Genomic DNA, 72,089 nt, shown 5'->3' with positions numbered 1-72,089 from the left:
ATCTTCATACCAAGTTCAATATCATTAACCAGCAAGTCTCTTTACTCGTTCCATAATGCATCATCCCGTAACTAACTCATTAGTCACATTGCTTGAAGGCTCATTATGATGTGCATTACTGAGAGGGCCCAGAGATACCTCTCCGATACTCAGAGTGACAAACCCTAATCTCGATCTATGCCAACCGAACAAACACCTTCGGAGATACATGTAGAGCATCTTTATAGTCACCCTGTTACGTTGTGACGTTTGATAGCACACAAGGTATTCCTCCGACATTCGGGAGTTCCATAATCTCATAGTCAAAGGAATATGTATAAGTCATGAAGAAAGCAATAGGAATAAAACTTAACGATCATTATTCTAAGCTAACAGATGGCTCATGTCCATCACATCATTCACCTAATGATGTGATCCCGTTCATCAAATGAAAACACATGGCTATGGTTAGGAAACTTAACAATCTTTGATTAACGAGCTAGTCTAGTAGAGGCTTACTAGGGACACCGTGTTTTATCTATGTATTCACACATGTATCAAGTTTCCGGTTAATACAATTCTAGCATGAATAATAAACATTTATCATGATATAAGGAAATATAAATAAGAACTTTATTATTGCCTCTAAGGCATATTTCCTTTAAGAAGGGGAACTGACACGTATTGTATTTTTGCAATTGAGGATAAAAAGATGGGGTTTTCGTCACATTGCTTGAGTTAATTCCTCTACATCATGTCATCTTGCCTAATGCGTTACTCTATTCTTATGAACTTAATAATCTAGATGCATGATGGATAGTGGTTGATTTGTGGAGTAATAGTAGTAGATGCAGAATCATTTCGGTCTACTTGACACTGACGTGATGCCTATGTTCATGATCATTGCCTTAGATATCGTCATAACTTTGCACTTTTCTATGAATTGCTCGACTGTAATTTGTTCACCCATAGTAACAATTCCTTTCTTGAGAGAAGCCTCTAGTGAACCTATGGCCCTCGGGTCTATTTTCCATCATACAATCTTCTATTTTACATCATATAAGTTTCTGATCCACACTTTTAATTTCCTATTTACTTTCTTTGCAATCTTTTCCCTTCTGTTGTGGAATTGTCACGACAGATGTCCTAGTGGAAGTACTTAGTTGTGGAGCCATTGTGACATAGTTAGCTTAAAGGGGTTAAAACGGGACAAATGACATGAGGAGTTTATACTGGTTCGGCCCCTTATGGTGAAGGTAAAAGCATAATCCAGTTTGAGGTGGTATTTCTAGGGTTTCGATTACCAGGGAGCGAATACACTTAGCCTGGCTTTCAATCTGTTGTCTCTTGCCCTAAGCCGCTGTCGGGTCGTCCCCTTATATACATGGGTTGACGCCCCACGGCTTACAGAGTCCCGGCCGGCTCATACAAACGTGTTCGGCCTGGTGACTTATCTTACATATGGAACTTAGATCTATTCCACCTAAGAATGATATCAATGAGTCTCTAAATGCCATGAGAATTTCCACTGATGAGTGCAAATAAAGAACCGCTAAGATGCGTGCTAAGAAAGATTGGCTTATAAAAGCATGTTCTTCTATTTTTCGTGAAAATAATGATGAAGATCTTAAAGTGATTGATGTGACTCCTATTGAATCTTTGCTTTCCAATGTTAATCTTGATAAAGATGGGACTGGAGACGAGTCAACTTTAGTTAGAAGGCGTCCCAATGATTTGGAGTTTTTAGATCTTGATGCAAAAATTGATAAAAGTGGGATTGGAGAGGACAAAACTTTAAGTAGCAATGAACCCACTCTTTTGGATTTCAAGGAATTTAATTATGATAATTGTTCATTAATAGATTGTATTTCCTTGTTGCAATCCATGTTGAATTCTCCTCATGCTTATAATCAAAACAAAGCTTTTACTAAACATATCATTGATGCTATGATGCAATCTTTCGAAGAAAAGCTTGAATTGGAAGTTTCTATCCCTAGAAAACTTTATGATGAGTGGGAACCTACTATTAAGATTAAAATTAAAGATTATTAGTGCTATTATTTGTGTGATTTGGGTGCTAGTGTTTTCATGATTCCGAAAACTTTATGTGATGTGTTAGGTTTCCGTGAATTTGATGATTGTTCCTTAAATTTGCATCTTGCGGCTTCCACTATTAAGAAACCCAGGGGAAGAATTAATGATGTTATTATTGTTTCTAATAGGAATTATGTGCCGATAGATTTCATTGTTCTTCATATAGATTGCAATCCTACATGTCCTATTATTCTTGGTAGACCTTTCCTTAGAACGATTGGTGCAATTATTGATATGAAAGAAAGAAACATTAGATTTAAATTTCCGTTAAGGAAAGGCATGGAACACTTTCCAAGAAAGAGAATTAAATTACCTTATGCATCTATTATGAGATCCACTTATGGATTGCATACCAAAGATGATAATACTTAGATCCATTCATGTTTTATGCCTAGATAGGGGCGTTAAACAATAGTGCTTGTTGGGAGGTAACCCAATTTATTTTTGTTTTTGATTTTTAGGTTTTGTTTTGCAATAAATATTTCATCTAGCCTCTAGTTAGATGTGGTTTTTTGTTTTAATTAGTGTTTGTGCCAAGTAAGACCTTTGGGATAGCTTATAGTGATAGTTGATTTGATCCTGCTAAAAAACAAAAACTTTTGCGACTAGGAGATTAGTTTTTTTACAGAAGTGCGATAAAATACCGATTCTTTTTTGTAGAGGATTAATAAACAAATTGTCTAGGACTTCCTAATTTCTCAGGATTTTTGGAGTTACAGAAGTATTTGAAATATCCAGATTGCTTCAGACTGTTCTGTTTTTGACAGATTCTGTCTTTCGCGTGTTGTTTGCTTATTTTGATGCATCTATGGCTAGTATTGGGGGGTATGAACCATGGTAAAGTTTTAATACAGTAGATATTACACCAATATAATTAAAGAACGAGTTCACAACAATACATAAAGCGGTGATTTATTTTCTTATACTAACGGAGCTTACGAGATTTTCTGTTGAAATTTTGTGTTGTGAAGTTTTCAAGTTTTGGGTAAGGATTTGATAGATTATGGAATAAGGAGTGGCAAGTGCCTAAGCTGGGAGATGCACAAGGCACCCCAAGTTAATATTCAAGGAGGCCAAAGGGCCTAAGCTTGGGGATGCACCGGAAGGCATCCCCTCTTTCGTCTTCGTCTATCGGTAACTTTACTTGAGGCTATATTTGTATTCAACACATGATATGTATTTTGCTTGGAGCGTCTTGTATGATTTGAGTCTTTGCTTTTTAGTTTGCCACAATAATCCTTGCTGTACACACCTTTTGGGAGAGACACACATGAATCATGATTTATTAGAATGCTCTATGTGCTTCACTTATATCTTTTGAGCTAGGCAAATTTGCTCTAGTGCTTCACTTATATATTTTTAAAGCACGGCGGTGGTTTTATTTTATAGAAATTGATGAACTCTTGTACTTCACTTATATTATTTTGAGAGTCTTTAGAACAGCATGGTAATTTTCTTTGGTTATAAATTAGTCCTTATATGATAGGTATCCAAGAGGGATATAATAAAAACTTTCATATAAAGTGCATTGAATACCATGAGAAGTTTGATTCCTTATGATTGTTTTGAGATATGAAGATGGTGATATTAGAGTCATGCTAGTAAGTAGTTGTGAATTTGATAAATACTTGTGTTAATGTGATTCCCGTAGCATGCACGTATGGTGAACTGTTATGTGATGAAGTCGGAGCATGATCTATTTATTGATTATCTTCCTTATGAGTGGCGGTTAGGGACGAGCGATGGTCTTTTCCTACCAATATATCCCCCTAGGAGCATGTGCGTAGTACTTTGTTTCAATGTCTAATAGATTTTTGCAATAAGTATATGAGTTCTTTATGACTAATGTTGAGTCCATGGATTATACGCACTCTCACCTTTCCACCATTGCTAGCCTCTCTAGTACCACACAACTTTTCCTGGTACCATAAACCCACCACATATCCTTCCTCAGAACATCCACCATACCTACCTATTATGGCATTTCCATAGCCATTCCGAGATATATTTCCATGCAACTTTCCACCGTTCTGTTTATTATGACATGCTCCATCATTGTCATATTGCTTTGCATGATCATGTAGTTGACATTGTATTTGTGGCAAAGCCACCGTTCATAATTATTTCATACATGTCACTCTTGATTCATTTCACATCCCGGTACACTGTCGGAGGCATTCATATAGAGTCATATTTTGTTCTAAGTATCGAGTTGTAATTTCTGAGTTGTAAGTAAATAAAAGTGTGATGATCTTCATTATTAGAGCATTGTCCCAAGTGAGGAAAGAATGATGGAGACTATGATTCCCCCACAAGTTGGGATGAGACTCGATACAAAAAAAGAGGCCAAAAAAATGAGAGAAGGCCCAAATAAAAAAATGAGAGAAAAGAGAGAAGGGACAATGTTACTATCCTTCTACCACACTTGTGCTTCAAAGTAGCACCACGATCTTCATGATAGAGAGTCTCCTATGATATCACTTTCATGTACTAGTGGGAATTTTCATTATAGAACTTGGATTGTATATTCCAATGATGGGCTCCCTCAAATTAACCTAGGTCTTTGTGAGCAAGCAAGTTGGATGCACACCCACTTAGTTTTCTCTTTGAGCTTTCATAAACTTATAGCTCTAGTGCATCCCTTGGATGGCAATCCCTACTCACTTACATTGATATCTATTGATGGGCATATCCATAGCCCGTTGATACGCCTAGTTGATGTGAGACTATCTCCTTCTTTTTGTCTTATCCACAACCACCATCTATTCCACCTATAGTGCTATGTCCATGGCTCACGCTCATGTATTGCGTGAAAGTTGAAAAAGTTTGAGAACGTCAAAAGTATGAAACTATTGCTTGGCTTGTCATCGGGGTTGTGCATTATTTGAATATTTTGTGTGATGAATATGGAGCATAGCCAGACTATATGATTTTGTAAGGGTTGACCTCGATTTTTCTGCAAGTCCCTAATATTTTATTGCTCCCTTTATCGTGCTATATCTCCATGACCGTGAACCCGATTCATGCATATGATATGTCAAAATGTTCGCCTCGTGAGGCACTTCATGTTAGTGGCATTTTCATGCATGTTACTATCCATTTTCATGCCATTATAATAGTTGCAAGAGTGCTATAAAATGTTGTCTGCTGGAAGTTAACAGATCTTGGTGATTTGTCTTTTTTGTTGTATTTTGTGTGTGCATCCTATGAGCATGATGTCTACATGTTTTTTTAGCTACATCATGCCATCTTTACAGAGGTGCAAGTCTTGTATTTGTTCGATATATGTGGTGACTAGAAAAAGCAAGCCAAGTAGGCTTCATAATGTTGCTGTTTTTGGACACTTGGTGTTTTTGCTAAGTCATTTTCCTGTTACATTTTGATGCCATGTAAACTTGTTGCTACCATGAGATCCATGCACATTTTGAGGTACTTTAGTATGGATGTTTTGAATGTGTGCTTATGCTCTATCCATTAATGCCTTTGGTTGCAATTACGGAGTGATCTAGATTGTCATTACTATGCTTTACTTTTGCTATATTTTATTCCTGGCAGATTGTCAACATGAGATTCATTATTGCCATGTATTTGTCTAGTGATCCATGCACCGTATGAACTTTCTCTTGCCATGTTTAGATTCATGAACATGTCTTCTTATTGTTGGTATGATTGTGTTGTCATGTAATGCTTTGTGGTGAGTGCCATGAGCTTGCAAAGTTGTTATCATGAATATGTTTATGCCATGCTCTGTTTTTCTTCAAAGTCTGAAACTATTAATATAACTTGCCATGTTTGCATGGGTGCCACATCATTTTCCAAGCCTGTTTGGTTCATGTTCAGTAATGGGGTTTTGTTCTATGCATTTAGTAGAAGCATGCCATTGCTTTTTTTGCCATGATATGTTCCTATAGCATGTTGTTTGCTTTCTCTAAACATTGCTTCCTGATGTTGTTTTTGACTTGTTAGTAATTTCTCCAAGTCTGTGAAGCTGATATCATTTACATTTTTGCCATGCTATTTCGAACCCATTCTTGTGTGATTTAGCCGTAGCTCACTGTTCATGTTTTGTCAAGCATCTCTTGTACATCACTATCATATGCTCTGTTGCTATGTTGGAGTGTAGTATCTTAGTTTCTAGTTGCATTCTAAGTGCTATCATGCTGTTAATCGCAGTTTTGCGTCATCCTTGTATTGCTTGTCATTTGCAAACCATGCATCCGTTTCCGGTGATCCTTATATCAATTTTGACCAAAATCACCCCATCTCTCCAGAGGTATACTTGTTTTGACAAGTTGATGCCTTGATCATCCTTTTCCTTCTAGAGTACCATATGCGTTGCACATCATATCTTGCATTCCATGCCATGTTTTGCATCATGTTGCTTGTGCATTGCATCGCGATTGATTGTTGTTCCATTGCTTGTGTTCTTGCCTTGGGTAGAGCCGGGAGACGAGTACGTGAACGAGGAACCTGTTGAGTACGCTAACGAGGATCAAGCTTTCGACAACTCTTAGTACATTGCAGGCAAGATGACCATACCCTCGATATCACTTCTATCTTTGCTTGCTAGTTGTTCGTTCTATCGCTATGTCGCACTACCTACCACTTGTTTATCATGCCTCCCATATCACCATGTCAAGCCTCTAACCCACCTTCCTAGCAAACCGTTGTTTGGCTATGTTACCGCTTTGCTCAGTCCCTCTTATAGCATTATAGTTGCAGGTGGAGTTGAAGTTTGTTCCATGTTGGAACATGGATATGTTGGGATATCACATTATCTCTTATTTAATTAATGCATCTATATACTTGGTAAAGGGTGGAAGGCTCGGCCTTTTGCCTGGTGTTTTGTTCCACTCATGACGCCCTAGTTTCCGTCATACCGATGTTATGTTCCTTTATTTTGCGTTCCTTACGCGGTTGGGATTATGGGACCCCCTTGACAGTTCGCTTTGAATAAAACTCCTCCAGCAAAGCCCAACCTTGGTTTTACATTTGACAACCTAAGCCTTGTCCCTTGGGTTTTTGCGAGCCCGAGGGTCATCTTTATTTTAACCCCCCCGGGCCAGTGCTCCTCTAAGTGTTGGTCCAAACTAGATCCCTTTGCAGTGCCACCTCGGGGAAACTTGAGGGCTGGTTTTAGTTGTACGGATTGCTCGTCCGGTGTGCCATGAGAACGAGATATGTGCAACTCCTATCGGGATTTGTCGGCACATTCGGGCGGCTTTGCTGGTCTTGTTTTACCATTGTTGAAATGTCTTGTAACCGGGATCCCGAAACTAACCAGGAGAAGGAATATCCTTTGTTGACAGTGAGAGCTTGTGATGGGAAAAGTTGGGACACCCCTGCAGGGTATTAACTTTTCAGAGCCGTGCCCGTGGTTATGTGGCAGATGGGAATTTGTTAATATCCGGTTGTAGAGAACTTGACACTTGACTTAATTAAAATGAATCAACCGCGTGTGTAGCCGTGATGGTCTCTTTTCGGCGGAGTCTGGGAAGTGAACATGGTCTTGGGTTATGTTTGGACGTAAGTATCTTCAGGATCACTTCTAGCTTCTCGACCGTTGCGTAGCTTCTCATCTTACTATTATTTGTGTATGTTAGCCACCATTTTTGCTTAGCGCTTGCTGCAGCTCCACCTCATTACCACATCCTACCCATAAGCTTAAATAGTCTTGATCTCGCGGCTGTGAGATTGCTGAGTCCTCGTGACTCACAGATACTTCCAAACAGTTGCAGGTGCCAATGATACCAGTGTAGGTGATGCTACCGAACTCAAGTGGGAGTTCGACGAGGACCTTGGTCGTTACTATGTTTCGTTTCCTGATGATCAGTAGTGGAGCCCAGTTGGGACGATCGGGGATCTAGCATTTGAGGTTGTCTTCTTTTATTTTGGTTCCGTTGTCAGACCTTGATTGTACTCTGGATGATGTATGTTTAGCTTGCTAATTGTGTGAAGTGGCGATTGTAAGCCAACTATTTACCCCTTTCTTATTCAGTACATGGGATTGTGGGAAGATTACCCCTCTTGCGACAAAACCACCATGTGGTTATGCCTCTAAGTCGTGCCTTGACACGTGGGAGATATAGTCACATCGTGGGCATTAAAAGTTGGTAATCAGAGCCATCCCCGACTTAGGAGCCCCCTGCTTGATCGAATCGCTGACGTTGTTGAGTCTAGAACAAAATGTTTTGAGTCTTAGGATTATCTATACTGGAGAGTAGGATTCTTTTTACTCCTCAGTCCCTTCGTCACTCTGGTGAGGTCTCCTGACATAGATGTTTTGACTTTTCTCTCCTAAAATTTCACGAAAAACAATTTAGGATCACGCGAGTATCTTGGAATCGTTCCCATATTCTTGTGACGAGAACATTGTTCTTGGTGCCTCCTGACATTTAGGGGTCGTGGCAGTGTCCCGGGGAGTTGAGCTCTGAGGTGTTGTCATCACAATTGTATCGTTGCAGTCCTGGAATACATGAGTTCGCCGACATCGAAAATCTCTTTTATGCAGTTGTTGGTGATATAACCTCGACGCCACCCAGTACTGGGGCGGGACTTCAGGAGTATTGCCATAACTTGTATAATGGATGCTTTTCTAAGATTGAGGTACATGATTTCCGAAGGTTTCTTGGTTATGTGTTGAAGGATTGATATAGCTGGATGTAGGGATTGTTAGTTTGGGTGAGATATTATGTTTCCCCTATATCCCCAACACTTGATTGCATAACTAGAAAGTTTCGGGAGTTTATAGGTGGGAATTCAAGTAGCTCCTAGAATATCTTTCCGATAGATGCATGATATGGGTGAAGGAAATATGCCCTAGAGGCAATAATAAAGTTGTTATTTATATTTCCTTATATCATGATAAATGTTTATTATTCATGCTAGAATTGTATTAACCGGAAACTTAGTACATGTGTGAATATATACACAAACAGAGTGTCACTAGTATGCCTCTACTTGACTAGCTCATTGAATCAAAGATGGTTAAGTTTCCTAGACATATACATGAGTTGTCATTTGATTAATGGGACAACATCATTAGAGAATGATGTGATTGACTTGACCCATTCCGTTAGCTTAGCATTCGATCGTTTAGTATATTGCTATTCCTTTCTTCATGACTTATACATGTTCCTATGACCATGAGATTATGCAACTCCCGAATACCGAAGGAACACTTTGTGTGCTACCAAATGTCACAATGTAACTGGGTGATTATAAAGGTGCTCTACAGGTGTCTCCGATGGTACTTTTTGAGTTGGCATAGATCAAGATTAGGACTTGTCACTCCGATTGTTGGAAAGGTATCTCTAGGCCCTCTCAGTAATGCACATCACTATAAGCCTTGCAAGCAATGCAACTAATGAGTTACTTGCGGGATGATGCATTACAGAACGAGTAAAGAGACTTGCCGGTAACGAGATTGAGCTAGGTATTGAGATACTGATGATCGAATCTCGGGCAAGTAACATACCGATGACAAAGATAACAACGTATGTTGTTATGCGGTTTGACTAATAAAGATCTTCGTAGAATATGTAGGAGCCAATATGAGCATCCAGGTTCCGCTATTGGTTATTGATCGGAGACGAGTCTTGGTCATGTCTACATAGTTCTCGAACCCGTAGGGTCCGCACGCTTAACGTTCGGTGACGATCGGTAATATGAGTTTATGTGTTTTGATGTACCAAAGGTAGTTAGGAGTCCCATATGAGATCGGGGACATGACGAGGAGTCTCGAAATGGTCAAGATGTAAATATCAATATATTGGATGACTATATTCGGACATCGGAAAGGTTCCGAGTGATTCGGGTATTTTTCGGAGTACCGGAGAATTACGGGAATTCGCCGGGGAGTATATGGGCCTTATTGGGCTTTAGGGGAAAGAGAGAGGGGAGGCTGCGTGCCCCCAAGGCTTAGTCCGAATTGGACTAGGGGGAGGGGCAGCGCACCCTCCTTCCTTCTCTTCTCTTTTCCCTTTCCTTCTCTCCTACTCCTACTACATGGAAGGGGGGACTCCTACTCCCGGTGGGAGTAGGACTCCCCAGGGCGTGCCATAGTAGAGGGCCGACCCACCCGCTCCTCCACTCCTTTATATACAGTGGAGGGGGCACCCCTTGAACACACAAGTTGATCAGTTGATCTTTTAGCCGTGTGCGGTGCCCCCCTCCACCATAATCCACCTCGGTTATATCATAGCGGTGCTTAGGGGAAGCCCTGTTCCGGTAGCATCATCATCACCATCATCACGCCGTCGTGCTGATGAAAATCTCCCTCGAATCTCTACTAGATCGTGAGTTCGCAGGACGTCACCGAGCTGAAGGTGTGCAGATCGCGGAGGTGCCATACGTTCGGTTCTAGGGATCGGTCAATCGTGAAGGCGTACGACTACATCAACCGCATTCTCATAGCGCTTCCGCTTACAGTCTACGAGGGTACATGGGCGATACTCTTCCCTCTTGTTACTATGCATCACCATGATCTTGCGTGTGCGTAGGAAAATTTTGAAATTATTGCGTTCCCCAATAATGGCATCCGAGCCAGGTTTATGCGTACATGTTAGATGCACGAACACAAAGGAGTTTTGGGCATTGGTATATACATATTGCTTTCCATCACTAGTTGATTCTTGATTCAGCGGCATTGTTGGATGAAGCGGCCCAGACTGACATTATGCGTACGCTTACGCAAGACTGGTTCTACCAACGTGCTTCGCACATAGGTGGCTAGTGGGTGTCTGTTTCTCCAGTTTTAGTTGAATCGATCGGATTCAATGAACAGGGTTATTTCTGAAGATCAAAAAGCAATCACTATACCGCATTGTGGTTTTTTATACGTAGGTAAGAACGGTTCTTGCTCAGCCCGTAGCAGCCACGTAAAACTTGCAACAACAAAGTAGAGGATGTCTAACTTGTTTTTGAAGGGCATGTTGTGATGTGATATGGTCAAGACATGATACTAAATATTATTGTATGAGATGATCATGTTTTGTAACAAAGTTATCGGCAACTGGCAGAAGCCTTATGGTTGTCTATTTATTGCATAAGATGCAAGTACCATGTAATTGCTTTACTATATCGCTATGCGATAGAAATAGTTGCAAAAGCAATAGTTGGCGAGACGACCATGTGACGACACATTGATATTGATCAAGATGATGGAGATCATGGTGTCATGCCGGTGACGATAGAGATCATGAAGGTACTTTGGAGATGGAGATCAAAGGCGCAAGATGAGCATGGCCATATCATGTCACATATTTTGATTGCATGTGATGTTTATCCTTTAAGCATATTATTTTGCTCAGCTCAGTGGTAGCATTATAAGATGATCTCTCACTAAATTTCAAGGTATAAGTGTTCTCCCTGAGTATGCACCATTGCCAAAGTTCGTCGTGCCGAGACACCATGTGATGATTGGGTGTGATAAGCTCTACATTCACATACAACAGGTGCAAGCCAGTTTTGCACATGCGGAATACTCGGGTTAAACTTGACGAGCCTAGCATATGCAGATATGGCCTCAGAACACTGGAGACCGAAAGGTCTAGCGTGAATCATATAGTAGATATGATCAACATAGTGATGTTCACCAATGAAAACTACTCCATCTCACGTGATGATCAGACATGGTTTAGTTGATATGGATCACGTGATCACTTAGATGATTATAGGGATGTCTGTCTAAGTGGGATTCCTTAAGTAATATGATTAATTGAACTTTAAATTTATCATGAACTTAGTCCTGATAGTATTTGCATATCTATGTCGTAGATCAATTGCTTCCATATAGCTTCCACGTTTTATTTATGATATGTTCCTAGAGATAACTATGTTGAAAGATGTTAGTAGCAATGATGCGGACTAGCTCTGTGATGATTATCCTCATTGCTGCACAGAAGAATTATGTCCTTGATGCACCGCTAGCTGACGGACCTATTGCAGGAGCAGATGCAGACATTATGAACATTTGGTAAAGCTCGGTATGATGAGTACTTGATATTTTAGTGCACCATGCTTTACGCCTTAGAACCGGGACTTCAAAAATGTTTTGAACGCCACAGAGCATATAAGATGTTCTAAGAGTTGAAATTAGTATTTCAAACTCATGCCCGTGTCGAGAGGTATGAAACCTCTCATAAATACTTTGCCTACAAGATGGGGGAGAATAGCTCAGCTATTGAGCATGTGCTCAGAATGTCTGAGTACTACAATCACTTGAATCAAGTGGGAGTTAATCTTCCATATAAGATAGTGATTGACAAAGTTCTCTAGTCACTATCACCAAGTTACTAGAACTTCGTGATGAACTATAATATGCAAGGGATAACATAAACGATTCCCAAGCTCTTCGTGATGCTGAAATTGACAAAGGTAGAAATCAAGAAAAGCATCAAGTGTTGATGGTTGACAAGACCACTAGTTTCCATAAAAGGGTAAAGGGAAGAAGGGGAACTTCAAGAAGAACGACAAGCAAGTTGCTACTCAAGTGAAGAAGCCCAAGTTTAGACCTAAGCCTGAGACTAAGTGCTTCTACTGCAAAGGGACTGGTCACTGGAAGCAGAACCGCCCCAAGTATTTGGCGGATAATAAGGATGGCAAAGTAAAAAAAGGTATATTTGATATACATGTTATTGATGTGTACTTTACTAGTGTTTATAGAAACCCCTTTGTATTTGATACTAGTTTAGTTGCTAAAGATTAGTAACTCGAAACATGAGTTGCAGAATGAACATAGACTAGTTAAGGGTGAAGTGATGATGTGTGTTCAAAGTGGTTCCAAGATTGATATGATCATCATCATACACTCCCTATACTTTCGGGATTAGTGTTGAACCTACATAAATATTATTTGGTGTTTGCGTTAAGCATGAATATGATTTGATCATGTTTATTGCAATATTGTTATTCATTTAAAGTCAGAGAATAATTGTTGTTATGATTACATGAATAAAACCTTCAATGGTCATACACCCAAAGTGACTGGTTTATTGAATCTCTATCATAGTGATACATATATTCATAATATTGAAGCCAAAAGATGCAAAGTTAATAATGATAGTACAACTTATTTGTGGCACTGCTATTTAGGTCATATTGGTGTAAAGCGCATGAAGAAAATCCATGCTGATGGGCTTTTGGAATCACTTGATTATGAATTAGTTGATGCTTGTGAACCATGCCTCATGGGCAAGATGACTAAGACTCCGTTCTCCGGAACAATGGAGCGAGTAACCAGCTTGATGGAAATAATACATACTGATGTATGCAGTCCAATGAGTGTTGAGCCTCGCAGCAGGTATCGTTATTTTCTGACCTTCACAGATGCTTTGAGTAAGATATGGGTATATCTTCTTGATGAAACATAAATCTGAAACATTTGAAAAGTTCAAATAATTTCAGAGTGAAGTGGAAAATCATCGTAACAAGAAAATGAAGTTTCTAATCTGATCGTGGAGGAGAATATTTGATTTACGAGTTTGGTCTTCATTTGAAACAATGTGGAATAGTTTCGCAACTCATGCCGCCTGGAACACCACAGCGTAATGGTGTGTCCGAACATCGTAACTGTACTTTATTAGATGTGATGCAAGCTATGATGTCTCTTACCGATTTACCACTATTATTTTGGGGTTATGCATTAAAGACAGCTGCATTCACGTTAAATAGTGCACCGTCTAAATCCGTTGAGACGACGCCATATGAGTTGTGGTTTGGCAAGAAACCAAAGTTGTCATTTCTTAAAGTTTGGGGTTGTGATGCTTATGTGAAAAAGATTCATCCTGATAAGCTCAAACCCAAATCGGAGAAATGTGTCTTCATAGGATACCCAAAGGAGACAGTTGGGTACACCTTCTATCACAGATCCGAAGGCAAGACATTCGTTGCTAAGAGTGGATCCTTTCTAGATAAGAAGTTTATCTCGAAAGAAGTGAGTGGGAGGAATGTAGAACTTGATGAGGTAACTGTACCTGCTCCCTTATTGGAAAGTAGTTAATCATAGAAATCAATTCTAGTGATCTCTACACCAGTTAGTGAGGAAGCTAATGATGATAATCATGAAACTTCAGACCAAGTTACTACTAAACCTCGTAGGACAACCAAAGTATGGTCTACACCAGAGTGGTACGGTAATCCTTTATGGAAGTCATGTTACTAGACCATGACGAACCTACGAACTATGAGGAAGCGATGATGAGCCCAAATTCCACGAAATGGATTGAGGCCGTGAAATCTAAGATGGGATCCATGTATGAGAACAAAGTATGGACTTTGATTGACTTGCCCGATGATCGGTGAGTCATTAAGAATAAATGGATCTTCAAGAGGAAGACAGACGCTGATAGTAGTGTTACTATCTACAAATCTCGAATTGTCGCAAAATGTTTTCAACAAGTTCAAGGTGTTAACTACGATGAGATTTTCTCACTCGTATCGATGCTTAAAAGTCTATCCAAATCATGTTAGCAGTTGTCGCATTTTATGAAATGTGGCAAATGGATGTCAAAACTGCATTCCTTAATGGATTTCTTAAAGAAGAAGTTGTATATGATGCAACTAGAAGGGTTTGTCGATCCTAAAGGTGCTAACAAAGTGAGCAAGCTCCAGCGATCCATCTATGGACTGGTGCAAGCATCTTGGAGTTTGAATATATGCTTTGATAAAGTGATAAAAGCATATGGTTTTATACAGACTTGCGGTGAAGCCTGTATTTACAAGAAAGTGAGTCGGAGCACTACAACATTTCTGATAAGTATATGTGAATGAAATATTGTTGATCAGAAATAATGTAGAATTTTCTGGAAAGCATAAAGGAGTGTTTGAAAAGAGTTTTCCAAAGAAAGACCTCGATGAAGCTGCTTACACATTGAGCATCAAGATCTATAGAGATAGATCAAGACGCTTGATAAGTCTTTTCAATGAGTACATGTAACGCCCTCGATGCGGCTATATCTCCCACGTGTCGAAGCACGACTTAGAGGCATAACCGCATTGAAAGCAATGTCGCAAGTGAGGTAATCTTCACACAACCCATGTAATACATAAGGGAAAGAGATACATAGTTGGCTTACAATCGCCACTTCACACAATACATGAATAAAGCATTACATCATCCAGATACAATCAAGGTCCGACTACGGAACCCAAAATAAAAGAAGACTACCCCAAATGCTACACAGATCCCCGATCGTCCCAACTGGGCTCCACTATTGATCAACTGGAAACGGAACAACATAACGAACGCGAATCTCATCGAGCTCCTCCTTGAGCTCAGTTGCGTCACCTGCATGACATCATCGGCACTTGCAAACTGGTTTTGGAAGTATCTGTGAGTCACGGGGCCTCAGCAATCTCACACCCTCGTGATCAAGACTATTTAAGCTTATAGGAAAGGTAAAAGGTTTGAAGTCGAGCTGCAGCAAGCGACTAGCATGTTTGGTGGCTAACATATACGCAAAAGAGAGCGAGAAGAGAAAGCAAAGGCACGATCGACGAACTACGATCAAGAAGTGATCCTGGAACAACCTACGTCAAACATAACTCCAACACCGTGTTCACTTCCCGGACTCCGCCAAGAAGAGACCATCATGGTTACACACGCGGTTGATGTATTTTAATTAAGATCAACTTCGGGTTTTCTACAACCGGACATTAACAAATTCCCATCTGCCCATAACTGCGGGCACGGCTTTCGAAAGTTCAAATCCCTGCAGGGGAGTCCCAACTTAGCCCATCACAAGCTCTTATGGTCAACAAAGGATATTCCTTCTCCCAAGACAATCTGATCAGACTCGGCATCCAGGTTACAAGACATCTCGACAATGGTAAAACTAGTCCAGCAAGACCACCCGCTGTGCCGACAAATCTCGATAGGAGCTGCACATATCTCGTTCTCAGGGCACACTAGATAAGCTAAGCGTACAGAAGCCAACGTAACCCAAGTTGCCAAGGGACCGCCCCGCACGGTGCTCTGGGTTGGACCAACACTCAGAGGAGCACTGGCCCGGGGGTTTAATAAAGATGACCCTTGGGCTCCGGAAATCCAAGGGAAAAGAAAAGGCTAGGTGGCGAATGGTAAAACCAATGTTGGGCCATGCTGGAGGAGTTTTATTCAAGGCGAACTGTCAAGGGGTTCCCATAATAACCCAACCGCATAAGGAACGCAAAATCTAGGAACATAACACCGATATGGAGGAAACTAGGGCGACAAAAGTGGAACAAAACACCAGACATAAGGCCGAGCCTGCCACCCTTTACCAAGTATATGGGTGCATTAAGATAAACAAGATAATATTGTGATATCCCAACAATAAACAAGTTCCAACAAGGAACGAACTCCAATATTCACCTGCAACTAGCAACACTATAAGAGGGGCTGAGCAAAGCGGTAACATAGCCAAACAGCGGTTTGCTAGGACATGACAGGTTAGAGGTTTGACATGGAAATATGGGGGCATGATAAGAAAGTGGTAGGTATCGTAGCATAGGCATAGCAAAAGAGCGAGCATCTAGCAAGCAAAGATATAAGTGATTTCGAGGGTATGGTCATCTTGCCTGCAAAGTTCTCAGAGTTGCCTTGATCCTCGTAAGCGTACTCAACGGGCTCCTCGATCACGTACTCGTCTCCCGGCTCTACCCAAGCAAGAACAACAAGCAAAAGGAACACAATCAACCACGTGCAATGCTCAAGCAACATGATGCAAACATGGTATGATATGCGGGATGCGGTAAGTGATGCATATGCATGATTTGGAAATGAATGATTGAACTCTACTTGGAAAACCAAGAGTGCCACTGGAAATAGGAGTTGATTTCGGTTGAAATCGATATAAAGATCACCAGAATCGGATGCACGGTTTGGAAATGGCAAGCAAAACAAATATGGCACCGGTCTGCGATTAACAACAAGTGACCATCTAAATGCATCAAGATAAATATGCTACAGCACTCAAACATGGCAACAAAATACATGTCAGGGATCCCCTCATGATGCTTGACAAAATATGAACACTGAGCTACGGCTAAAACACTCATTAACAGGTTCAAACAAGCATGGCAAAAGTGCAAAAGATAATAGGTTACAGACTTGGTGAAATTAACAACATGTCAGGAATTTATCACCATGAAGCAATGTTTAGAGCATGATAACTACAGGCTACAAGAACATATCATGGCAAAAAAAAGGCATGGCATGAAGCTACTGAAAGCATATAACGAAAATCCCTTACTGACCATTAGCCAAAAGGGATCAGAAGATACAATTGCAAGCATGTGAACATAGCAAAAACATAAACAGATTCAGACTTAGTGAAAAACTGGAGCATGCAAAACAGATAACAAGTAGGCATGTTTACGAGCTCGATGCACTCACTACGAGGCATTGCATGACAAACTAAGCATACACTCAGCAAGTAGACATGGCAAGAACAACATCATAGCATGCACGGATCAACGACAACAAGCTTGGCAACATTTTAAAACATGTTAACAATCTGCCAGGAACATTTTATAGCAAAAGTAGAGCTCGATTGACTCAAGCTAGGTTGCTCCATAAATGCAAACAAAGACATGGATGGATAGAGTACCACAATATCTACAAAACATCCTTACTGATCATCCTCAAAAGAGGCACGGATCACTAGGAAACAACATGAATATATGGCATAAAAATAATAACAGGACAAGGACTTAGTGAAATTCTAAGTCCCTGAAATCAGCATCATTGAGTAAGCTACTTTGCATGCTTGTGCTAGTCACCACAAAGATCACAAAAATACATGGCATACACCCCTGTAAAGATGGCATGTCATTCATAAAAACACATGTAGAGCTCAAGATCATATCATGCACAAATTAATCATGGCAAAAATGACAAAAGTGCATTTGCTGAAACAGATCTGAAACTATCATCACATAGCCCTCTTCCAACATCATTTCGGGCATCAAGATGAGCTCAAATGAAAATGATGCAATGAGATAAAATGATGTACTCGTCGAGATGAACATTTTTATATGCTACACGCACGAATCGGAGCAACGGTGATGATGTTATGACATGACGAAGATTGCATAAAAATTAGGGTTCGGAGGGAAAAAGTCAACCGGGGGGATTCTAGATCTGAGATCTAGGGCATGCTTCTCGAGGTGGCGCCGGGGCTCTCGCCGGAGTTCATGTCCACGGTGGCCGGAGATGACGAAGCTCGTCAGCGTCGAGGGAGAGGGCGGCTGGGGCTTGGAAGAGGCGGGGAGAGGTGGAGCGGGGTGGCGCCGGAGCTGCAGCGGCTTCGGGCGGCGGCCTCCGGCGGAAGCAGCATGGTGGGGTGGCGCCGGAGCAAAGGGACGGCGGGCGGCGGCCTGTGACGTCGAGGCGGAGCGGCGGCGCGGCGGAGGCGGCGAGTGGCGGCGGGGCGGCGCGGGTCGAAGGAGCCAGGCGGCGGCGCTCGCGGGCCGCGAGGACCCTCCCTGGGCCGCGCGGGCCAGCGCGGAGGAGATGGCGGCGGGGGTGTCGTGGCAGCCTCGGAGTAGCTGGGCGCGATGGCGGGTCAAGTCGGACACGTCCGGCGGCGCGGGACGAAATGTCTGGCGGCGCGCGGAGGAGGAGGTTAGGGTTCATGTGCGCGAAAATTCCGGAGGGACACATATTTATAGGTAGAGGAAGCTAGGAGAGTCCAAATGAGGTTCGGTTTGCGGCCACGCGATCGTGATTGAACGGTCTAGGTGATGGAAGGGGTTTAGGTGGGTTTTGGGCCACTTTGGAAGGGTGTTGGGCTGCAACACACACGGGGCCTTATCGGTCCCTCGGTTGAACATTGGAGTATCAAACGAAGTCCAAATGGCACGAAACTTGACAGGCGGTCTACCAGTAGTAAACTAAGGCCGCATGAAAAGTCTCGGTCCAATCCTAAAACGTATAACACTCACACAAGAAAAGAGGTAGAAAGGGACACCGGAGGACATAGGAGCACCGGAATGCAAAACGGACAACGGGGAAAAAGCTCGGATGCATGAGACGAACATGTATGCAAATGAAATGCACATGATGACATGATATGAAAAGCATGACACGCAAGCAATGACAAGGCAACAACAGCGAATAACTGGAAGACACCTAGCACATCGGTCTCGGGGCGTTACAACACTCCACCACTACGAGAGGATCTCGTCCTGAGATCTAGAATGGTATCGGAGGGACGACGGAAGAGAAAGAGGAGAGGTAAAGCTAAGTTGCTTCTTTGACAAACGAGTGAACCATGAGCTTTGAGAGGTTGAACAAATTGAAAGAAATAATGCAACGAGAAAGAGCGAAGTTGAAAGCACTCCGTTAGGAAAAGGAACAAGGAAGAACAATTTCGGACATCACTCTGGTTGACAAGAAAAGGAATTGAATAAGAACTTGATAAGAAGAGAAGATACTTGATGACATCACAACACACTTCCCCCGGAACTATTGAATGAATGGAACATGGGGTAAGAAAGATCTCAGAGAGCACTCCGGTTGAAAAGAGGTGCAAGGCTTGATAAGGCGAAAAGAACTTGAGCAAAAGGTCACAACACTCCGGTTAAATAGGATAAGCATGAATAGAATATGATCTTCACAACTCGAGATGATGAGAGAAGAGAGCAACATCACAAAGCCTCCGGAACAAAAGAATATAAGATAGATAATTGAAATAAAAGAAAGGAGAAGAAAATGCCAACTTCTGCTACAAAAGAGCTTGAAAAGGCATCTTTAGGAGAAGGGTCGAATGGAGTTGTTGGAAAACCAATCAACGAAAAGAACAGGCTTGTTGAGGGCTTATGGAAAACATCTCAAAACTGAGTTGAAATTCTGCCACTGACGGAAACGATAGATTGGGTTGATATCCACAAGGAGACAAGAAACTATTTCACCGAAAGGATGAAAGAAAAACTTGGGTCCTTTATGAGCACCATAAATAGCAACAATCCTTAGGGAAGGCTTTAGGTGAACTATAACCCAAGATAACTCAAATGACGAGATTGATGGATTTAAAATATCTCATTCTTGATAACTTGTGAATCATTAAACACGAAGGAAAATTATTGAAAATGACATAACACCACCACAAAAGATAAGATAGACTAAATTGGACTTTAAGATGCAAGATGAAGAATGCTTGAGCTTGTCTGAAAAGAATGTAGATGAACACTTCGAGAAGGAATTAAATCCTTGATGAACCATCATGTAGAACCTTAATGAAGAACTCCGTTTAAACAAAAGAATGATCAAACGGAAGGAAAGAGAAGTTGAAAACACAAGGTGAAACCTTGTACCGATTTAGATGAATCTCCATGGTGAAATAGTTGAAAAAGGTTGGAACTCCGGGAAAAGAGAAGATGAAACAATGAAATGAGGAATTTGATGAACCTCCGGAATAAGGAATTAATCGCTTGGATGAAACAAGAATAAGAATTACATTATGCTTATCCTTCACCAATTAAATTGATGACAAACAATGGATTGCATACAACTTATTCTCGTAGAAAGGATTAAGATAGATATAGTGCAAACTTGAGAAGGTCTTCAACGATCCATCGGTAGGATGAAACAACGAATGAATCGATATGATACCAAGAGGAAAAGAATCTTGAATGAACCACCGTAAGAATTGAAAATGAACGAAGTACAAGGGATGAATCACTGGTAAGAATTGGAAAACGAATGAAGATACTTGCGGGAATTTAGATACATGAGAACGAAGAGATCACGAGCTGATTAGAGAATATATACTTGAATGATGCACCGGTAAGATTTGGATAACGAGATGATGGGCTCCTGAGAATCAAACTGAAAAGACTTATGAATAACTCCGGATGGGTGAAAAGAATTCTTAGAATCAAAACAATGATGACAGGATGGCATCAAGCTAGAACCATGAATCTTGAAGAGAATGGACCAAGATTTTGAGGGAACACTTCTTCAGTCTTCAAATGCAGAGAATGACGATGAGAGACACCAGCAAGAAATTGTTGAGGCCTCCGGAATAAAGAATGGAAAGGTTGAATGAACGACGAAAAGGATTTGAAAGATCTTGGAGAAAGACATATGGCTGATGACAATTCATTTTTACGTCACACTTAGAAAAGAATTTGAGAACCTCCGGGAAAATTAGAAGAGTCAGGTAAGATCCTGGGAAAAGACATGTGGGTTAGGGGCCACTCAAAAGAAACACCGTAGAGCGATTTCAAAGAGAGAATGCACCGGTTGAATTAAATGTCTTGAATGAGATAACAATCTCGAAAGAGCTTGAATGAATTGAGAATGGAAACTTGAATCTTCGAGATACCTTGAGCACTCCGGAACAATTGAATAGCGAGAAGTGGAAGATTATGAGGTGCACCGGCATGAGAAGGTATTTGAAATGAGGAAAAAGGATGTGATCAACAAAGCTTGAATTAAGACTACCGGAGAAGAAAAGAGAATGAAGAATAATGAACTAGAAGCTTCTGAGCATCTCCACGAGAAATCATATGGTAAGAATATTGACGGAAAAGAATGGAGAGACTTATCATCAATCACATGATAATTGATTCAGAATCTTAGTATATGTGAATGAAATATTGTTGATCAGAAATAATGTAGAATTTTCTGGAAAGCATAAAGGAGTGTTTGAAAAGAGTTTTTCAAAGAAATACCTTGATGAAGCTGCTTACACATTGAGCATCAAGATATATAGAGATAGATCAAGACGCTTGATAAGTTTTTTCAATGAGTACATGTAACGCCCTCGATGCGGCTATATCTCCCACGTGTCGAAGCACGACTTAGAGGCATAACCGCATTGAAAGCAATGTCGCAAGTGAGGTAATCTTCACACAACCCATGTAATACATAAGGGAAAGAGATACATAGTTGGCTTACAATCGCCACTTCACACAATACATGAATAAAGCATTACATCATCCAGATACAATCAAGGTCCGACTACGGAACCCAAAATAAAAGAAGACTACCCCAAATGCTACACAGATCCTTGATCATCCCAACTGGGCTCCACTACTGATCAACTGGAAACGGAACAACATAACAAACGCGAATCTCATCGAGCTCCTCCTTGAGCTCAGTTGCGTCACCTGCACGATATCATCGGCACCTGCAAACTGGTTTTGGAAGTATCTGTGAGTCACGGGGACTCAGCAATCTCACACCCTCGCGATCAAGACTATTTAAGCTTATAGGAAAGGTAAAAGGTTTGAAGTGGAGCTGCAGCAAGTGACTAGCATGTTTGGTGGCTAACATATATGAAAAAGAGAGCGAGAAGAGAAAGCAAAGGCACGATCGATGAACTACGATCAAGAAGTGATCCTAGAACAACCTACGTCAAACATAACTCCAACACCATGTTCACTTCCCGGACTCCACCGACAAGAGACCATCACGGTTACACACGCGGTTGATGTATTTTAATTAAGATCAACTTCGGGTTTTCTACAACCGGACATTAACAAATTCCCATCTGCCCATAACCGCGGGCACGGCTTTCGAAAGTTTAAATCCCTGCAGGGGAGTCCCAACTTAGCCCATCACAAGCTCTCACGGTCAACAAAGGATATTCCTTCTCCCAAGACAATCCGATCAGACTCGGCATCTAGGTTACAAGACATCTCGACAATGGTAAAACTAGTCCAGCAAGACCACCCGCTGTGCCGACAAATCTCGATAGGAGCTGCACATATCTCGTTCTCAGAGCACACCGGATAAGCTAAACGTACGGAAGCCAACGTAGCCCAAGTTGCCAAGGGACCGCCCCGCACGGTGCTCTGGGTTGGACCAACACTCAGAGGAGCACTGGCCCGGGGGTTTAATAAAGATGACCCTTGGGCTCCGGAAACCCAAGGGAAAAGAAAAGGCTAGGTGGCGAATGGTAAAACCAATGTTGGGCCATGCTGGAGGAGTTTTATTCAAGACGAACAGTCAAGGGGTTCCCATAATAACCCAACCGCGTAAGGAATGCAAAATTCGGGAACATAACACCGATATGACGGAAACTAGGGCGGCAAGAGTGGAACAAAACACTAGGCATAAGGCCGAGCCTTTCACCATTTACCAAGTATATAGGTGCATTAAGATAAACAAGATAATATTGTGATATCTCAACAATAAACAAGTTCCAACAAGGAACGAACTCCAATCTTCACCTGCAACTAGCAACACTATAAGAGGGGCTGAGCAAAGTGGTAAGATAGCCAAACAACGGTTTGCTAGGACATGGTGGGTTAGAGGTTTGACATGGCAATATGGGAGGCATGATAATAAAGTGGTAGGTATCATAGCATAGGCATAGCAAAAGAGCGAGCATCTAGCAAGCAAAGATATAAGTGATTTCGAGGGTATGGTCATCTTGCGTGCAAAGTTCTCAGAGTTTCCTTGATCCTCGTAAGCATACTCAATGGGCTCCTCGATCACGTACTCGTCTCCCAGCTCTACCCAAGCAAGAACAACAAGCAAAAGGAACACAATCAACCACGTGCAATGCTCAAGCAACATGATGCAAACATGGTATGATATGCGGGATGCGGTAAGTGATGCATATGCATGATTTGGAAAGGAATTATTGAACCTAGCGTCTACTTGGAAAACCAAAAGTGCCACTGGAAAGAGGAGTTGATTTCGGTTGAAATTGATATAAAGATCACCGGAATCGGATGCATGGTTTGGAAATGGCAAGCAAAACAAATATGGCACCGGTCTGCGATTAACAACAAGTGACCATCTAAATGCATCAAGATAAATATGCTACAACACTCAAACATGGCAACAAAATACATGGCAGGGATCCCCTCATGATGCTTGACAAAATATGAACACTGAGCTACGGCTAAAACACTCATTAACAGGTTCAAACAAGCATGGAAAAAGGGCAAAAGATAACAGGTTACAGACTTGGTGAAATTAACAGCATGTCAGGAATTTATCATCAGGAAGCAACATTTAGAGCATGATAACTACATGCTACAGGAACATATCATGGCATGAAGCTACTGAAATCATATAACAAAAGTCCCTTACTGACCATGAGCCAAAAGGGATCAGAAGATACAACCGCAAGCATGTGAACATAGCAAAAACATAAACAAATTCAGACTTAGTGAAAAACTGGAGCATGCAAAACAGATAACGAGTAGGCATGTTTACGAGCTCGATGCACTCACTACGAGGAATTGCATGACAAACTAAGCATACACCCAACAACTAGACATGGCATAGAAGCTAGACATGGCAAGAACAACATCATAGCATGCACGGATCAAGAACAACAAGCGTGGCAACATTGCAAAACATGTTAACAATCTGCCAGGAACATTTTATAGCAAAAGTAGAGCTCGATTGACTCAATCTAGGTGCTCCATAAATGAAAACAAAGATATGGATGGATACAGCACCACAATATCTACAAAACATCCTTACTAATCATCCTCAAAAGAGGCACGGATCACTAGGAAACAACATGAACATATGGCATAAAAATAATAACAGGACAAGGACTTAGTGAAATTCTAAGTCCCTGAAATCAGCGTCATTGAGTAAGCTACTTTGCATGCTTGTGCTAGTCACCACAAAGATCACAAAAATACATGGCATACACCCCTGTAAAGATGGCATGACATTCATAAAAACACATGTAGAGCTCAAGATCATATCATGCACACATTAATCGTGGCAAAATGACAAAAGAGCATTTGTTGAAACAGATCTGAAACTATCATCACATAGCCCTTTTCCAATAGCATTTCTGGCATCAAGATGAGCTCAAATGAAAATGATGCAATGAGATAAAATGATGTACTCGTCGAGACAGACATTTTGATATGCTACACGCACGAATCGGAGCAACGATGATGAAGTTATGACATGACGAAGATTGCATAAAAATTAGGGTTCGGAAGGAAAAAGTCAACCAAGGGAATTCTAGATCTGAGATCTAGGGCACGCTTCTCGAGGTGGCGCCGGGGATCTTGCCGGAGTTCATGTCCGCAGTGGCCGGAGACGACGAAGCTCGTCGGTGTCGAGGGAGAGGGCGGCCGGAGCTTGGAAGAGGTGGGGCGAGGTGGAGCGGGGCGACGCCGGAGCTGCGGCGGCTTCGGGCGGCAGCCTCCGGCGGAAGCAACACGGCAGGGCGGCGCCGAAGCGAAGGGACAGCGGGCGGCGGTCGGCGACGTCGAGGCGAAGCGGCGACGGGGCGACGCGGGTTTAATGAGCCGGGCGGCGGCGCTCGCGGGCCGCGAGGGCCCTCCCTGGGCCGCGCGGGCCGGCGCGGAGGAGACGGCGGCGGGGGTGACGAGGCAGCCCCGGAGTGGCTGGGCGCAGTGGCGGGTCAAGTCGGACACGTCCGGCGGCGCGGAACGAAATGTCCGGCGGCGCGCGGAGGAGGAGGTTAGGGTTCATCTGCGCGAAAATTCCGTGAGGGACACATATTTATAGGTAGAGGGAGCTAGGAGAGTCCAAATGAGGTACGGTTTGCGGCCACGCGATCGTGATCGAACGGTCTAGGTGATGGAAGGGGTTTAGGTGGGTTTTGGGCCACTTTGGAAGGGTGTTGGGCTGCAACACACACGAGGCCTTATCGGTCCCTCGGTTAAATGTTGGAGTATCAAACGAAGTCCAAATGGCACGAAACTTGACAGGCGGTCTACCGGTAGTAAACCAAGGCCGCATGACAAGTCTCGGTCCAATCCGAAAATGTATAACACTCACACACGAAAAGAGGTAGAAAGGGACACCGGAGGACGTACTAGCGCCGGAATGCAAAATGGACAACGGGGAAAAAGCTCGGATGCATAAGACGAACATGTATGCAAATGAAATGCACATGATGACATGATATGAAACGCATGACACACAAGCAATGACAAGGCAACAAGAACGAATAACTGGAAGACACCTGGCACATCAGTCTCGGGGCGTTATAGTACATACCTTGACAAGATTTTGAAGTAGTTCAAAATGGAACAGTCAAGGAAGGAGTTCTTGCCTGTGTTGCAAGGTGTGCAGTTGAGTAAAGACTCAAACCCGACCGTAGCAGAAAATAGAAAGAGAATGAAAAGTCATTCCCTATGCCTCAGTCATAGGTTCTATAAAGTATGCTATGCTGTTTACCAGTCCTATTGTATACCTTAGCATGATTCTGGCAAGGGAGTACAATAGTGATCTAGGAGTAGATCACTGGACAACGGTCAAAATTATCCTTAGAGGACTAAGGAAATATTTCTCGGTTATGGAGGTGATAAAAGAGTTCATCGTAAAGAGTTACGTCGATGCAAAGCTTTTTACATCGATCTAGATGACTCTAAGTCTCAATCTGGATACATATTGAAAGTGGGAGCAATTAGCTAGAGTAGATCCATGCAAAGCATTGTAGACATAGAAAATTTGCAAAATACATACGGCTCTGAATGTGGCATACCCGTTCACTAAATTTCTCTCACAAGCAAAACATGATCACTCTCTGGGTGTTATTCACATAGTGATATGAACTAGATTATTGACTCTAGTAAACCCTTTGGGTATTAGTCACATAGAGATGTGAACTAATCACATAAAGATGTGAACTATTGGTGTTAAATCACATGATGATGTGAACTAGATTATTGACTCTAGTGCAAGTGGGAGACTGGAGGAAATATGCCCTAGAGGCAATAATAAAGTTGTTATTTATATTTCCTTATATCATGATAAATGTTTATTATTCATGCTAAAATTGTATTAACCGGAAAATTAGTACATGTGTGAATGTATAGAAACAGAGTGTCACTAGTATGCCTCTACTTGACTAGCTCGTTGAATCAAAGATGGTTAAGTTTCCTAGCCATAGACATGAGTTGTCATTGGATTAACGGGATAACATCATTAGAGAATGATGTGATTAACTTGAACCATTCCGTTAGCTTAGCATTCGATCGTTTAATTAGTATTTTGCTATTGCTTTCTTCATGACTTATACATGTTCCTATGACTATGAGATTATGCAACTCCCGAATACCGGAGGAACACTTTGTGTGCTACCAAATGTCACAACATAAATGGGTGGTTATAAAGGTGCTTTACAGGTGTCTCTGATGGTACTTGTCGAGTTGGCATAGAACAAGATTAGGATTTGTCACTCCGATTGTCAGAGAGGTATCTCTGGGCCCTCTCGGTAATGCACATCACTATAAGCCTTGCAAGCAATGCAACTAATGAGTTAGTTGCGGGATGATACAATATGGAACGAGTAAAGAGACTTGCTGGTAACGAGATTGAGCTAGGTATTGAGATATCGACGATTGAATCTCGGGCAAGTAACATACCGATGACAAAGGGAACAACATATGTTGTTATGCGGTTTGACCGATAAAGATCTTCTTAGAATATGTAGGAGCCAATATGAGCATCCAGGTTCCGCTATTTTTTATTGACCGGAGACGATTCTCGGTCATGTCTACATAGTTCTCGAACCCGTAGGGTCCGCACGCTTATCGTTTGGTGATGATCGATAATATGAGTTTATGTGTTTTGATGTATCGAAGGTAGTTAGGAGTCCCGTATGAGATCGGGGACATGATGAGGAGTCTTGAAATGGTCGAGATGTAGAGATCGATATATTGGACGACTATATTTGGACATCGGAAAGGTTCCGAGCGATTCGGGTATTTTTCGGAGTACCGGAGAGTTACGGGAATTCGCCGGGGAGTATATGGGCCTTATTGGGCTTTAAGGGAAAGAAAGAGGGGAGGTTGTGCGCCCCCAAGGGCTTAGTCCGAATTGGACTAGGGGGAGGGGCGGTGCCCCCTCCTTCCTTCTCTTCTCTTTTCCATTTCCTTCTCTCCTACTCCTACTACATGGAAGTGGGGAATCCTACTCCCGGTGGGAGTAGGACTCCCCAGGCCACGCCATAGTAGAGGGTCGGCCCTCCCCCTCCTCCACTCCTTTATATATGGGGGAGGGAGGCACCCAATGAACACACAAGTTGATCAAGTTGATCTTTTAGTCGTGTGGGGTGCCCTCCTCCACCATAATCCACCTCGGTTATATGTGCTTAGGCGAAGCCCTATTCTGATAGCATCATCATCACCATCATCATGCCGTCGTGCTGACAAAACTCTCCCTCGAAGCTCTACTGGATCATGAGTTTGCGGGACGTCACCGGGCTAAACGTGTGCAGATCACGGAGGTGTCGTACATTCGATACTAGGGACCGGTCGGTCGTGAAGACGTACGACTACATCAACCGCGTTGTCATAACGCTTCTGCTTATGGTCTACGAGGGTACATGGACGATACTCTTTCCCTCTCATTGCTATGCATCACCATGATCTTGCGTGTGCGTAGGAAAATTTTGAAATCACTATGTTCCCCAGCAATGGGATTGGGTAAATCTCTATCGTATGTATTTGTTCCGGCTTGTTCTGCAAGCCAAATCCTTTGTTTTGTTTTGAACTATGGTATTCGAGTTGCTTCGAAGTCAAATACGTATTCCATACCTTTTCTAAACGGTGTTCTCATATTTCTATGGGAGTGCTAATTCTTTCGTTCATCGAGATTGTCATGTCAATTCTTCTCAACCGGCGTGTTCTCTTCAAGTTAATCATATCCTTTCAATTTCTGCTAGATCAATTATCAGTTCTTTGCAATGGTATCCATTTCATCGGCCCTAAGTTGCCTTTGTTTTCCCGCCATCCCACCCTTTTTCTTCAAGGACTCAGATTTCTTAATCAAGTATCCTTTTATTGATGGGAAGTCTCTCCATTCTTTTCCGCCAATGTTCTTATCCGGTGATTCTCAGGAAGATACTAAGGAAGTTTCAAGTTTATTATTCTTCGATTCTTTTTTCTCCTCTGGTGGATTCAATTCAAGATTCAGTGTTGATCACATTCCTTTCCTTGTTTCAAATGCTTTCTCATGGTGATGCACCTCTTAATCGTTCACTTCTCTCTATTCATTTGTTCTGGAGTACTGAAGATATCTCAGGAGATGCATGTTTTCGTTCCTAATCTGTTCAAGCTATTTCTAGATTGTTATCTCATTCAAGCCATTTAATTCAACAGGTGCAATCTCTCTTTTCAAGCAATCTTTTCAGAGGTGTATCTTTTGAGTGGGCCCTAACCCACATGTCTTTTCCCAGGACCTTACCTGACTCTTCTAATTTTTCTGGAGTTATTCCCAAATTCTTTCAAAGTTTGATGTAAGAATGAATTATCATCAGTCAAATGTCTCTCTCCAGGACCTTTCAAATTATTTTCATCGTTGGTTCAACCTTTCTATTCTTCATCCCGGAGTGCCTCAAAAATTCATTCATGGTGGTGTTTCTCGTTGTCATTCTCGGATTTTGAAGACCGAAGAAGAGTTCCTCTTAAATCTTATTCGTTCTCTCAAAGATGCGAAACTCAAGCTCGATGCCATCCTCTCATAAGTGCTTTTGATTGTGAGAATTCTTTTTACCCATCTGAAGCAATTCAAGAGTCTTTTCAGTTTGATTTTTCAGAGCCCATCATCTCAGAATTATTCATTCCAACTTTCAGCTCTCGTTCTCCAAATCTTACCAGGGCATCATTCAAGTACTCTCTAATCAGCTCGGGATCTCTTCGTTCATTTGTATCTAAATTCTCTCAAGCATCTTCGTATTTTTTCTAATTCTTCCCGGTGATTTGTTCTCTTTGATTCGTTCATTTTCAAATTCTTATGGTGGTTTGTTCAATATTCCTCTTCCTATGTTCTCATATTAATTTATTCGTTGTTTCAATTGCACCGGTGGTTCGTTGAAGACCTTCTCAAGTTTACGCTGCATCTCTATTAATCCTTTCTACGAGAATAAGTAGTATGCCAAATCTGTTGCTTGTCATCAATTTAAGTTGATGAAGGATAAGCATAATGTGATTCTTATTCTCGTTTCATCGAGTAAATTCAATTTCTTATTCCGGAGGTTTATCAAAATTCTCAGTTTCAATTGTTTCATCTTTATTTTTCCGGAGTTCCAGGTTTTTCCGCATTATCTCGTCGTGAAGCTCCATCTAAATCGTCACAAGGCTTCACCTTGTGTTCTCAACTTTTCTTTCCTTTTATTACCGGAGTTCTTCATGGAGGCTCTACATGGTGGTTCGTCAAGGATTGTTTTCATTCTTCAATTGTTCTTCAAGATTTCTCTCGGAGTTATGATCTGCCAAGCTATACTCAAAATTAAACAGGGTGCGCTCAACACATGTTTGTTTTGAGGAGTTCAAGTATTCTTGATCTTGCATTTCAAAGTTCAATCCCTTCTCCCTTATCTTTTTAGGTGGTGTTATGTCATTCTTGACAATTCCCTTTCGTGTTTGATGATTCGCAAGTTGTTAAGAATGAGATATTTAAACCCTTCTTTTTCTCTTCCTTTAGGAGATCCTTTGCAACCCATCAATCTCTTCATTGGAGTTATCTTGGGTTATATTTCACCTAAAGCTTTCCCTAAGGAATGTTGTTATTGTGGTGCTTATCTATGATCCAAGTTTTCTCCTATCCTCTCGGCGGAAGAAGTTTTGTCATCTCCTCGTCGATATAAAGCAAGCAATTGTTTCCGTTTGTGGTAGGATTTCACCTCAAGTTTTGAGATGTTTTCCATAAGCCCACAACAAGCTTATTCTTTTTGTTGTTGATAACCCAACAACTCTGTTCTAGCATTTCTTGTAACCGTGCTCTTTCAAGATCTTGTTTCCCTTCGCTCATTCCATTCCATTCTTTCATTTCTCCTGGAGGCATTGTGAAGTTGCTCTTTTCACTCATCGTCTTGAATCATAAGGATCGTGTTCTTTTTCCTTGCTTATCCACTTAGCCGGAGTGTCGTGTTTTCATTCGAGTTCTTTCAACTTATCAAGTTTTGCCTCCTTCCTCAACTGGAGTGCTGTCTGAAATCTTTTTTCACCCCTTGTGCCATTCTTTCAATAGTTCCGGAGGCAGTGTGTTGTTGATTTCATCAAGTATCCTCTCATCTTGTCAAGATCATGATCAATTCCTTCCATTTATAGTCGGAGTTCTGTCCAAATTATATCATTCTTATTCCTTCTCTATCTTGTTTTAACTGGAGTGGTTTCAATATCTATCTTAGTACTTAAGCTCAAGGTTTTTCGCAATGTTCCTTGTTCCTCTTTTCAAACAGATTGTTTTCAACTTCGTTCATCTCTGTTGTATTCTTTTCTTGAAATTGTTTAACCTCTCAAGGTTCATTGGTTTAACTCGTTTGTACAAGAAGTAATTTAGTTTACCTCTCCTCTTCCTTTTCTGCTTCTCTCCGGTGCCATCCTAGATCTCGGTACGAGATCCTCTTGTAGTGGTGGAGTGTTGTAACACCCCGGATGTAACTTTCCATATTTTAACTCATTTTATAGCCATTTTCGGCTATGTGATATAATATTTCCGTCATGGTTGGTTTTTTGTCTTAATTTTGCATTTTGTTCATGTCATGCATCTCATCTCATGTCATCATGTGCATCACATTTGCATACGTGTTCGTCTCATGCATCCGAGCATTTTCCCCGTTGTCCGTTTCACGATCCGACACTCCCACATGCACCCGGTGCACCCCTCTTTCCTCGTTTCGTGAGAGGGAGAGAAACATTCTCGGAATTGGGCGAGATTTGTCAAGAGGCCTTGGTACATCACTGAAAGACCGCCTGTCAAATTTTGTTCCATTTGGAGGTCATTTGATGCCCCAAAGGTTAACCGTAAAAGCCTCTTTTGTGTTGCATCCCAACACCCCTCCAAAACAACCCAATAACCCATCAAAACCACCTCCATGTTCTCCGTCATTGGATCACAATCGTGTGGGTGAAAACCGCACCTCATTTGGACTCTACAAGCTCCCTCTACCTATATATATGTGTCTCCCTCAAAAACATCACAGATGAAACCCTAGCGTCTTCCTCCTCGCACCGCCGGACGCGTCCCTCCGTGTCGAACATGTCCGCCGGCCACCTTGCCCCGACAAACCACAAGCCGCCACGTCACCCCGCCGCCGCTCTCCTCCAACCACACGCTGCCACACGTCCCCGCCAGATCCCCACCACGCCGCGGCCCGCGGGGCCTGATGACGGCCCTCTCGACCCGGAGCCGCCGCCGCCGCCTCCTGTGTGGGCCCCCTCCCCACCGCCGCTTGGCCCAGTCGCCGCCCGTAGCCAACTAGGGGACACCACGTGGCCGCCGCCCGGCATCTCCGCCGCCGCGCCGCCTTGCCGCCATCCGCCGTGCGCCAGAGCTAGATCCGGTGACCTCGAGTCCGCCGACTCCTCCGGTGTCCTCCTCTCCAAGTCTGGCGACGAACTCCGGCGAACCTCGATTTGCGCACCCAAACCCTAGATCTGGAATTCGGAGGTTGACCTCGATTTTTCTCCAAGTCCCTAAAATTTTATTGCTCCCTTTATCGTGCTATATCTCCATGACCGGGACCCCGATTCATGCATATCATATGTCAAAAATTTCGCCTCCTGACGCACTTCACGTTAGTGGCATTTGCATGCATGTTACTGTCCATTTTCATGACATTATAATAGTTGCAAGAGTGCTATCAAATGTTGTCACGGATCTTGGTGATTTTCTTTTTCGTTGCATTTTGTGTGTGCATCCTATGAGCATGATGTCTACATGTTTTTTTAACTACATCATGCCATCTTTACAGAGGTGCAAGTCTTGTATTTGTTCGATCTATGTGGTGACTAGAAAAAGCATGCCAAGTAGGCTTCATAATGTTGATGTTTTCAGACACTTAATGTTTTTGCTAAGTCCTTTGCTGTTACATTTTGATGCCATGTAAACTTGTTGCTACCATGAGATCCATGCACATTTTGAGATACTTCAGTAAGGATGTTTTGAACATGTGCTTATGATCTATCCATTAATGCCTCCGATTGCGATTATGGAATGATCTAGATTGTCATTACCATGCTTTACTTTTGCTATATTTTATTCCTGGCAGATTGTCAACATGAGATTCATTATTGCCATGTATTTGTCTAGTGATCCATGCATCCTATTAACTTTCTCTTGACATGTTTAGATTCATGAACATGTCTTCTTACTGTTGGTATGCTTGTATTGTCATGTAATGCTTTGTGGTGAGTGGCATGAGCTTGCAAAGTTGCTATCATGAATCTGTTTATGACATGCTCTGTTTTTCTTCCAAGTCTGAAACTATTAATATAACTTGCCATGTTTGCATGGGTGCCACATCATTTTCCAAGCCTTTTGGGCTCATGTTTAGTAATGGAGTTTTGTTTTATGAATTTAGTAGAAGCATTACATGCCTTTTTTGCCATGATATGTTCCTGTAGCATGTTGTTTGCTTGCTCTAAACATTGCTTCCTGATATTGTTTTTGACATGTTAGTAATTTCTCCAAGTCTGTGAAGCTGATATCATTTGCATTTTCGCCATGCTATTTTGAACCTATTCTAGTGTGATTTAGCCATAGCTCACTGTTCATGTTTTGTCAAGCATCTCTTGTACATCACTGCCATATGCTTTGTTGCTATGTTGGAGTGTAGTAGCTTAGTTTATTGTTGCATTCTAAGTGCTATCATGCTGTTAATCGCAATTTTGCGTCATCCTTGTATTGCTTGTCATTTGCAAACCGTGCATCTGTTTCCGGTGATCCTTCTATCGATTTCAACCGAAATCACCTCATCTTTCCAGAGGCATACTTGTTTTGACAAGTTGTTGCCTTGATCATCCTTTTCCTACCGGAGTACCATATGTGTTGCACATCATATCTTGCATTCCATGCCATGTTTTGCATCATGTTGTTTGTGCATTGAACCGTGATTGATTGTTGTTCCATTGCTTGTGTTCTTGCCTTGGGTAGAGCCGGGAGACGAGTACATAAACGAGGAACCTGTTGAGTACGCTAACGAGTGTCAAGCTTTTGACAACTCTGAGTACATTGCAGGCAAGATGACCATACCCTCGATATCACTTCTATCTTTGCTTGCTAGTTGTTCGTTCTATCGCTATGTCTCGCTACCTACCACTTGTTTATCATGCCTCCCATATCGGCATGTCAAGCCTCTAACCCACCTTCCTAACAAACCGTTGTTTGGCTATGGTACCGCTTTGCTCAGCCCCTCTTATAGCGTTGTTAGTTGCAGGTGGAGTTGAAGTTTGTTCCATGTTGGAACATGGATATGTTGGGATATCACATTATCTATTATTTAATCAATGCATCTATATACTTGGTAAAGGGTGTTTTGTTCCCCTCTTGCCGCCCTAGTTTTCGTCATACCGGTGTTATGTTCCTTGATTTTACGTTCCTTACGCAGTTGGGGTTAGGACCCCCTTGACAGTTTGCTTTGAATAAAACTCCTCCAGCAAGGCCCAACCTTGGTTTTACATTTTTCAACCTAAGCCTTTTCCCTCGGGTTTTTGCGAGCCCGAGGGTCATATTTATTTTAACCCCCCGGGCCAGTGCTCCTCTAAGTGTTGGTCCAAACTAGAGCCCTTTGCAGCACCACCTCGGGGAAACTTGAGGGCTGGTTTTAGTTGTAAGGATTGCTCATCTGGTGTGCCCTAAGAATGAGATATTGTAGCTCCTGCCGGGATTTGTTGGCACATTCGGGCGGCTTTGCTGGTCTTGTTTTACCATTGTCGAAATGTCTTGTAACCGGGTCCCGAGACTGATCGGGTGTTTTCGGGAGAAGGAATATCCTTCGTTGACCTTGAGAGCTTGTGATGGCTAAGTTGGGAAACCCCTGCAGGGTATAAACTTTTGAGAGCCGTGCCCGTGGTTATGTGGCAGATGGGAATTTGTTAATATCCGGTTGTAGAGAACTTGATACTTGACTTAATTAAAATGAATCAACCGTGTGTGTAGCCGTGATGGTCTATTTTCGGTGGAGTCCGGGAAGTGAACACGGTCTTGGGTTATGTTTGGACGTAAGTAGCTTCAGGATCACTTCTTGATCACTTCTAGCTTCTCGACCATTGCGTAGCTTCTCATCTTACTCTTATTTGCGTATGTTAGCCACCATTTTTGCTTAGCGCTTGCTGCAGCTCCACCTCATTACCACATCCTACCCATAAGCTTAAATAGTCTTGATCTCGCGGGTGTGAGATTGCTGAGTCCTTGTGACTCATGGATACTTCCAAATAGTTGCAGGTGCCAATGATACCAGTGTAGGTGATGCTACCGAACTCAAGTGGGAGTTCGACGAGGACCTTGGTTGTTACTATGTTTCGTTTCCTGATGATCAGTAGTGGAGCCCAGTTTGGGAAATTGGGGATCTAGCATTTGGGTTGTCTTCTTTTATTTTGGTTCCGTAGTCGGACCTTGATTGTACTCTGGATGATGTATGTTTAGCTTGTTAATTGTGTGAAGTGGCGATTGTAAGCCAACTCTTTACCCCTTTCTTATTCAGTACATGGGATTGTGTAAAGATTAACCCTCTTGCGACAATACCACCATGCGGTTATGCCCCTAAGTCGTGCCTCGACACGTGGGAGATATAGCCGCATCGTGGGTGTTACAAGAAGTTATGACAGTTAAGGTCTTACTTGATTCTTTCGTTCTGCTCACCATTACTGCTGGTAATCAGTGGTGGTATCGTTAGCCACCAGGGTAGTACCGTTTGTGTGGTACTTCCGCTAGTGTGCCGCGGTAACAACAGGAGTCTCTCTGTTACCCACCAGGAATTTATGGTAGTACCACTTGCTCCTAGCGGTAGTACCGCTAGTGCGATACTGCCACTAGAGTACCACATCTGGATTTCTCTGTTACCCATCTGGATTCATGGTAGTACTGCTCGCTCCTAGCGACAATAGCGCTTGGGTGGTACTTTCGCTGGAGTACCTCACGTACTACTGATAGGTCTCCAACGTATCTATAATTATTGATTGTTCCATGCTGTTATATTATCAATCTTGGATGTTTTATAATCATTTTATAGTCATTTTATATCATTTTTTGGTACTAACCTATTGACATAGTGCCAAGTGCCAGTTGCTGTTTTCTGCATGCTTTTTGCATCGCAGGAAATCAATACCAAACTGAGTCCAAATGCAATGAAACTTTATGCAGATTTTTTTGGACCAAAAGACACCTAATGGCCAAGGCTACGCCTGGGGGGTGCTCCGAGTAGAGCACAACCCACCAGGGTGCTCCAGGAGGCCCAGGCGCACCCTGGTGAGTTGTGCCCACCTCGGGTGCCCCCCGGACCGCCTCTTTGCTCTATAAATACCCCAATATTCCATAAACCCTATGGGAGTTGACGAAAATCAATTCCAGCCGCCGCAGACTCCAGAACCACCAGATCCAATCTAGACACCATCACGGATGGGGTTCACCACCTCCATTGGTGCCTCTCTAATGATGCATGAGTAGTTCTTTGTATACCTTTCGGTCTATAGTTAGTAGCTAGATGGATTCCTCTCTCTCTCTCTCTCTCTCTCTCTCTCGTTTGTTTCTCAATACAATGGTCTCTTGAAGATCCATATGATGTAACTCTTTTTGTAGTGTGTTTGTTGGGATTGGATGAACTTTGAGTTTATGACCAGATCTACCTTTTTATATCCATGAAAGTATTTGAGTTTCTTTGATCTATTTTATGCATGATTGCTTATAGCCTCGTATTTCTTCTCCTATATTTGGGTTTTGTTTGTCCAACTTGATCTATTTATCTTGCAATGGGAAGAGGTGCTTTGTAGTGGGTTTGATCTTACGGTGCTTTATCCTAGTGACAGAAGGGGAACCGACACGTATGTATCGTTGGTACTAAGGATAAAATGATGGGGTCTATCTCTACATAGATAGATCTTGTCTACATCATGTCATCGTTCTTATTGCATTATTCCATTTCTCCATGAACTTAATACACTAGATGCATGTTGGATAGCGGTCGATGTGTGGAGTAATAGAAGTAGATGCAGGCAGGAGTCGATCTACTAATCTTGGACGTGATGCATATATAATGATCATTGCCTGGATATCATCATGATTATTTGAAGTTCTATCAATTTCCCAACAGTAATTTGTTTACCCATTGTTTGCTATTTTTCTTGAGAGAAGCCACTAGTGAAACCTAAGGCCCACGGGTCTCCTTCTCATATTATTTGCATTTACGATATATTTTCCTTTGCTTTTATTTTCAGACCTATTAAACCAAAATACAAAAATACCTTGCCGCGCTTTATTCTTATTTACTTTATTTGGCGTTCGATCTATCAATCTACTACAATTTATTCATGTCCGTTTGCCTATCTTGAGGCACCGCTACCTGAAAGGGATTGACAACTGCTTTTACACGTCGGGTTGCGAGTAGTTGTTATTTCTGTGCAGGTGCTGTTTACATTGTGTTGCTTGGTTCTCCTACTGGTTCAATAACCTTGGTTTCACATCAGAGGGAAATACCTACAGCCGCTGTGCTGCATCATCCCTTCCTCTTTGGGGAAATACCGACGTAGCTTCAAGCGACATCAAAAGGAATTTCGGGCGCCGTTGTCAGGGAGGATCTTCAACATATACCAGGTTCCTAATCACAAATCTCATCTCCTCGGAATTTACATATTTGCCATTTGCCTTCCTCTCCCCCACTTCACAAAAATTTGCCGTTTTATTCGCCCCTATTTTTTTCGTTCGCCGTTGACCGATCCTAAAAAGGCTAAGGGCTTTCTCCCGAGTATTAATGCTTTGGATAGCCCCTCTGTCCTATCTAAGTGAGGGAGTCCTAGACTAAGGGGTCCTTGGGTGTCCAGTCTATTGATGTGGGCCGGACTGATGGGCTGTAAGGATACGAAGACCGAAGACTCCACCCATGTCCGGATAGGACTCTCCTTGGCGTGGGAGGCAAGCTTGGCGACCAACTATGAAGATTACTTTCTTTGTAACCGACCTTGTGTAACCCTAGATCCCTCCCGTGTCTATATAAACTGGAGGGCTAGGTCTGTAGAGAGGCTGAATCCTCATAATCTTAGCCAGACTAGACTTTTAGGGTTTAGTCATTACGATCTCATGGTAGATCAACTCTTGTAATACTCATATTCATCTAGATCAATCAAGCAGGACGTAGGGTATTACCTCCATAGAGAGGGCCTGAACCTGGGTAAACATCATGCCCCCTGTCTCCTGTTACCATCGACCTTAGACGCACAGTTCAGGACCCCCTACCCGAGATCCGCCGGTTTTGACACCGACGTTGGTGCTTTCATTGAGAGTTCCACTACGTCGTCCCCAAAAGGTTTGACGGCCCCTTCAATCGTCAACCACGATACTGTCCAAGATGAGACCTTCCTCCCTGGACAGATCTTTGTGTTTGGCGGCTTCGCACTACGGGCCAACTCGCTTGGCCATCTGGATCAGATCGATAGCTACGCCCCTGGCCATCAGGCCAGATTTGGGAGATTGAACTACGTTGCGGACATCCGTGGAGACTTGATCTTCGCCGGATTCGAGACCGCGGCAACCACTCGTAGTCACCCCGATGGACATGACCTAAATCTATCATCCGACCGCATCTAGGACATAGCTCTTGTAACCGCTCTGGCCTTAGATCCGGAGCATACTGCGCCATCCAAGGACCGGAGGCTCAACCCCACCACAAAGGCCATAGATTCCCCGGTGTTGGAGCCGCACATGGACTTAACCTCACATGATATCTGTGTCACCGGAACTCCGGACTCGTCTCCGGCAATAAGTCCCGAACAGTGTAAGTCCATGGACGCCGAACTTGATTGTTTATCAATCTTCGAATTCAGCGCCGCTGACATCTTCCAGCACTTGCCTTTGGGCGACGTGCTAAACTCATTAAAAAATCTATCCTTAGCGGGGGGTTCGCAGCCGAACAATATCCGGTTCGAACTAGAAGCTGATGACAGGGAATCTCGCTCCCCACCCGCCACCCCCTTCATAGCCACTGTCGAAGACTTAACTGACATGCTCGATTACGGCTCCGACGACATCGACCATATGGACGACGATGCCGGAGAAGAAGAGGCCCAGGATCCGCCGTTCACCGTACGCTGGACGGCCACTTCCTCATACGATGTATACATGGTGGATGCACCAAAGGAGAACAGTGGCGATGACAAGCAAGATCCAGTTGAGGATAAACCTCCTGAGATACAATCGAAACGCCAGTGTCAGCGGCGCCGCTCTAAGTCATGCCACAGTAAAGATAGCAACACCAGCACAAGAGAAGATAACACCCCGGATGGTGCCGAAGACGACGAAGACCCTGTTGACGCAGCTACCGAATAGGATGAACGGGAAGATAGGCAAGTTAGCCCTGGTAAACAGGCCACGCATGAGGACTCGGAGGACAGTAATTATCTTCTGCTCTCCGAGGATGAGGCGAGCCTCGGCACCGAGGATTTCATCGTGCCTGAGGAACCTCTTGAGCAGGAGCACTTCAAGCGCCAGCTAATAGCCACTGCAAGGAGCCTGAAAAAGAACTTGTAGTAGCTTCAAGCTGACCAAGATCTGCTCAACGATAAATGGACTAACGTCCTAGCAGCCAAAGAATACGGCCTCAAGCGCCCGGCCAAAAGCTACCCGAAGCGCAAATTACTACCTCAGTTCGACGACAAGGCGCCAGAACACATACCACCATCACGCAATGCGGCTGACCGACCACCACGTGGTCGGGACAAATTGGCAACTCAAGCCGAACACCAGCCCGCCCCGCGTCATCGCAAGGGCAAAGGTAAATCCGCTCACGGTCATACATATGACCTTCGGCATGACCTGAACAATAAAGAAGGACATAACAGATCGATCTACGGATCACGAGGACGTGCCCCGACACACGACGACGGCCATCTGTTCGGACGTGACAAACCTAGTCATGCACGGGCCGAACACCGCAGACGGACTCCATAGGAGCTACATCGTGACGCGGCCCAGTATAGAGGTGCCGCATACCCTATTTGCTTCACTGATGAAGTCATGGAACATGAATTCCCAGAAGGGTTCAAACTCATGAATATAGAATCATATGATGGCACCACAGACCCCGCAGTATGGATGGAAGACTTCATTCTCCACATTCATATGGCCCGCGGCGATGACCTTCATGCCATTAAATACCTCCCCCTGAAACCCAAAGGAACAGCATGGCACTAGTTGAACAGCTTGCCCGAAAACTCCATCGGTAGCTGGGAGGACTTGGAAGAAGCCTTCCTTGATAACTTCCAAGGTACATACGTTCGACCTCCGGACACCGATGACTTAAGCCATATAGTTCAACAGCCCGGAGAGTCTGCCAGGAAATTCTGGACCAGGTTCCTAACTAAAAAGAACCAAATAGTCGACTGTCCGGATGCCGAAGCCCTAGCGGCCTTTAAACACGGCATCTGCGACGAATGGCTCGCCCGCCACCTCGGCCAAGAGAAGCCAAAGTCCATGGCGGCCCTCATGGCACTCATGACCCGCTTTTGCGCGGGCGAGGATAGTTGGCTGGCCCGTAGCAAAAACAATACAAGCGACACCGGCACCCCTGAAGCTAAAAATAGCAACGACAAGTCTCGACGCAACAGGTACAAACATCGAAATAACAATGACAACACTGAGGATACGGCAGTCAATGCCGGATTTAGTGGCTCTAAGCCTGGTTTATGGAAGAAGCCGTTCAAAAAGAACAATTCGGGCCCATCTAGCCTGGACCGCATACTCGATCGTCCGTGCCAGATTCATGGCACCCTAGACAAACCAGCCAATCATACCAACATAGATTGCTAGGTTTTTCAACAAGCAGGCAAGTTAAATGCCGAAAACAAGGATAAGGGATCGCAAAGCGAAGATGACAACGAGGAGCCACGACCGCCAAACACAGGGGGACAGAAGAAGTTTCCCCCACAGGTCAAAACGGTGAACATGATATACACTACCCACATCCCCAAGAGGGAGCGCAAGCGCGCCCTCAGGGACGTTGTCGGTGTCAAAACCGGCGGATCTCGGGTAGGGGGTCCCGAACTGTGCGTCTAGGCCGGATGGTAACAGGAGGCAGGGGACACATTGTTTTACCCAGGTTCGGGCCCTCTTGATGGAGGTAAAACCCTACGTCTTGCTTGATTAATATTGACGATATGGGTAGTAGAAGAGTAGATCTACCACGAGATCGGAGAGGCTAAACCCTAGAAGCTAGCCTATGGTATGATTGTATGTTGTGGTTGTTGTCCTATGGACTAAAACCCTTCGGTTTATATAGACACCGGAGAGGGTTAGGGTTACACAAGGTCGGTTACAAAGGAGGAGATATCCATATCCGTATTACCTAGCTTGCCTTCCACGCCAAGTAGAGTCCCATCCGGACACGAGACGAAGTCTTCAATCTTGTATCTTCATAGTCTAACAGTCCGGCCAATGGAGATAGTTCGGCTGTCCAGAGAACCCCTAATCTAGGGCTCCCTCAGTAGCCCCCGAACCAGGCTTCAATGACGATGAGTCCGGCGCGTATTGTTTTCGGCATTGCAAGGCGGGTTCCTCTCCAAATTCCGTGTACCTGTCGAAATAGTGTCCGGCCTCTTGTGAATGTTGCACTCCTTGGCTTCCGCGCCCAATAATGGCCACTTTCCATGTGTCGAGCGAATGTGAAGAGCTAGGGTGTTTTTACATTTACCCCCCTAACTATGTGAATGAGCTGCCTATTAAAAAGACGAGGATTCAGATCCAAATCACACCATCCTCCCTTGGCGAGCATTCATCAGAGCGCATTCGACAGAGATCCATTCCACCATGGCCGGTCGACGTAGCTCCTCCTCTCGCTCCCTTAGCCCCAAGCCTGGAGATTGGGAGAGATGTTCCATCCTGCACAGCAAATTAGTGATGCTTCAGACCAAGGGATTTCTTCCCCCAGGGTACATGGTCCCGGTTCGAGCCGGGCTCGCCACCTATAATGGCAGAGAGCAAGCGGAGAGCCTTCCCAATCCCTCCAAGGGAGAGCGGGTATGCCTTGTCCCTTATTTGGTAAGAGGGCTTGGATTTCCAATTCATCCGTTTCTCCAGGGGCTCCTGGAGTTCTACGGCCTCCAGTTGCACAACCTTACCCCTGCCTCCATGCTGCATATCGCGGGATTCGTAGCCCTTTGCGAGTTGTTTTTGGGTTGTGAGGCTCATTTCGCTCTGTGGAAGAAGTTGTTCTGCCTTGTGCCTCGTTCTCAGAAGGGGTTAATATATCAAGTGGGCGGAGCCGAAGTGTGGCGTATTGCCGGGACCGGATACCTATCCGGAACCCCAAAGAAGACGTCCGAAGACTGGCCTTCAGAATGGTTTTATATAGAAGACGTCCCCCTCCCGGATCCTATTAGAACCGGCCTTCCTGAGTTCGACAACGCCCCTTTGAAGAAGCGCCGGAGCTGGCGTCCATGGAACTCCCTGGAGGAAGATGACAGGGACGTTCTTTACCTGATGAGCCGGATAAGTTTTTTAGCTCGATCCGGATTGACCATGATCGAGGTCATGGCCATATGTATTATGCGGGGGGTGCAGCCGTTTCAATATAGAGGCCACCCCATGTGGGATTTCAACGGGGAGGATGACGCCACCCGCCACGGCCGTAAAGGGCCGGGATCGTTTACTGATCTAATAAGATCTTATCCACTTTGTACAAGGGAGAAGAGGAGGAATTCCTTTGTGTCAACCCGCAGGGCGGATTTTCTATGTACAATTCTCTGAGGTGGGTAAGCGGAGACTTTTTGTATCCCATCCATTTCATATTCCCGTAATTAAATAGTCAGTCTAGCGATTTCAACGCAGGAGCTGCGCCAGGCTGTAAGGGAGATAAACAACCCCCCTCCACAACCCGAGGACCCTGGACGGTCTCTTGACCCGGCCTCCTAGGAGGATTCGGACATATCTGTGGAGCAGATCGATGGGGTATTTTACCAATTGAGTAATGACAACGCCTTGGTGGCCATTACGGCCGATTACCTGGGCTACTTCCAGTCTCACAGGTGACTGAGACTGAAGTCCCAGTACTTCGAAAAGGGATCCGTCCTTGCGTGTTTTTGATTGGCGTATAATAGCCGTGTTTTGTAGGGGAGGTCCTCGAGGCGGAAGGCCAAGCCTGCGGCGACTAGCCAACAAGGGGCCGCGAGGCCAGGCAGGCTTTAAAGACCCGCAATCCGGATTGAGACACTGGCGCAGCGGTACGGCGCGTCGTCTTTATTACAAGACATTATTCTCAGAGGCATATTAACGCCCATGCCTTCTTTTCAGGAAAAAGAGTGCTCACCGGACTATACCCGGAGAGGCTACTAATCGCACCTTCACCAGCCAGGCTCCAAGGCCGGACTCGGAGGCAGTAACGAATACGAGGCGTGCACCGGGCGCTCCTCCGACAGAGGATGCGGATAAACTGTCCGCCACCAATTTCGAGGTGGAAAGTGCCATGAACCACAGGTGTCGCCAGACTGTTCTTCGTGACGCTTGTTTCTCCCAAGAGGCATTGGATGCCTTCAACTCGGGAGATGCGTACCTCCGTGCCACTCAAAATGGTCTAGCCAGAGCCACGGAGCAGTATGTAAAAGACATACGGGTGAGAAAATTTGGTGATTATATATATCAGTAGCCCCTGAGACTTGAAACAGTTAGAATAAGTGATTTAAGGATCATTTGTTATGCAGGTTCTTACCGAAAAGAATACTCAACTGTCCCAGGAGCTGGAAGAGTGCAGAGTCCAACTTCAAGCTGCACTGGCTGCGGCAGGGGAGCCCAAAGAGACCCTCTCTGGTAATATATCCTCTGAATGATAAGTGTCATATAGGATGCGGCGTATATGCAGATCTGATGATAAAATTGCAGATGACACTGGAGTAAATCCAGATAAGCAACAGCTCCTATGCCAGCTGAAGGCCGGTGAGAGCGTGCTTACGAGGGTGAGGCAGGAGAAGAATGATCTCCTAGATGCGAACACCAAGCTGGGCGTGGAACTAAAAGATGTTTGTGCCCAACTGTTGGACTCTGTTAAGGAGAATCGGCGGCTTCGACGCGGCATATTTAGTAAGTGCTTGAACGAACTGTGAAAAAGAGTTCGGCGAGGAAGCTGGCTGACAAAGTTATGTCTGTAGGTATGCTAACAGGTCGTCCTGCCGAGGAAATGCCCGGTTCAACGAGTGACCTTCTTCCCGAGCTCTCACAGGTGCACGAACAAGTTCGGCAGGTGATGCAAGCCGTCTCCATACCCGAAGGCCTTGGAGAGCTTGCAGAAAAGCTGAAGGGAGCGCGGCGGCGCTTCCGATTATGGAAGATATTGCCTGCCGTCAGGGCGCCAGGGAAGCCTGGGCAATGGTGAAGACACGGTACACGAAGGCTGACCCGAACCACATGGCCGAAGTCGGATCTGTGGGGCCCGATGGGAAGGAGATCCCTGTGAGCTTAGTGTACGGCCAAGTAGAATTGGCCGCAAAGTATTCCCAACAGGACTGTAGACTAGGCAGCCTATTGGATGGTATTGAAGAGGAATTCAACCAGTGAAATTGGCTATGTAATTTAAAGTGACATGTATAATGCCTTCTAGCCAGATTGTAGATCGTTTGTCGTGGTGGACCTTTTCGCTTCAACCTCAGGACCCGACGGTCTGGAGTGTATCTGAATACCCTCTCGGTTATGTAAGAACCGGGGTATGCATGAAGACCAGGCGTAGAGGTCATTAGTGCTTTATCAAACAAGTGCCCAACTATTTATGTTATATTACATGGGTAGTAAGAAACATCTTCCAGGGAGAATAGTTCCGTTAAGGGTTCCTTTCCCTGGGTAAGCATGCCCTAAAGTGCATGTCCGGACTGTGATAAGAAGCGCAGAAAAAGCATCTGGGGGCAGATATGGATAATAAATAAAAAGTCATCTTTTGTTCACTGACCAAATATTCCCTTAAGAACGCTAGCTTTCGGCTTCACCCAGTCTGAGGTACACATCCGACTGACCCGATGGTAACAATCGCAGATGTGCTCCCCTTATGCCCTAGATGAATTAACGGGAACGTAGGGCATAAATACAAGAGCCAGGCAACCCAGCTTGGCCAAAACTTAAGTCATATCGATGCATATAATGGTGAAAAAAGGTACATGCAGAAGTATAACACATGTGTTGGGCGTGAGGCCCAGGTAAATAATTTAAGCTTCTGTGAAAGAAGCCCCCAGGTATAGAGAGTGCGGCTAGCGCATCTGTAATGTACAAGTGAGGCACAAGGTGACCCTTGAAGGCCTAGAGAAATAATAAGAAAAAGAAAGAAAGGGAAACAAGACAGATGATGCATATGCAGAAAATGGACAAAGGGAGGGGACTAACATAGAGTCCGGTGCTAGGCGTAGAATCTTCGAAGCCTGGCTGCGTTCCATGGGTTCGGCTCGAGTCGACTAGTCGATGCATCCCGCAGTCGGTACGCTCCACCAGTCAGAACTTGGTCGATAATGAAGGGACCTTCCCATTTGGGCTCGAGCTTGTTCTTTTTCTTATCCGGCAGTCATAGAACTAGTTCGCCAACGTTATAAGTTTTGGCTCGTATTTCTCTGCTTTGGTATCAGTGAGCCTATTGCTGGTAAAATGCGGAACGGGCTTTGGCTATGTCGCGCTCTTCCTCCAAGGTGTCCAGACTGTCCTGCCGATCGAGCTCGGCTTCTCTTTCTTCGTACATGCGCACTCGAGGTGAGTCATGAATTATGTCACAGGGCAAGACTGCCTCTGCGCCGTACACCATAAAAACGGTGTATATCCGGTACTACGATTCGGTGTGGTCCGCAGCCCCCAGAGTACAGAGTCGAGCTCCTCTACCCAGTGCGTGTCAGACTCCGTTAAGGAACGCACTAATCTGGGTTTAATGCCGCTCATTATAAGACTGTTTGCTCGTTCGACTTGACCGTTGGTTTGTGGGTGATAGACTGAAGCATAATCGAGCTTGATGCCCATTTCACCGCACCCGAGTTTTACATCGTCGACCGTGAAGTTCGTGCCGTTATCAGTGATGATGCTGTGGGGGACGCCGTAACAGTGTACACCCCCGGATATGAAATCTATCACCGGTCCGGATTCGGCTGTTTTAACCGGTTTAGCCTCTATCTATTTGGTGAATTTATCCACTATGACCAATAAGTATTTTTTCTTGTGGGTTCCCCCTTAAGGGGTCCAACCATGTCAAGCCCCCAGACCGCCAAGGGCCATGTAATGGGGATTGTTTGGAGGGCGGTGGGTGGCATGTGGCTTTGATTTGCAAAGAGCTGGCAACTGGCGCAACGTTGGACCAAGTCCTGTGCATCTGCCCGGGCCGTTGGCCAATAGAATCCTGTACGGAAGGCCTTGCTTACAAGAGCTCGGGCTACGGCGTGATGACCGCCGAGTTCGGCGTGAATTTCTGCCAAAAGGTCCCGCCCTTCCTCTTCGGAGATGCACCTTTGAAGGACTCCGGTAGTGCTTTTCTTGTACAATTCTCCCTCATGGACCCTGTAGGCCTTGGATCGCCGCACTATGCAGCGTGCCTCATTTTGGTCTTCTGGAAGTTCCTGTCTAGTTAGGTAGACCAGGAATGGTTTTGTCCACGGGGCAATAATGGCCATTATTTCGTGGGCTGAATGTGTTATTTTGGTGGCGGAACCTCCGATTGTGTCAGAGAGTTCGGTATCGGGTATTTTGGCCGGGTCCGGACTGTTGTTACCGGTGTCCCCTTCCCATGCTATGGATGGCTTGAAGAGCCTTTCCAGAAATATGTTGGGAGGGACTGCGTCACGTTTTGCGCTGATGCGGGCGAGGATATCTGCCGCCTGATTGTTTTCCCGAGCCACATGGTGAAATTCGAGCCCCTCGAACCGAGCTGACATTTTTAGGACGGCATTGCGATAAGCTGCCATTTTTGGATCCTTGGCATCAAAGTCTCCATTTATTTGGGATATCGCAAGGTTCGAATCCCCGCGCACCTCTAGGCGTTGAATGCCCATGGATACTGCCATCCGGAGACCATGTAGAAGGGCCTCATATTCGGCTGCGTTGTTGGAGTCCGTATACATTATCTGTAGTACGTATTGAACTGTATCTCTTGTTGGGGATGTTAAAACAATGCCAGCCCCCAGACCAGCCAACATTTTGGAGCCATCGAAGTGCATGATCCAATTTGAATATGTGCCGTACTCCTTAGGGAGTTCGGCTTCCGTCCACACAGCGACGAAGTCAGCCAAAACTTGCGACTTAATAGCTCACCGTGGCTTGTAAGTTATGTTGAACGGGAGGATCTCAATGGCCCATTTGGCAATCCGGCCCGTCGCGTCGCGGTTGTTTATAATATCGTTAAGTGGTACTTCCGAGGCTACCATTATCAAACACTCTTGAAAGTAGTGCCACAGCTTCCGGGATGCCATAAATACCGCGTATGCTATCTTTTGAAAATGCGGGTACCGTGATTTGCATGGAGTAAGGATAGTGGACACATAGTAAACTGGCTTTTGAAGGGGGAATTTGTGTCCGTCCACTTCTCGCTCGACGACAAGCACTGCGCTTACTACTTGATGAGTTGCCGCAATGTATAATAGCATTGGTTCGCCAATGTTTGGCGCGGCCAGGACTGGGTTTGTTGCCAATATGGCTTTTATTTTGTTGAGTCCGGCCGTGGCGGCATCCGTCCACTCGAAGTGTTCGGTGCGCCGGAGGAGGCGATAAAGGGGTAATTCCGTTTCTCCCAAGCGGGAGATAAAGCGGCTTAGAGCCGCCACGTATCCGGTCAATTTTTGTATTTGTTTGAGGTCTGTTGGGGGAGCCAACTGTGACAACACTCGGATTTTGGCCGGATTAGCTTCAATACCTCTACTGGAGACAATGAATCCCAGGAGCTTTCTGGCTGGTACGCCGAAAATGCATTTTTCCGGATTGAGCTTGATGTCATATGTTCGGAGGTTATCGAATGTGAGCCTCAAGTCGTCTACTAGAGATTCGGCATGCTTGGTTTTGGCGACCACGTCATCTACATATGCCTCCACTGTTTTGTCGATCTGCTTTGCCAGACATGTCTAAATCATGCGCTGATATGTTGCATCGGTGTTTTTGAGCCCGAAGGGCATTGTGTTGAAGCAGAATGGGCCGTATGGTGTGATGAATGTCGTTGCGGCTTGGTCTGGCTCTGCCATTTTAATTTGATGGTAGCCGGAGTATGCATGGAGGAAACACAATGAATCATGTCCTACGGTAGCGTCGATGATTTGATCGATGCGGGGGAGGGGGAAGGGATCCTTTGGGCAGGCCTTGTTAAGGTCCTTAAAATCAACGCACAAGCGCCAGGATTTGTCCTTCTTTGGTACCATCACCAGGTTTGCTAGCCAGTCCGGATGTTTTATGTCTCTGATGAATCCAGCCTCCAATAGCTTGGCTAGTTCCTCTCCCATGGCTTGTCTCTTAGGTTTGAAGAAACGCCGAAGAGCCTGCTTGACTGGCTTGAATCCTTTTAGGATATTTAGGCTATGCTCGGCCAGCCTGCGTGGGATTCCTGGCATGTCTAAAGGGTGCCAGGCAAAAATGTCCCAGTTCTCGCGTAGGAACTCTCGCAGTGCGGCGTCGACATCAGGGTTTAATTGTGCCCCAATGGAAGCTGTTTTTGTAGGGTCCGTTGGATGGACTTGGAATTTGACTATTTCATCCGCCGGTTTAAAGGAGGTGGACTTGGATCTTTTATCGAGTATCACGTCGTCCATGTTCACCGTCGAGCGCAGCGCAGTTAGTTCCTCGGCCGCTAGGGCTTCGGATAATGCCTCAAGGGCCAGTGCGGCTGTCTTATTTTCGGCGCGGAGTGCTATGTCCGGATCACTAGCCAGAGTGATGATTCCGTTGGCCCGGGCATTTTGAGCTTCATGTACCCGTAATGGGGTATGGCTTGGAAGATTGTAAACGCCTCCCGCCCTAATAGAGCGTGGTATCCGCTGCTGAACGGGGCCACTTGGAATGTAATTTCTTCGGACCTGTAACTATCTAGCGTGCCGAATACCACATCTAGTGTGATTTTCCCAGCACAGCGTGCTTCCCGACTGGGGATGATTCCTCTAAAGGTTGTGCTACTTTGCTCAATGCGGCTCCAGTCTATTTCCATCTTTTGAAGAGTTTCCTCATAGATGAGGTTTAATCCGCTGCCGCCGTCCATGAGTACCTTGGTGAGTCGAAAGCCGTCCACGATTCGACTGAGGACCAGTGCGGCTGGTGCTCGGGCTGTTCGGAATTTGGGTTCGTCACTGGCATTGAAGGTAATAGCCGTGTCACTCCAAGGATTTATTTCTGCTACGTGGCAGATTTCGGCCATGCTGCGGAGTGTTCGCTTGCATCTATTATTTGACGTGAAGGTCTCAAAGACCGTTAACACCGTACTGTTGTCCACGGGATGGTGCTCTGTGGTATTTGGGAGGAGTAGATCCTCACCACTTTTGGCCACCTGTCAGAGTATCCAACATGCTCTAAGGTTGTGCATTGGTATTGCATCCGCTATACTATGAATTTTGCAGGGTCCATTGAGCCATCCCTCTAGTACGGTTCCTTGCCCCGTAGAGGGATTTTGCTTTTTGCTAGTTAACCCAGGTGTATTGTGATAATGCACCCTTTTATTTCGGACTGGGTTTGTATTCAGGGCCGGATTATCCCAAAATTTTATTTCGGTTTTCCAGGCGCTTTCCATCGCATAATACTTTCGTACTATGGACACCAAGTCGGCAAAGCATGTAATTTCACGGTGACTTATGGCGTTGAGGATTCCCTTGTCCGTGCAATTATTGCAGAAGAATGAAATTGCGTCTTCCTCGCGGCAGTCCTTTATCATGTTCATGACCAGGAGGAATCTGGCCCAGTAATGGTGTACTGTTTCTTTGGGCTCTTGCCTAATTTGGGATAGATCGCTTATGTTTGGGTGGGTGGGTGGAATTGAACCCGAATCCTCACACAATCTGAGACTCAGGGGCCAAGGAGTTTCCGAACTTGGAAGTTTGGATTCTTGGATGTTTTCCAATAAATCTAGCCCGCTGCCTGACTCTAGGTTCAGGTCTTGAGTGGCGTCCTCCCCTCCGCGGGTATCCGACTTGGAGGGATCGGCAATCCGGACATAGCTAGTCCTTAAGACTGTAACGTGATGGGTGACCTGGGGAGAGTTGATCTCTCTCAGATCGGTTTTAGGCCCAATCTGATCATAGTCTGTAGCGACTCCCAGGGCGGCGATGCAATCCAAGAGCTCGTTTAGGGAAGAGAGCTCCATTGGATCTAACTGCTCGGCGAGTTCCGAGTTGACGTGAAGATTTCTTTCGATGACCCGAGAAGTCATCGTCGGCGCAGGAGCCGCACAGGCGGTCATAAGAAAACCACCTAGCCGGAGAGTTTGGCCGATAGCCAAAGCTCACTCAGCAATAGTGCAATCTTTAAAGACGGGATGAGACATCCTTCCTGGTGGCGACGGCACAGCGGAACTCTCAATGGATGCACCAATGTCGGTGTCAAAACCGGCGGATCTCGGGTAGGGGGTCCCGAACTGTGCGTCTAGGCCCGATGGTAACAGGAGGCAGGGGACACAATGTTTTACCCAGGTTCGGGCCCTCTTGATGGAGGTAAAACCCTACGTCCTGCTTGATTAATATTGATGATATGGATAGTAGAAGAGTAGATATACCACGAGATCGGAGAGGCTAAACCCTAGAAGCTAGCCTATGGTATGATTGTATGTTGTGGTTGTTGTCCTACGGACTAAAACCCTTTGGTTTATATAGACACTGGAGAGGGTCAGGGTTACACAAGGTCGGTTACAAAGGAGGAGATATCCATATCCGTATTGCCTAGCTTTCCTTCCACGCCAAGTAGAGTCCCATCCGGACACGAGACAAAGTCTTCAATCTTATATCTTCATAGTTTAACAGTCCGGCCAATGGAGATAGTCCGGCTGTCCGGAGACCCCCTAATCCAGGACTCCCTCAGACGTCTACGCGATAGAGCGAGTCGCCCCAAAATTTAATCCATGGTTGTCTTGCCCGATCACTTTCGATCGCCGGGATCATCCAACCAGTATTCGTCACGGCGGTTCAGCCGCACTGGTCCTGGACCCAATAATTGATGGGTTCCACCTGACGCGAGTCCTGATGGACGGCGACAGCAGCCTCAACTTGCTCTATTGGGATACAGTGCGCAAAATGGGCATTAATCCATCACGGATCAAACCCACAAAGACTACCTTCAAAGGAGTCATACCAGGTGTAGAGGCCCGCTGTACGGGCTCAATCATGCTCAAGGTTGTCTTCGGATCTCCGGACAATTTTTGAAGCGAGGGGTTAATCTTCGACATAGTCCCCTTTCGCAGGGGCTATCATGCACTGCTCGGAGGGACCGCATTCACCTGATTCAATGCAGTGCCACATTATGCTTATCTCAAACTCAAGATGCTCGGTCCACGTGGCGTCATAATAGTCAATGGAAATACGGAGTGCTCCCTCTATACAGAAGGGCACACAGCTGCCTTAGCAGCAGAAGTATAGATCGGCCTTCTCAAACTGAACCTTAATTCGGCTACCGAGCCCACGGACACCGTCAAGAGGGTCCGAACTACCCTGCAGCAGGACAGCCCAGCTTGTCAGGAGCTAGACTAGCAATTCGGCCTCCTTCTCAGTCCTGGTCAAGTAGTTGCATTCATACCACGCATACATAACTACACACTCAAAATTCCATGGGCATCGATGGAGGCATAGCTAGGTTGTGATCCACAGTACGGCTCAACCGACACCGGATACACACATACTGTCGGGGATATACCCCACGGTATGACCCGGCCGGACTTGGCATTTCATCGATGACCCGCGGGAGGACTGGCGACTCACGGGTCTGGCGGTTCACTGGTCAGACGACTCAAAGATGACCCCGACAGCGGGTCACATAGAAGACTAGGCCCAAGGCCCAGTAGGCCGGCTCATATTATGGTGGACCGGCTTAAGACAGAAGGCATGAGGAATATTTCCTTTACGAGGAAGCAAGACCCGTACTTGTATCCGACTTGTAATAGAGAATAAGTTAGTTCTAATCCTAATAGGACTCTACATGTAAGCCGCCCCTTCAACTTATATAAGGAGGGGCAGGGCTCCCCAAAGAGGGACAAGCAACAAGAAACAAGATCTAGGGCTAGACACAAAGAGGAGAGCCGGCTTACGGCGACTCCCTCATAATGATAATGAGACCTAGCCACAAACAACATGTAGGGTTATTACCGGATGATGTTTCCGGGGCCCGAAGCTATCTAAATCCTCGTTTTGTGTGTTGCGTCTCTCGATTCCGCTCAACCCCGTCAAGCTACCACATAGATGCGTTAGCCTCGCGACTAAGTCCTTACACTAGGACATCTGCCATGACAATTCCACGACAGTTGGCGCCCACCGTGGGGCCTGCGCACGGTGGTGTTGAGTTCTTGGAGGGATCTCTCACAAGGATTGAGAAGTTCATAATTTTTCAATAAAGAGGAGCCGATTTGAAAAGATCGACATCAGCTTCAAATTCATCGGTTTGGATTGGTAATCTTTGAGATTTGAAGTCAAGAGAAATTAGGGTTACGCGTATAAACGTGACCAGGCGATCCCTCAATCTGGAGGAAATTATTCAGCTACCGCTGAGCGACCCGCCGCCGCCTGGTCAAGGGAAATTTAGGTTTGCATCGGGTGCGCTACTTCTGTTGCAAGTCGAAGACGTATATAAGATCGATCAGTTGTTTCTCACGTGTTGGACGGAGGCCAAGCTAAAGACAAGTTATCACACGGAGTCAACAGGGTACTCAAGTCCTCAGGGAAAAGTTACCATAAAAAAAGATGCTCATGACCCAGAAAACGGAGCCATCCGTGATTCGGATTTGCCTCGTCCCACCTCGCGACTCCACTTCCTCAGCCCGCCGGATTTCGCCTCCGCCCCGGTGACCAAGAGATGCCCCGAGTCGGCTACGAGCCACCTTGCTCTGCCTCGTCCCGGGCCTCCACAGCGGCAGCCGCGCCGAGCTGTTGCAGCCTCGTTCTAGCATTCCCCAATGGCTAAAAACCGCTGCGGCCCCTGCCGGAGCAGGCCTCGGGCCGCACCTGGCTGTGCGCTGCTGCCTGAGCTGGCGTCGCCCCACAGCTGCGTCCTGACGCGCCATGAGCCGCCACGCCACTGTGGCCTTGATCCGCCACCGCGCCTGTGAGCCACTGCCCGGGCCCCGCCTCGGGCGCCATCTCTGCCTCCACCATTCGACGCCGCAGCGTTCGCCTCGCCCTCGCCGGTGAGAGCCTTAAATCGGCGTCACCTTCACCTATTTTGCCACCCCGGGCCGCTCCGGCTGAGCTGTCTCCGTGTGATCGCTTTGACCCACTGCTACCATCCCAGGCCGAGTCACCGTGCTCCTTTGAGAGTTGCTGCCGGGTGCCACGACCCGCCTGTTTCTGCTTCAGAAGCCGTCATCGAGCGCCACTTCTGTCGAATACCGCCGCTGCCGTCTTAAAACTGATAAAACAGTAACCCGCCGTTACGGCGTAATCCGCCTCTACCGCGAGCCTGCACCTCCGAGCCGCCCTGACCATTGCTGCGCCTTGAGCCATCCGCCAGATTCTCGCAGCTACAAAGTTCAAAATAAAGCCACTATAAAGAACAGAGGGAGTATAATTCCTTAGCACAAGGTTCAAGGTTGGATGGACTCTGGAGCCAACAACGTGAAGAGAAGAAAGCAAAAAAATAAAGCTGCCAGGAGGTGCAAATACAAGTAGTACTAATTGATGAACAGGGCAAGGCTTGCACACGTTGGCTGAGAGACACACGCAGACCCACCATCTCTCTGGTTTGATCTGTTCCAATGTATGGGAGTGCAAAATAAAAGGTGAAATGGATCTGCAACAAAAAAAATGCTAGTACAAGTCCCATCAATCGGACATCCAGCGGATCAATCTATATGTCATCCTAATGCATCAGGTGATATCCATCTAATCTATTTTTTCACATATATTGTTTTTGTCAGAAAACAATTACCTTGGCTTGTGATCTTTTTCAATACAGGACAATTGTTCATTACAAATGAGGCGTTATATTACGGGCACGAAGCATGCGCTAGCAATGTTCTGCATCGGCGTTTCGTCCGTGTCATACCACCCGGTGAATGAACGTGAGCAAGTCGCCATCTCTATGGCCCGGTTTACATCAGCTTACCGGGACCGCGCCCGTGATTAACTTGCCCGTCCGTGCTGGTTTACGACACCGGTGCCGATTTTCCCCGTCCGCACCGGCTTACAATACCGCGGTCGGCTCTCTCGTCCGCACTAGCTTACTACACCATGGCTGATTCATCTGTTGTCCGAGTGAATCTGGTGACATCCCTCCAACAAAAGTGGTGCCGTGTTGTGCCTATGAGGTATACGTCAGCACCATCACGCATCAGCGTCTGCGCCCATTTACTGATGGAACAGATGTGCGCAAGTCGCCGCCCGTACAGCTTAATCTATGTCAACCCGCCCTTGCCGGTTTGAGCCGCCGGGGTTATATTAAGTTGCCGGTCTGCCTGAGCCGCCGGAGCTATATTGAGCCGCTGGTCTTCCTGAGCCACCTCTGTCGCGATAAGTGGATCATCCGTCGTTCAAACAAATCAGGTGATATCCATCCAAGTTTGATTTATTAGCACACGTTGTTTTTGTCAAAGAACAAGTTTATCTTTGCCTTGGTCTGCTATATTGTTTATGCAGGGAAATTATTTATGACAAAAAGTGATATTATACCGCGGAGATGGAGGCACGCCAACATATTTTGGCCCAGGTGGTCGCCGTTATTCAACGAACAACCGCACCAGCTTACAGCATAGTGGTCGTCTCTCGGGACCGCACCGGTTTACAATGCCGCGGCCGGTTCTCCCGTCCACGCCGGTTTAAAACACCGCGGCCGAAAAATCTATCAGCACCTGCGGCCGACTCGGCCGTGATTGTTTCCAGTTTCACCACGGTAATCATCAACACCGCGGTGATAATTGCTGACCTGATGCATCAGGTGAAATCCATCCAGTATATTTTTATAAATTATATATTTCTTTTCTTTAAAAGAGCAATTACTCCAGTTTGCAAATTGTCCCATGCAGGATTCAAACCGGTCTATATCACGGTTAATTATGAAGAATCTCAAGCCAACTCCTTAAATCACCTTAAGACTCGGAGGCTACGATGACATGACTTAAGCAAATATCGTGAGATTTGAGACCCCGGGTCATTGGAGGAAAGATAACCTGATCCTGTAGGCTACCACCATATTGGTAAAAATTTAAAGGCCGTCAGAAAATTTCCAGCTCATAATGATGCTTTGGTTTAAAATCCGGTTCAAGAGACATCTCTCTCCTGCAAAGCTTTGAAGCTCTCAAATCCTGTTCAAACATCCGACTCAAGGTAAATTTGTCTCTTACAAAACTTTGAAGATCTCAATATCCGGTTTAAGAATTTCCGGTTTAAAAAGAGTTAATCTCTCGCAAGTTCGAGTTTTCAGAAAAAAATTATAGTGACCAAAGAGAGTTTGTTGCACAACACAACTCAAACATAGGCACCCGGCGAGCATAGCTCGAAAATATATCACTTGGGGGCTTCCGGCTTATTGAGCTAAGCTATGATTACCCTTTGATCTGGCTCATAGCCACAGTTATAGGTCATTTGGGGGCTTCCTGTTCAAACATAGGTCGTATTCGAACCAAAGAGAACATAGCTGTCGTAACCCTTTTGATCGGCGCAAAGCCAAACTCACTAGGGGGCTTCTTGATCAGACTCGAATCATAGCTTAACCCCTTTTGGGTCCGACTTGGATAGTATTCGAATCAGGGTCATTAAAAACCTCTCAAGGTCATTTGGGGGCTTCCTATTCAAACATAGGTCGTATTTGAACCAAAGAGAACATAGCTGTCGGTACCCTCTTGATCGGCGCAACGCCAAAGCCACTGGGGGCTACATGATCGTATTCGAATCCTAGCTTAACCCCTTTGGAACAGTTTAGCGATCGTATTCGAATCATAAACCTAGATTTTTATTTGGTTTAAGTTTTTGCAAACAATCTTTTGGGTTTTGAGACTTTTTGCTCATATCTGAAGCATATAAGTGTGGTTTCGTTTAAACCCGGCTTGGCTTTGGACGATAAGTCGCCAGCATGTGACAATCATCATATATTTGGAAGTATTGGCTTCTAAGGATTGGGTTATCACCCTTACTGCACAGGTCATGTAAACTGGCAGTACAAATTAAATATCACAATGGTTATGTGTGAGGTATTATGACCCGCCCTGCGGTAAACCGCCAAGGGTTCTTGTGATCTACTTGTGTGCAGGGTAAGACTACATTTGGGTGGTTACCCGCCCTGGCTCTTGACGTTAAGTCGCCAGGGCATATGTTGTTTAAACTCTATGCAGGATTTGCAGAATTATGACTTATATAAATGCTTCAGTCCAAGCTCATCACTGAAATTGGTGTCTCAAAAGGGTTATCAATTATTGATTTTCTCAAGGGCTATAGGCCACCGGGTTACAAAAATTCCGGCTTACAATGAATGCTCTTGGGGGCTACCAATTACTCCTGTCAAAAATTCAAGGTACACAAGCATTAATCCATTATATTCAACGGTCCACTATTCAGTTGGTGGAGTACAAAGCTCTTAACCTTGTGGACGTGGGTTCAAGACCCATGGTGGAGACTATAGTATATGATGTTATTATCAATTATATACAAAGTCCGAGCTTAGTATTATCTTACTAAGCCGGCCCTTGGGGGCTACACATTGATGTTCAAATTTACATGGTTATATCTATAAAGTCCCTGCTCATTATTGCATAATGACCCGGCCCTTGGGGGATACACTGGTTCAAGTTTTCATGAGCATAAATCAATTACAAGTCCCAGGTTGTTGCAAGCATGACAACCCGGCACTTGGGGGCTACATGTGTGGAATATTCAGTTTATATGATTGAGATGAATAAACCGGATTTCTTCAAGGTTGCAAAATTTATTGGAGCAAGTCTTAAACCATCACTTTGTTCTGCTCAAGACTTGGGGGCTACATGTAATATGGATATAAGGGAGAAAAATCTTCAAATTATCAGTTTTGAGCAAATCAGGAGGATCAATTACATAAACTGGTGTCAACAACAATTATGACCCGGCATCATCTGTTTTATAATCTGGTAGTTTTTGGTAATGATAAACCGGCAAGTTTTACATCTTCAAACCGGCTGAATATCGGATAAGTATTTGAAGACCAAAATTATTTTAACCCGGCGCCTTGGAAGCCAACACAAGTGGATTATTCTTCACAATATTTTTCTGTGAGAAACCAACATCAGCAAATTGAGTATGAAGCTAGCTTATTTGACCCGGATTTTCTAGATGAAGGAAATGACAATTGGACTTAAGGATAATCAGGTCCCGTCTCAGGAGAATATTTAACCCGTAGCACAAGGAATTAATGATGATCATGTGCCGGCATATAAGAATTGTTAACCCGGAACACAATCTGTCAAAATTGTTCTTGTGTTTGTTTTACAGGGTCAGTTTAACATGGATAAATCCAAATTAAACTGGGGGCTAATGTCGGGGATATACCCCACGATATGACCCGGCCGGAAGTATGATCCGGCCGGACTTGGCACTTCACCGATGACCCGTCGGAGGACTGGCGACTCACGGGTCCGGCGGTTCACTGGTCAGACGACTCAAATATGACCCCGACGACGGGTCACATAGAAGACTAGGCCCAAGGCCTAGTAGGCCGGCTCATATTATGGTGGGCCAGCTTAAGACAGAAGGCATGAGGAATATTTCCTTTACGAGGAAGCAAGACCCGTACTTGTGTCCGACTTGTAATAGAGAATAAGTTAGTTCTAATCCTAATAGGACTCTACATGTGAGCCGCCCCTTCAACTTATATAAGGAGGGGCAGGGCTCCCCAAAGAGGGACAAGCAACAAGAAACAAGATCTAGGGCTAGACACAAAGAGGAGAGCCGGCTTACGGCGACTCCCTCATAATCATAATGAGACCTAGCCACAAACAACATGTAGGGTTATTACCGGATGATGTTTCCCGGGGCCCGAAGCTGTCTAAATCCTCATCTTGTGTGTTGTGTCTCTTGATTCCGCTCAACCCCTTCAAGCTACCACATAGATGCGTTGGCCTCACGACTAAGTCCTTACACTAGGACATCTGCCGTGACAATTCCACGACACATACTTTCACTTTTATTCGTTTCCTTTCCAGGTTTCAATCCCGCAGGCCCCATCGGATGGCCTAATCACCAGTCCTCTTGAAGGATAAACACACCAAGACGGCAAGAAACATAGACGTACGAGGGATTTTCAAGGTGGTTTCGTTAACGATCACTCTACCCGTTTTTCAGGACCCACATGCAGCTCTCCCTTGGTTTTTGGCATATTAAATAGCCTGTTGCTTATCGCACTACTTGTATCAATGCGCCTCGATGTATTAATCAAATTACAATGAAAAAAGTTCACGGCTGGAGCTTTAAAGCCCCAGCTTATCACCTTTTGCACCCTTTCTGTTTTCCTTCTTTTTTCACTTCTTCTTCCCTGTGGGTAACCCCATCAAGTAGCACCCATACACTTTGATACGTTTGATGTTTTCCAGGGGCTTCACAACACCCCACACCACGACAACAAAAGTCCAAACACTTTTTGTAAGTATAGTTCGGCACCCTGAATTTAGCACTATATGCATTGGCTCTGAATCATGTCTTTGGTCAATAGTTGGGTTGCCCGGCTCCTGTGCTTGCTACCTTACGTTCTGCTATGTCGGCTATAGTAGTAAAGGGAGAACTACTACGATTGTGCCTTGGTTTATCCAAAGGAGCACCTCAATAGAGAAAGCCGAAAACTGACTGTCATGATGCGGCGAGAGTCGGTCAGCTGTTCGGAGGTTGCAAATCGTTGGAGATTTCTTCCGCATTATGCGAAGGATTGGTACTTCCCGGTCAGACGCTTATAGCACTCTGGTTCGGATACTAGGGGCTGCGCCCATGTTTTTATTGTCAAACACCTATGGCTAAGTGAGGGCGTTAAAGCCGCATAGTCTGATTGCCTGGTTCGTTGCGCTAAACAACTCCTTCAAGGACCATATAATTGGATCAAGATTGTTTAGATTCCACCCCAAACACCTCCATACTACCTACGTGAGGGTAGAAGCCGACGACTGGTTAACCCTCAGATTTCATACAACACGGTCGCACAGGAGGTAAAATTTAAAAACATAACAAGCATTATATTACAAACCCACTTTGTTCTATCATACAACGTAGAAGGAACTTGAATACATTCATTCAAAGATAATATCTTCGAACACTGCATTGCTACAATGCGAGACCCCTCTAGGACATCTGCAAAGTAGCCCTCGGGTGTGCAGTGATCCTTGCCCTCCGGTGGCCCCTTGGTTGGCTCGACTGCGTCCATCTTTGCCCACCACATCTTGCAGCGGGTGAAGTTCATGCGCGCACCTTCAATGCAGGCCGATCACTTGATGACATCCAGTGAGGACATGCGTTCATTAGCCGCTTCACGAGTCCGAAGTAGCTGACGGGCATAGATTCAGCTGGCCACAACCGGATTATCAAATCCTTCATGGCCAGTTCGGCCACCCTATGCAGCTCCACCAGCTATTTCAGCTGATCGGTGAAGGGCACGGGATGCTCTGGCGCAAGATACTGCAACCAGAACAATTTCTCCGTGGATCTCCCTTCTTCGGCTCGGAAGAACTCCATGGCGTCGGACACACTGTGCGGCAGATCTGTGAAGGCTCCTAGAGAACTCTGAATCCGGATCAATAAGAAAAACATCTTCTTTATATATTTTCTTTGCATACTAAACGCCTTACCCGCCGCTATCTTCCTGGCCTCTTAGATCTCCAGGGTCTTGTACTTCTTCACCGCATCCTGGAGCTCTTGCTAGACCTCGTTCAGCCAGGCCTTCAGCTTCTTGCGAGTGGCCTACTCCTTGACATCTTTCCCCTCGGCTTCGGCGAGGGCCTCTTTCAGGGCCGCGACCTCGGTCGTCGCCCCTACAGATGTAATGACACTACGATCAGTACACATCATTTACTCTTTCCGAATATATAGTGAGCCATTGCATACCTTGCTGGTCTTCCAGCTACTTCCTCGCCTAGCCGATCTCCTCTTCGGCCCGCTCCAGTTTCTGCTTTAGTCTGGCATCTTCGGCAATGTGAGAAGTCGTAGTCAGTAGTGACGCCTGCTTATTCACATCAGACACAGTTTGGTTAGTTTCCTGCAAAATTTAATTGATCCTCTGCCTGAATTTTCTTTCCGAACACTAGACAGTGTCTTAGGGGCTACTATCTATGTGGGGATTTTCTCGATTAAACACGGCTTACCTCAGAACCTGTCAGCGGGCTGCTGCAAGCCTCGATCAGTCTGCTTTTAACGGACTGAACCTTCTCAATCACCGTACCCATAAGGATACAGTATTCTTCCACAATGGAAGCACCTCGCAGAGTTTCCAATAGATTGTTCGGAGCCTCTAGTTGGACAGAGGTCGCCGGCGGGACGGGCATGCCTCCTTCTCTTGAAGGAAACTGCTTGTCGGATTCTGGGGCCATATGGGTCTCCGGATCCATGCTCATATGGGGTCCGAACTGAGCTCGGCCCCCATCGTCATTCTCCATGGGGGCTTGCTCCCCCATGTGTCCGGCGGCCGAGGTATCGCCCTCCGGTGCCGCCTTGATGGCCTCCTGAACCTCCCCTGGCCTGGGAAGGTCCATTGGGAGACCACCTCATCGCCTCCCTTGGGCTTGGGAGAGTAAGCGACCGGCGGTGTCCCGCAGGCCATCTCCTTTGAGTCCAACGAGCCTCTTGATGAGGATCCCTGGGAGCTGTCGTGGGCCAGACTGCAATAGCATAATTAATCATGTCAGTACGACAAAGAGGAGATGTTAGATTTATGGGCATCTACGAGTCTTAGCACTTACGATGCGGCCCGAGGCTAAGTGCGGGGGCGTCGCTCCGGACTGTTGTCGACGTCCCATGCGGAGCTGCCCGCCAGCGGGCCTTTCCCCCTCTTGGGCGCCTCCGCCTCTAGATTTGTTGAGGCCGCCCTCTTCTTCCTCCCCCATCAGGGGGGATCTCTCTCCTTCTCCTCCTCATCGTCGTCGTCTTCGGAGACGGAGGAGCGGGTCTTGTCTTCGAACATCGCGTCCGAAGCGCCCTTGTGGCGGGGGCCACTCTGGACCTCCTTGGCCTTCCTCGTGGCCTTCTTCGCCGGCGCCGTATAGGGCGCCGACACCAACATCTTCGCTAAACGCGGGACGACTGGTTCTTCAGGCAGCGGAGCCGGACACTGGATCCGCTTCGCCCTCTCCATCCAGTCCTGAAGAAGCAATGATAATAAAAGGCTTAGATATCATCCTTGAAACAAAAAATTAGAGGATGCGTTGAAAACTTACCTCGTTGGCGGGGTGGTTAATATCGTTCCCGCAGTCCGAATCCGTGCCTGGCAGTATCTCGTTGCCCTTGAAGAGCAACTTCTAGGCATCTTCGTGAGTTGTTTTGAAGAGCCTCTCCAGGATCTAGTGCCTCTTCAGATTAAACTCCCAAAGGGGGCGTTTTCGACTTTGACAGGGGAGGATCCAGCGAACCAGCATCACTTGGATTATGTCGACGAGCTTGACTTCTTTATCCACCATACTCTAAACGCGCCTCTGCAGCGCGATCAACTCGTCTGATGAAGACCCAGGAGGTGAGCCGTATTGGAGCGCCGGGATTGAATTTGGCAGCTGCGACCCAGTTGGCACTGCGGGGCTCAGTGATGTAGAACCACTGTTTCTGCCATCCCTTGACGGTCTCCATGAAAGTGCCTTTCGGCCAGGAGACATTGGTCAGCTTACTCACCATGGCACCTCCGCACTCCGCATGCTGGCCATCCACCACCTTCGGCTTCACTTTGAAGAACTTGAGCCACAACCCCGAAGTGGGGTTGGATGCGGAGGAAGGCCTCACACGTGACGATGAACGCCGAGATGTTGAGGAAGCAGTTCGGGGATAGATCATGGAAGTCTATCCCGTAATAGTACATCAGCCCGCGGACAAAAGGGTGGAGTGGAAACCCTAGCCTGCGGAGGAAATGAGGGATGAATACCACCCTCTCTTTGGGCTTCGGTGTGAGGACAACTTGCGCCTGGGCTGGAAGGCGGTGGGTGATTTCTTTGCCAAGTACCCGGCCGCCCGAAGCTCAGTAATGTCCTTCTCCTTGATGGAGGAGACCATCCAATTGCCTTGGCCTCCGGATGCGGACATGCTTGAGTGCTAGCTTGAGTGGGAAGAAGATGAGAACTTGGGTGCTGGAGCTCAAGAGTGGAAGGGCATAGGAAGAGAGAAGGCGTGTGAAAGAAGGGGGAATCCTTATCCCCTTATAAGGGTAGTGAATATCGATCGCCTCCCCACTTGCCTTAAAACTTCCCTATTCCCAAGGGCTGTGTAAACGGCACAATTGTGTTACCCACACCCGCATTGATGAAAATCCCGCAATAAGGGGACACGATCTCTGCTTTGACAAGACGTGCCAAGAGAAACCGCATCTCGAAACGCGGAGCGGCGGATAAAAACCGTTCAATATAGTGACCGAACATATGTGATGTCATCTTGCAAAGAGTTGTCAGCGGATGGGACTCGTGAAATACTATATTCCTTGCGGTTGTGTGTGGTACTTACGCTGCAGATCTGGACACCTTCGTTTCATCCGAAGACTATCCTGGAGTATTCAGAAAGTAGAACCCGCCTTGCAATGCCGAAGATAATCTGCGCGCCGGACACATCGTCATTGAAGCCTGGTTCAGGGGCTAATGAGGGAGTCCTGGACTAAGGGGTCCTCGAGTGTCCGGTCTATTGATGTGGGCCGGACTGATGGGCCGTAGGGATACGAAGACCGAAGACTCCACTCGTGTCTGGATAGGACTCTCCTTGGCATGGGAGGCAAGCTTGGCGACCAACTATGAAGATTCCTTTCTTTGTAACCGACCTTGTGTAACCCTAGATCCCTCCCATGTCTATATAAACCAGAGGGCTAGGTCCGTAGAGAGGCCGAATCCTCATAATCATAACCAGACTAGAATTTTAGGGTTTAGTCATTACGATCTCGTGGTAGATCAACTCTTGTAATACTCATATTCATCAAGACCAATCAAGCATGACGTATGATATTACCTCCATAGAGAGGGACCGAACCTGGGTAAACATCGTGTGTCTTGTCTCCTGTTACCATCAACCTTAGACACACAGTTCGGGACCCCCTAGCCGAGATCCGCCGGTTTTGACACCGACACTAAGCTCATAAACAATGATGCTATGGAAGGATCTACCGGGGTTGTTAAGGAAAATCTTAACAATTGTGATGAAGATGATCCCGAAATTTTTCGTCATTTGCTTGATGAATCTTTGAAAGATGCTTGGGATAGGCTGTTGAGAATTCGAGCTAGGTATGTGCCCCAATATCAGATAGAGATATACTTGAACAGTTTTTATGTTGGTTTACGTTCTTCCCTCAAGCAAGTTTTGGATTCAGTATTTCAAAACGGTTTTCTTGAAGGGGATGGTGTTAATACTTATGAAAAGAGGAAAACCATATTTGGGCACCCCGAAGGAGAAAATGTTGAATCAACTACCCTTATGTGCTTTTATCAAAATGAAATAATTAAAGAGATGAAGGCTAGTTTAGATACGAATTTTCGCAACGTGCTTAATCTTTCTTCTGCTATCAATGGCCATGTGCTTTCACAAAATAGAAAATTAAATGCCATTGATAGGAAAATTTCCCCTCTCTTTCAAAAGAACAAAGATGACAATACTTAGATCCCTGCTTTATGCCTAGCTAAGGGTGTAAAACTATAGCGCTTGTTGGGAGGCAACCCAATGAATAAAATTTATTTTTGCTTTTTGCTTTATGTTCTTGATTGTTTTCACAATTATGCTACTGTTATGATTGTGTTTTTTATGTTTTAATTAGTGTTTGTGCCAAGTAATGCCTTTCGGATCTTCTTGGGTGATAGTTGTTTGATCTTGCTGAAAAAACATAAACTTATGCGCTCAGGAAAATAATTCTAATTTTTAACAAAAGAGAGATAAAATACCCATTCCTTTTGAAGTAGATCAATATATAAATTGCTCAGGTATTCCTAATTTTCCAGAATTTTTGGAGTTACAGAAGTATTCGAATTAGTCAGATTGCTACAGACTGTTCTATTTTGACAGATTCTGTTTTCTTTGCGGTGTGTGCTTGTTTTGATGGCTCTATGGTTTTCTTTGATGAGTTTTTGCCATAGAAAATTTGTAACACAGTAGATATAATGCAAATACAAAATATGAATTGGTTTGATATAGTACTTATAGTAGTGATTTGCTTTCTTTTACTAACGGATCTCACGAAAGTTTTGTTGAGTTTTTTGTGATTGAAGTTTTCAAGTTTTGGGTTATCTTACAATGGATGAAGGAATAAGGATTAAGAAGAGCCTAAGCTTGGGGATGCCCCGGCATCCCAAGCTATTATCCAAAAGAGAGCAAGCAACTAAGCTTGGGGATGCCCCGAGTGGCATACCCTCTTTCTTCTAACGACCATCGGTATTTTACTCGAAGCTATATTTTTATTCGTCACATACTACATGTTTTTCTTGGAGCGTCTTGTATGATATGAGTTGTTGCTTGTTTTCTTTTGTGTTTTAAGTCTTGATTCCATGATGGACACACCTATTTGAGAGAGCCAAAATTATGTCATGGCTTGTTAGAATTGTTCTCTATGCTTCACTTAAATTTTTTATGAGCTATGGACTTGCTCTAGTGATTCACTTATATCTTTTTGAGCACGGTGTGCTTTAGTATTTTTCAAGAAATGCTCACTTGCTTCACTTAGATTTATTTGAGAGTTAGTAAAATTTTCCAGAAAGTCTCTCTTGCTTCACTTAAATAAATTTGAGAGAAATAAATTTTATGCTCATGATCTTCACTTATATTTGTTTGAGCTTATCAAAAGCAACATATGAAAATTAGTCACAAAGTGATAGATATCCAAGGAGATAATAAAAACTTTCATGAAGATCATTGGACAAAATAAACTTGATTTTTAGTAATAGTTTTGAGATATGATGATGTGATATGTGAGTCATCTTGATGAGTAATTATGCTTTAGTAAGAATATTGGTGTTAAGGTTTGTGATTCCCGATGCAAGCACAAAAGTCAATAATTGTGCAATGAAATTATATCCTACTTGTGGTGCATTATTCAGTGTTAATTATGCTTAATGCTTGCTTATGAGATTATTCGTTTCTTGGCTGGTCGCTTCTCAATATTTTGCTAGTCTTAATTTTGCACTAAGTATGATCACTACTTGTGCATCCAAAAACCTTTAAACCAGTTTCGCAACATGAGTCCACTATATGTACCTATATGTGGTATTCTTTTGCCGTTCTAAGCAAATTTGTATGTGCCATGTCTAATTTTCAACATAAACTTCTCTTTTGTGTGTTTGTACCGCTCGCGGAGCGGTGAGGGGTGGCTAATATTTTCCATGCTAGATGTGTTATTCTCACGATGAGTGTTTATTCACTTGTCATTGCATGAGAGTAAGGCAAAGGTATTAGGGATGCCCAGTTCCGAAATGAAAAATGAATTTACTTTATGTTATCAAATAATAAATTCCTTGGAAAGTCTTGGTATGGAGGGCATCCGTGGATACGGCTAGCCATGGAAAGTGAAAGTATGGTTCAAAAAGGAATAAACTTTATTTTCTATTTGGGAACCGCCTATGATATATCTAGAATGGAAAGTCTTGGGAACTCTAAGTCATTTTCGTTGGTGAAAAGGACACACCTCCCAAAATATTTTTATCTCTAAGTTTTTCGCTTTGAGCTCGGGCACCTCTACAAATCCCTACTTCCCTCTGCGAAGGGCCTTTCTTTTACTTTATGCAATTTTTATTTTGAAATTGAGTCTCCATCTTCTCTTATAAAAGCACCAACTAGGAGGCACTAAGATCGTACTTGAGCATTGGGTGTATTTAATATGTGAGTGTGTTTCATGAATGGATCAATGATTGAGCATGATGGGCTAGGGATAACTTATTTTAGCGTTGATATTTTGAAAGACATGGTCGCTTGTTGATATGCTTGAGTATTTAAGTTATCATGTCAAAACTAGACTATTGCTTTGAACAATATAAAAGTCCAAATGTCCATGCTATAAAGAAAAGAATATGATATGACATGATAGGCAACATTCCACATCCAAAATACTGTTTTTATTACTTATCTACTTGACGATGAGTAGGAGTTAAGCTTGGGGGTGCTGATATGTCTACAATGTATCTACAACTTTTTATTGTTCCATGATGTTATATTATCAATCTTGGATGTTTTATAATCATTTTATATCATTTTTTGGTACTAACCTATTGACATAGTGCTATGTGCCAGTTGTTGTTTTCTGCATGTTTTTTATATCGCGGGAAATCAATACCAAACGGAGTCCAAATGCAACGAAACTTTACAGAGATGTTTTTGGACTAGAAGACACCTAATGGGCCAAGGCTGCGCCTGGGGTGTGCTCCGAGGAGAGCACAACTCACTAGGGTGTGCTAGGAGGCCCAAGCGCGCCCTAGTGGGTTGTGCCCACCTTGGGTGCCCCCCGGACCGCATATTTGCTCTATAAATACCCCAAATATTCCAGAAACCCTAGGGGGGTCAACGAAAATCAATTCCAGCCACCACAGAGTCCAGAACAACTAGATCCAATCAAGACACCATCACAGATGAGGTTCACCACCTCCATTGGTGCCTCTCTGATGATGCGTGCGTAGTTCTTTGTAGACCTTCGGGTCCGTAGTTAGTAGCTAGATGGCTTCCTATCCCTCGTTTGATTCTCAATACAATGGTCTCTTGGAGATCCATATGATGTAACTCTTGTTGCGGTGTGTTTGTTGGGATCGGATGAACTTTGAGTTTATCACTGATAAGTCTCCATCGTATCTATAATTTTTGATTATTCCATGCCAATATTATTCAACTTTCACATACTTTTGGCAACTTTTTATACTATTTTTGGGACTAACATATTGATCCAGTGCCCAGTGCCAGTTCCTGTTTGTTGCATGTTTTTTGTTTCGCAGAATATCCATATCAAACGGAGTCCAAACGGAATAAAAATGGATGGAGATTTTTTTGGAATATATGTGATTTTTGGGAACTGAAATCAACGCGAGACACTGCTCGAGGGGCCCACGAGGTAGGGGGCGCGCCCCAGGGGAGCAGGCGCGCCCTTGACCCTTGTGGCCACCCCATAAGGCAGCTGATGCCCTTCTTTCGCGGCAAGAAAGCTAATATCCGGATAGAGGTTGTGTTCAAATTTCAGCCCAATCGGAGTTACGGATCTGCAGGAATATAAGAAACGGTGAAGGGGTAGAATCGGAGAACGCAGAAACAGAGAGAGACAGAGAGACAGATCCAATCTCGGAGGGGCTCTCGCCCCTCCCATGTCATGGAGGCCAAGGACCAGAGGGGAAACCCTTCTCCCATCTAGGGAGGAGGTCAAGGAAGAAGAAGAAGAAGGGGGGCCCTCCCCCCTTGTTTCCGGTGGCGCCGGAGTGCCACCGGGGGCCATCATCATCACCGTTGTCTTCACCAACAACTTCACCGCCTTCACCACCAACCCTTCCCCCCTCTATGCAGCGGTGTAACCTCTCTCTTACCCACTGCAATCTCTACTTAAACATGGTCACTACAAGAAATCTGTTAATCCATGACGGAATTCTGGTGACGTTCCTGAAAACCATCACAGATACAGCACCGGTCCCTCCGGGTCGTCACAGAAATTGTCACGGATCAACAAGATGCGAATGGCCACTGAAATGATGCCCCATTATGACGGACAATAAAAGACTGTCATGGAAAACGTCATGGACAGACCATGTGGACCTAAGCAGGACCGTCACCGATGGCTCGTGCTGATGTGGCATGTATCCGGTGTGATGCGTATGCTGAATCCTGATTGGTCAATCCACCCTTCTCGCGGATCGCGCATCACAACCGTCCACTCCCTCAGATCACACGGTAGGCACATGGCCCAACGGTGGTTGACCGCCTCCACCACCGCTGCTCCCCATCTTCTTCTCCATCCTCCATCCCCCAATTCAACCCTATCCATCTCCCTCTCCCTCGTCCGCCGCCACCACCGGCAACCTCGGTGCCCCCCTCCCCAACCGCCACCGCCACCGACCCCACCCTCTCCCCCATCCCCTACTCTCACCTTCTCTCCTTAAACTAGGCGGCCACCAGAACGAGCAGGCCAAGGCGCTTCCCGATTTGCGGCGCTGCTTTCGGATCCGCCCGAGCAGAGCCAAAGGTCGGCTCCTGCGTTGTTCTGCGCCAAGGTTGGCCTCCTCTTCCTTCTCGGCGTGGTCCATGGCGCTAATTTAGGACGGTACCGCCTCTCCGGTTCCCAATCCCACCCCTAAATCGATAGATGGATCTCCATGGTTGATGTGTTTTCCTACTGCTCTGGTTGGTTGCAGGTGAGGCACTCAATACCATGGCCAAACGGAGGTTGGGTGATTTCCTTCCCTGACCTCGTCGCCTAGCTACTCCACCGTGAGCTTCTCGTCCCCAGGTTGTTCTTCCCCTGCTTGCTCCCTCCCTCTTCCTCTCTATCGATTGGTTGCTGCTGTATGCTTGCTGGTCAAGTACCAATCATCTCTTGCATTGGTGCTGCTGCTATGTGGATTTTTTTATATTGTTGATATTGCTCAGCTAGTGTGGATGACTGGATGTAGGTGCATGACCGTGCTCAACCTAATAGAATATTTTCAAATAAAAATAACAATTAGTGCTCAAGTAATTTATGGGTTGACTTCTAGGCATAGTTAAATGTAGCAGCAACATACAGTTTTCACAGTGGACACTACCGAGCATGCATTTTTGTATGTAGAAATCTCAAATCTTTGTAACACAACACTTGCTGGCATTGGGTAAATGACTTGCCTTCCATTAACTACAGTCTTGCATTTTTATAAAAAGAAAAAAGATGATCTCTTTCATGCAAATGTACTCTGTGAGATAATAATACATCCGCGTGTATGTGTAGTTCATTGGGCCTGTACCTCACTAGTTTGTGTTTCCCCTGTAATGTTTACCTCTGCTATCATGATGGATTTGGCTTTGCAGTCCGGTCCTTGACATATACTTCTCGTTCGAAGAATTAGTATTTTAAAAATTTAGTGTCTACGTAACATCAGTACCTTGGAATATACTACCTGTTGGAAGGATTAACATTTTATATCCTGAAAATTTGTTATTGCAGCTGCTCTTTAGCTACATAGCTACATAATATCAAATCTGACTTGACTTTATATGTTTATATTATATGGCAAGTTGATTGTGTAGCCTATGTACAGAAGCTCAGTGTGTAGATAAGTTCAGAAAGATGTCTTGTTCGGCTAGAATGTGATGAAGTAGTGTGGAATCGCTCTGAACATTTTATACATTTCTGTGTGGAATCTATTATTAATCTGTACAACATAAGGACTAATACTTTAATAGTATCTATTTAGTATCTTAACTACTGGGAGACTAGTCAGCCATGAATCTTTGTCCATACAACGTCAACAATGAAACTTTTATATTATTGATTCGGTATCTCTACAACATCAGTTCTGCCGAGCATGTATATTTTTCTGTAGAAAGGACTTCTTCCATTAACTACAGTCTTGCATTTTTCTAGAAAAATAATCCTATCTCTTGCGTGCAAATGTTCTGGGTGATACTAATACATCCATGTGTATGGGAACTACATTGGGGCATGTTGCTCACTAGTTTGTGGTTCCATGTAATGTTTACCTCTGCTATTGTGCTGGTTTTGGCTTTGTAGTAAGGTCCTAGACATATACTTCTCGTTCAAAGAATTAGTACTTTAAAATTTTAGTTTGCCTACATAACATCAGTACCTTGGGATATAAAAAGTATACTTCCTGTTGGAAGGATTAACATTTTGTATCCTGGACATTTGCTATTGCAGCTGCTCTTTAGCTATATAACATCAAATCTGGACTTGAACTTTAAATGTTTAGATTATATGACAAGTTAATTATGCTACTTTTTATTCGCCAGTGGAGCCAACGATGGATACTTAGCCTCTAGTCATAAGGATTACCTGCTGCTGCTTTTGCTACCTCTTCTGTTCCCTGAATGAATGGTCCTGCTGCTTTCTCGCACGTGGTTTTTGTTTCTCTTTTTCTTGTGCTGTCAAATTTGAACTATTTATTAGGGTTGATTTCTATGCCACTAATGCCTATTTCCTTCTGCACCCATCCAGTGGCGTACAAGACGTCCTCCTCCTCGATGCAGCCATTCCCAATGAGCTCTCTTTGCTGGATGAGGTGCAGAAGCAAGTCCAGCACCCCCTTGGCCCTTGCAACATATCCTACATCGTATGGACGAGCTCACGCACTGATGGCTGCATCCTCCTTACGTCCTAGCATGGTGAGCCTCTCCCCACTTTATCCCAAATCTAGATGATACTTGCAATCTGAATACAAATCATGTTTTGGTTCAGTTTAGAGGAGGATTCAGTTGCTGAGATGAATATGTGAGCTTGATTAGTTGCTTACGGTTTTGTGGATCTAATTCTCTTGCACTGTTACGCATAATTTAATCAGGGCAAGCTAATGCTGATCCACACAATATGATATAGCTATTTTTTTCTAATATGCACCGTTCTTCATGTTACTTTCATATTGATCTTTTGGGAGTTAATTTGGAAGCTCCAGCTTGTTAGATATAAATTCAGCTGCGACTGTGTATCTTGCTAGCATGGACTTGTTTTACAGATGCGTGTATTGTTGATATGCTATTATTGCTACTTGGATTTTTATTTCCTAGCAAGTAACTATATTTTTGCTTGAACAGATGTGGACTTTAATTGTGCTCCTATTGTTTCCTTGTTAATACAAAAGCTACAAGTTCCCTATTCTAAAATAGTGTTCAGGATTCAGATTGTGTTAGACATCAATAATTCTGTACATGGTAACTGAACTCCCTTCTGTTCAATACCTATCCCACACTACATATATGATACATCAATTATCACTTATTTTCATACCAATGGTAACCGCTTTCCATGGTTGAAATGAAGATTTTCACCGTGGCAATCTGCTTTCTCTATCATAGATTGGAACTGTGGATGCATTACGGTATGATTGATTGTTGTACGAGAAGCTATTATCCTTTTTGTTGTTGTTTGCCTTTTGTTACCAGAATAAAAGTATTGCTTATGTTATTTATTTCTTGCAGTGGGTACGAAAGTGCCTCCCCTTGATTTACTTTTTATACTTTTCTTAGTTTCACATACTTCATATTTCACGGCACATGAGAGACTGCATTGTAGGAAATTCAGAAGGTTTTCATAGCATGATTCGAGGTTAGTGTAGTGATAGCTTGGGACTTCAAGTCAAATAAGCACAGTGGAGTTTACTACCAACTATTGATCTATGTATGCTCATCATTCCTTTTTGTTTCCACCAGTTGCTTCTTTTCACACGAATGCTTTTGTTTCACTACTTTGCATCATGGCAGAGAAAAAATATAGAACTTGATAACGTGTAGTAAGCTACTTCCAGTTTCTACCTCTATTTTAACCTACTGACTGTAATATTTTATAGTGTAACATATTTTTCATCATGTGGCAGATATTGGTTTATGGGAGCATTTTATAGTGTGACACATTTTTCATCATGTGGCAGATATTGGTTTATGGGAGCATTTTTAACAACAAAGACATGACGATCGGATCCACGGCCAGGAACGCGGGATGACCACTGGTTGACATCGAATGAGCATTGTGCGTTGCTTGATGGGTGTGGTGCTGGCTGTAGGGTAGCATAGTGTTCTTTGAGACATGCTTGTAGAATTATTCTTTTTTGGGTCCTTTTTTTGCTCCTGTATATGTGTATTTTTGGGTGTGTTTATGTAATTTTTTGTTTTCAAGGACCTGAGCATATATTTTCCCGTAAATTATTATTGGCTTAAAATTTCCATGGACCAAGAGAAATGCGTGATGGGCTAATGTCCTA

Source organism: Triticum aestivum, chromosome 2A (assembly GCF_018294505.1).
Source record: "Triticum aestivum cultivar Chinese Spring chromosome 2A, IWGSC CS RefSeq v2.1, whole genome shotgun sequence".
Taxonomy (NCBI): domain Eukaryota; kingdom Viridiplantae; phylum Streptophyta; class Magnoliopsida; order Poales; family Poaceae; genus Triticum; species Triticum aestivum.
The sequence above is the reverse complement of the archived record's forward strand: the minus strand, read 5'-3'. Positions refer to the sequence as shown.